Consider the following 72089-nt stretch of genomic DNA (forward strand, 5'->3'; position numbering starts at 1 on the left):
CTAATAGAATTTTATGTCCCTTTTCTGATAAGGGTCCGTCAACCAGAAAACATATTTGCCCTAAAAGTGTTGTTCTTACTAAAGTCTGATACTACTCTCAGAAAGCACTAATTAAGGTTACATTCTTACATAGCAAGGATACAGCAATTTATAACAAGGAAAGAGGAGTACAGTGGTTTATAACAAAGAGAAAATTCATTAACTCAAAAGTCTAGTATTGCTAACAACTACTATATTCATTTTTCTATATCCCGATTACATTGATTACTATCCTTCAGGTGCCTAAAAGATAAAGGATATGGAGGCCTGGGGGCAATCATTAACTCAACAATGAAACCCTTCACCAATATAATTGTTAGTTCTTTAAAACAGGCTATATATCTTTAAGATGTTTTCAGCTTCATGCCTCTCGCTGTTGGAGGGCTGTAAACAATCACATTCCTAGTTGTAAAAGTCCGAGTAAACCTGCCAGGTAAGTTAGAGAGCCATCAGAGGGGTTTGAGCTGAGACACTCCTTTTATATGCAGGAGACTGTTAACTGGAGCTCTAAGTTAACTTTTTCCAGAGAAAGGTGATTGGGGATAGCCCCCTGTTAATGTCATAGGAGTTGGTGAAAGTCATAAAATAATAATGGAGACAGATTCTGGTTTTGGGGTAGATGCTCGAGAAGTTCCAGGGGGCCCCACAAGGCCTGATCCTGCCTTTGCATGTCAGGCCGCTTCCTCGTGACCTTTGCCATGGGCGGGATTCCCCATGCTGCCACCTGGCAAAGCAGCAAGGAGAAGACAGAGTCAAACACCACAATTTAAGGTGATTTTATTAAAAGATTATTTCTAGATATTGACAGTGTGGGGAGAGTACAATTAATATGAAATGCCCTGGAGCTAGTAAGAGTTAAATACATTAGAGTACAGTGAGCATCTAGAGTGGAAATGAGAAGTTTAAAAAGGAAAAATATATTGTAAAATAAACAAAACCTTAGAAGGACCCATCATGACCCATGAAAATAGCTTGATAAGAAATAGGAACTAAGGACTACAGTTTACTTCACCTGGTCCCTTAATTTCTACTGACAACCTGCTTGGCAAAGGGATTAAAAGGGACTAAGGAAAGCAAAAAACAAACAAACAAACAAACAAAAAACTAAAATAATAATAATCTAATACTAGATGACATCTGTTGACACAAATTGCTGTTCATGGCTTTTAAATTTCAAGTGGGAGTAAATAAACATTGAGAAACAATTTCAAAATTTTGATAGTAATGTTAAGTATACATGTTCTGATTATCTCAACATATTTACACAATTAAATAGTAAATATTTCAAATATATTAAATGTGTAGTATATATACCTTGGTAAACATCAGCAAATTCAGTTTTTGAGGAAATTATTTTAGGAGAAGTGAGAGATAGAAAAATAAATATTGATAATATTTCATTAGTTTCTATAACATTATAAAGTTATTGAATCATTCCTATGATAACCCTCAAGAGATTAAGTTAAAGAAAGAAGCCTCAAACCCATCTTATATACTCCATTAATATTAGTAGCTTTATTCTTATAATTATAACGTTATACACACTGGCTGCTGTAAAATACCTGTGGGATTCCGCCCCCCGCCCCCCCCCCCGCCACTTTCCTTTGGTGTGCTTTCAATTCAAGTTATAGACAGCAATGCTTTCCTCAAAGTCTTTTGGATGGACAGTTCGTGAGAAGGTCAGATGTATTCTCTATCTATTTGCTGTTTCAAAGCCCAGTCTCAGAGAAATAAAAAGAAACAGTCTGAAGCACCACCTGAAATTTCAAAGGAATGCAAAGTTTTTCAGAAATCGGTGTTATGATTAGTTGCACAGATGCACATTAAATTTCTATAAAATAATTGAGATTTAGAAAAAAATTATGTAATTTTTGATTATAGTAATTGAAATTGTATATGCCTTAGTAGGTGTTGGTAAAGGTGAAATGGTCAGTAAATGATTTTTTTTTTTAGTTCTGTGCCCAGATCATTTAATTAGTTAGTAGATAGTGTCTCAACATTTGGGCTTCCCTGGAAGCTAAGATGGTAAAGAATTTGCCTGCAATACAGGAGACCTCGCTTTGATCCCTGAATTGGGAAGATCTTCTGGAGAAGGGCATGGCAACATACTCCAATATTCTTTCTTGGAGAATTCCATGGACAGAGACTGGAGGGCTAGAGCTCATGGGCTCTCAAAGAGTCAGATACGACTGACTGAGAAAACTACACTTGCACTTTCTGTTTTCATCTCAACACTTACTCTAAATGTAGAAAATAATGAAAACCATACATGTTAATTTCATGATTCTTTTATTTATTATTAATATGATAAACACTTAAAATGCTGATAATAATGTTATCAAATTGCCCTTGATGGGTTTTTACACTGTCCATGTACAATCATGAAGTTAATTATAAATCCCCTTTCTTAATATGCTTATGTAAGTGCTTTTTGCTCTTTCAAACTGTAGTTTGATATATCTTTTGAAACTATTCCTCACTAATTTTTTTTTAAGAATTTAAAGTTAGAAGGAGGGATTTTTGGAAGAAACACCTTAACTGAAAGGTATGTGGAAAGTTGGACTCAATATTCTTCCTTCACTCCCAAAACCCTTGATACCTAAATATGTATTTGGGTAATGGTGGTATGTGTGCGGGCTGGATGCAGGGAGAGAGAGAGTGAGAGAGAACAAGGAGGGACAAAGAAAGGGACAAGGCAGTCTTTTTTTTCCCCTAGTTTAAAGGAAAACCAGAAGAAGAATAAAGCCTGCACTGAAGGATCTTTTTCCCTGAGTCTGTATTTTCCAAAGTTCTGCTCAACCACTGTAAGTAGTACAGCACTGATTCAAATATTAAGGGATGCTGAGGCTTGTATTGCTGTTTTAAAAAGATGCTAAACTAAGAGCTTCATTTTCTACACTTTTGGTTCTCTAGTTTTTCTATAATTTCTATTATATTTTTAATAAAAAAGCCTTTAAATTTGTTTATATCATGTGTTCAATCTTCCACATAATTATAGATAAGGTATGAATTTTACTTTCTGTTTTTGCTGTAAGGAAAATAGATCCAGCAGTATCAATTTCACTTCTCTAAGAAGGCTTAGAGAGGGTGAACTGTTTAGTGCTCAACAAAAATCAAACAGGACTTGTGAGACTGTATCATTAGATGATGGGTCTAACATGCCACATTGTTCCTCAATGATGCCATTAAACAACAATTCATTACAATTAACAGTATTTGATGCAAACGATGATTTTACTGTGGAGAACATTTGGTTTGGATAAAAGTTGATTTTTTTTCAACATATTCACTCTGTCCTCCTTGGTTTACAACATCCAAAATGTGGCACCTAGTGTTTAACTAAATAGGTCATTCTTTGTGTTGAGTTCACCCAATGTCAAAAAAAAAAAAAAAAAAAAGCTCTAAGGAGTATCAACAGAAACCTCTGAAACATATATTTATTGAAATTAAAGTTAAAGTGGATTTTTACATAACAATAACATTTCTTCCTATATTCAGATGGTTCACATTGTGGTTAAATTCTCTGTTTCCAGTCTCTCCATGTTTTGGATCTTGATCACACATGACTACAAGGAGAGTCACTGAAAATATTTTCAACTAATACAGGTATGCTCTGCTATGAAGAAAAGCATTTTTCAAAATTTTCAAAAATAATATTTAGTTCCATTGAATGTATAGAATGTTCATCTGAAATTGGGACTTTGTACGTGATTTACATGCACATGGAGAAGTGGAGAGATTTTCTTAAATATGTAAATAGCTATTACATAGATGACTAAGATCTGGGATGAAGAATGACTTTATTTTTTTTACACAGATGGACAAAAGCTGGAATTTCCGTGATCAGTGAATGTTGTTGCATTGTTCCCACGATCATGAACTCTGGTATCAGAGTCAGGTCCATCTTAGTTTGATTGCAACTTAATCTCTTACTGATTTGGTGCAAATTACTGAAAGCTCTTGCTTTTATTTTACAAGTGTAAAATGAGTATCAGAATACCACCTCTTGGTTGGGTTGTTATGTTCCAGACATAATTATGATTTTATTAAATATTGTTTGATATATGTTGCTCTTAATATCAAATGATAGATTGCTTATAGTAAATTTTCTGTGCCCTACATCTTTGCTGTATAATATGCAAATATATAATAATCCAAAACTTTAAATATGCAATTAAAGATGTATTATGTTCTGTATTGTTTCAGATGAACTGAATTTCTGTTGTGTCTTCCAAACTCTACACAACCTCATGGAAACCCAAAACAATGTCACAGAATTTGTTTTAATAGGGTTGTGGGGAAATAAGAAAATAGATTTACTGTTCTTCTTCTTGTTCCTGTTCTGTTATCTGGCTGTCTTAATGGGGAATTTCATCATCTTGCTTACCATCACCTGCAGCCATCTAATGCAACAACCAATGTACTACTTCCTTTGTCACCTCTCCCTCATGGATGTCAGCTACACCTCCACGGTGGTCCCCAGGCTAATCAGGGACTTAGCTGCAGCACGAAGAAACATTTCCTATAACAACTGTATGGCCCAGCTTTTCGCTGCCCACTTGCTGGCAGGTGTGGAAATATTCATCTTGATGTTCATGGCTTTTGATCGCTATATAGCCATCGTCAAGCCCCTGCACTACATGGTCATCATGAACAGACAGAGGTGTGACATGTTGATGGTCCTGGCCTGGGCATTAGGTTTTTGGCATTCTATTGCTTTACTTCTCATGGTACTCAAATTACCTTTCTGTGGTCCTAATCAGATAGATCACTACCTATGTGATGTGAAGCCTCTTCTGAAACTGGTGTGCAAAGATATTCATGTTGTGAGTATCTTAGTGATTGCAAATTCAGGAATGGTTGTGGTTGTCATATTTCTAGTTCTAGTAGCTTCTTACATAGTCATACTATATAACCTTAGAACACATTCTTCTGCAGGGCGAAAGAAAGCTCTCTCAACGTGTAGTTCTCACATAACAATTGTAGTTTTATTTTTTGTGCCCTGTATCTATACTTACGTTCTACCTGCAGGGAGCAAGAACAAGGACAAGGACATCTCTGTGTTTTACACTGTGATTGCCCCCATGCTGAACCCTCTCATCTACACCCTGAGAAACACGGAGATGAAAATCACCATAAGGAAGGTATGGACTAAAGTGGCACATTCAGGTTTAAAGTAAATAGAGTGATACTTATTATGATTTAGAATTCATGTCTCATCTCTAGGACCTGTATCCTTTGAGGTATTAGAAGAAAACATATACCCTTCATTTGAGAAATTGAAATAAATGTCTTCTGGCATTCAGTTCAGTCACCCAGTCATGTCCAACTCTTTGCGACCCCATGGACTGCAGCACACCAGGCTTCCCTGTCGATTGCCAACTCCTGGAGTTTACTCAAACTCATGTTCATTGAATCGATGATGCATCTAACCATCAAATCCTCTGTCGTCCACTTCTCCTCCTGCCTTCGATCTTTCCCAGCATCAGGGTCTTTTCTAATGAGTCAGTTCTTCACAACAGGTGGCCAAAATTTTGGAGTTTCAGCTTCATCATCAATCCTTCCAATGAATATTCAGGACTTGCTTTCTTTAGGATGGAGTGGTTGGATCTCCTTGAGGTCCAAGAGACTCTCAAGAGTCTTCTCCAACACCACAGTTCAAAAGCATCAATTTTTGGCACTTAGCTTTCTTTATAGTCCACCTCTCATGCCTGTCATTAGGTTAGCCAATGAATCATGCTACTGTGATTCAGACTACAATATGCACTTTAAAAGACCCAACTAGTTTTGTGTGTGAGCACTTGGAGGAATGCAAGAATTGTCCTTCTAAAGCTCATCACTTATTGTATGACTGACCTGCCCAATAATTGCGGAAGAACCTATTTTCCTTGGAAAAAAATCCAACCTTCTCACTTGTGCATTAGAAAATTAGGTATAACTGTCTAATTTCATAAGTCATCACTTTGAAAGCAATTACGGGGTTACAAAGAGACTGGGTGGCCAAGGAAACCTGGGTGACTCCTCAATTTGTTTGGTTTTACGCATTTGTCTTGGAAATTTGTTATAATTATATTGTTTTTGAAAATGAATGTCTATGAAATGCGATAATATTATGCTTCATAAAATGAAATATTAATTGCACTACCATCTGTTAAATTTTGCTTGGGGTATGGCTACAAGAGACTCATACTAGGTGTTTTGTGCTGCATTTGGCAATAATAAACTCATAATAGGTTCTTTCTTGTTTCCTCATCATTTACCACTCAATTCCCTCTCATTAGATGCTTTCATCCAGCTACATTGGGCCCCTCTACATTCTCTAAACTGACCCTAAAATCTGGCCAACTATGACTTTTTTTCTTCTATTTTCTCTGACTAGGAACCCTCCACTCTTATGTTTTAGCGTCCATGTCATAAATATTATTCACATTTCAGATATTTTCTTATTCAGGAATATTTTACAGATTCATAAATAGACAAATAACAGAAATGGTAGGAACCTAACAGAAACAGAATATATTAAGAACAGGTGGCAAGAATACACAGAAGAATTGTACAAAAGAGATCTTCACGACCCAGATAATCACATGATCACTCACCTAGAGCCAGACATCCTGGAATGTGAAGTCAAGTGGGCCTTAGGAAATATCACTATGAACAAAGCTAGTGGAGATGACAGAATTCCATTGAGCTATTTCAAATCCTGAAAGATGATGCTGTGAAAGTCCTGAACTCAATATGCCAGAAAATTTGGAAACCTCAGCAGTGGCCACAGGACTGGAAAAGGTCAGTTTTCATTCCAGTCCCAAAGAAAGGCAATGCCAAAGAATGCTCAAACTACTACATAATTGCACTCATCTCACATGCTAGTAAAGTAATGCTCAAAATTTTCCAAGCCAGGCTTCAGCAATATGTGAACCGTGAACTTCCAAATGTTCAAGCTGGTTTTAGAAAAGGCAGAGGAACCAGAGATCAAATTGCCAACTTCTGTTGGATTAACAAAAAAGCAAGAGAGTTCCAGAAAAACATCTATTTCTGCTCTATTGACTATACCAAAGACTTTGACTGTGTGGATCACAATAAACTGTTGAAAATTCTGGGGGAGATAAGAATACCAGACCACCTAACCTGCCTCTTGAGAAACCTGTATGCAAGTAAGGAAGCAACAGTTAGAACTGGACTTGGAACAACAAACTAGTTCCAAATTGGAAAAGGAGTATGTCAAGGCTGTATATTGTCACCCTGCTTATTTAACTTATATGCAGAGTACATCATGAGAAATCCTGGGCTAGAGAAAGCAGAACCTGGAATCAGGATTGCTGGGAGAAATTTCAATAACCTCAGATATGAAGAAGAACTAATGAGCCTCTTGATGAAAGTGAAAGAGGAGAGGAGAGTGAAAAATTTGGCTTAAAGCTCAACATTCAGAAAACTAAGATCATGGCATCTAGTCCCATCACTTCATGGGAAATAGATGGGGAAACAGCGGGTGACTTTATTTTTCTGGGCTCCAAAATCACTGTAGATCGTGATTACAGCCATGAAATTAAAAGATGCTTACACCTAGGTTGGTTATGACCAACCTAGACAGTATATTTAAAAGCAGAGACATCACTTTGTCAACAAAGGCCCATCTAGCCAAGACTAGGTTTTTCCAGTGGTCATGTATGGATGTTAGAGTTGGACTGTGAAGAATGCTGAGCACCAAAGAATTGATGCTTTTGAGCTGTGGTGTTGGAGAAGACTCTTGAGAGTTCCTTGGACTGCAGGGAGATCCAACCAGTCCATCCTAAAGGACATCAGTCCTGGGTGTTCATTGGAAGGACTGATGTTGAAGCTGAAACTCTAATACTTTGGCCACCTGATGTGAAGAACTGATTCATTGGAAAAGATCGGGATACTGGGAAAGATTGAGGGCAGGAGAAGCGGATGACAGAGGATGAGATGGCTGGAAGGCATCACCAACTCAATGGACATGGTTTTGGGTGGTTTCTGGGAGTAGGTGATGGACAGGGAGGCCTGGTGTGCGGCAGTCCATGGGTTCACAAAGAGTCGGACATGACTGAGCGACTGAATTGAATTGAAATAGACCAGAAGTATTTCCCTTTTGTTTTTTTTTTCTTTTTATTGGATTTTAGCTGTACTTTTACTGAATACGAAATAATCCAAACCCCATATTACTTTGTATGTGTGTGTGTGTGTGAATTGCATTTTCCCTGTTTGACTGAGGCAAAAATTATAGATCTTTCTATTTCTTTGTACCCCTGAAGTTTCTCATAATAAATCCGAGACAAATTAAGCTGTAATTAAACATTTATGAAATTAAATTCAAAGACTCTGTATTTTCCTTTTAATATGAATGTATATACTGTTCTCTTGTATATAAAATTTCCCTTATTTATTAATAATATGTCAGAAAGACTAAACATTAGCATAAATCCCATGATATAGCAGATAGGGAATGCTGAAAAAACTATATTTTTTTCCCATTATTTGTTTTTGGCATTTATGTGGAAGATAATTACCCATAGGTGTCCATAGTTTCATTTCTGTTCTGTCTGTTATGTTTCATTGACCATATGTCTGTTTTTGTATCAATACCATGCATTTCGTGTACTGTTGCTTTGAATATTGTATGAAGAGTGGAACTGTGATACCTTCAGGGTTTTTTTGTTTTTTTTTTTTCCTTTTGTTTGTTTTTTTTATTTTTTATTTTTTAAATTTTAAAATCTTTAATTCTTACATGCATTCCCAAACATGAACCCCCCTCCCTCCTCCCTCCCCATAACATCTTTCTGGGTCATCCCCATGCACCAGCCCCAAGCATGCTGCATCCTGTGTCAGACATAGACTGGCGATTCAATTCACATGATAGTACACATGTTAGAATGTCATTCTCCCAAATCATCCCACCCTCTCCCTCTCCCTCTCCCTCTGAGTCCAAAAGTCCATTATACACATCTGTGTCTCTTTCCCTGTCTTGCATACAGGGTCGTCATTGCCATCTTCCTAAATTCCATATATATGTGTTAGTATACTGTATTGGTGTTTTTCTTTCTGGCTTACTTCACTCTGTATAATCGGCTCCAGTTTCATCCATCTCATCAGAACTGATTCAAGTGAATTCTTTTTAACTGCTGAGTAATACTCCATTGTGTATATGTACCACAGCTTTCTTATCCATTCATCTGCTGATGGACATCTAGGTTGTTTCCATGTCCTGGCTATTATAAACAGTGCTGCGATGAACATTGGGGTACATGTGTCTCTTTCAATTCTGGTTTCCTCGGTGTGTATGCCCAGCAGTGGGATTGCTGGGTCATAAGGTAGTTCTATTTGCAATTTTTTAAGGAATCTCCACACTGTTCTCCATCTTTGACAAAGGAGGCAAGAATATACAATGGAGTAAAGACAACCTCTTTAACAAGTGGTGCTGGGAAAACTGGTCAACCACTTGTAAAAGAATGAAACTAGATCACTTTCTAACACCGTACACAAAAATAAACTCAAAATGGATTAAAGATCTAAATGTAAGATCAGAAACTATAAAACTCCTAGAGGAGAACATAGGCAAAACACTCTCAGACATAAATCACAGCAGGATCCTCTATGATCCACCTCCCAGAATTCTGGAAATTTCCTTTTGTTTTTGTTCAAGTTTGCTTTGTAAATTTGGGGTTTTTTGGTTTCATACTATTTTTAAAATTATTTGTTCTAGTTCTGTAAAAATTTCATGGGTATTTTGATAGGAATTGCATTATATTTCTAGATTGTATTGAATAGTATAGACATTTTAACAATATTAATTATTCTAATCCAAGAGCCTGAGATGTGTTTTCATTTATGTGCATTTTCTATAATTTCATCCATAATTGTCTCTTTCTTTTCTTTTTCAGAGTTAGGTTTTTTACTTTCTTCATTAAGTTTATTACTAGATAGTTTATTCTTTTTGATGTGATTTTTAACCAGGAATTTAAAAATATAGTCCTTGTTTGTTAGTTTATTATTAGTGTATAGAAAAGCAAAAAGTATATACTAATCTTAAATCTGGGAACTTTTGCTAAGTTACCATTATTCATTTTTCTAATATTTTAAAGGTAAAGACTTTAGAGTTTTCTATATAAAGTTATGTCATCTGCAAATATGTGGATAGCTTTTATTTCTTCTTCTTGTCTGATTGCTTTGTGGGACTTCAAATACTGTGTTAAATAGAAGTGGTGAGAGTGGGCAGGCTTATTTCATTTCTGATTTAGCAAAAAGACTTTCTGCTTTCACCATTGAGTATGATGTTTCCTATGGGTTTGTCATAAATGATTTCATTATGTAATGAGATATAATGGATCAGTGAATTATAAGCAGGTATATTTAATTAAAATTTTATTAAAAACATTGCACTTAGGGGTCAAATCACGTACTGATGTAGATTCTGTGGTACTGGAAAAGTTGCAGTCTAAAATTAAAGTAACATTTACAATTTCTGATAGAACTTTCGTATATACATTCCCTAGAGTTATCGAGAAATGAATTGTGCAGCAACAACAGCAACAAAAATGCCAGTATGTAGATTATGTTGTAAAGTAGTTTCTGGGTCAACTGTCCTGACTTCCCTTTGGGGGAAAATAATAATAGTAATTAGTGTAGACATAGGAAGAAGCAAAAATTCAGACTAACATTTATTATACCTACTGACCAGATTTTAAAAAAAAATCATCCCCCATAAAACTTAAGGAACTAAATTAAAATGTGTAAATATTCACCCACTCCTACTTATCTAAAACTGATAAGTAAATGGAAGTCAAAACCAAAGACCTTATCTTATACACTTAGGAAAAAAGTAACTAAAATCAGCAAAAGACAAATGTGATCTAGAAAAGAACAAACAAACTGACTGCAAAACACATTTTGTGGCACATGGATGCTTATCCCAACTTCATTTATAACTGCCAAACCTCGAAGCATCTAAGATGCCCTTCAGTAAATCAAGTGAAAGAGTTATGTCCAATTCTTTGCAATCCCATGGACTGTAGCCTGCCAGGCTCCTCTATCCATGGGATTTTCCAGGAAAGACTACCAGAGTGGATTGCCATTCCCTTCTCCAGGAAATCTTCTGAACCCAGGTCTCCCAAATTACAGACAGATTCTTTATTGGCAGAGGCACCAGGGAAGCCCAAAACCGTTGCACATTTATACAATGTAATACACCTCAGTATTAAAAAGAAATGAGCTCCCAAGCCATGACCAGATATGGCAGACACATAAATGAATATCATTAGGTAAAGGATTAAAAAGTGAGTCTCTAGAAGTTAAGTGACTAGTTCAAACTGCTAGTAAATAGGAGAAAAATAGTTGAGTGCTTTCTGAGAATGAATAAAACAGATTCTGATCAGTTTGGTGATTACTTTATCTTATTCTTAACACAATAGAGGTAATGCCATTTATGTCATTATTGTGAGATGGAATTATAAATTTGAAGTATGAAATAATCTCTCAGTAACTGTTATTACTTTTTACTGCTTATGATATTATAAAAATTGATTTTCTGAAGTCTTACATACTTGAAAGAAACCATTAACACATGGATTTCAGCATGAAGTAAGGAATTAAATACCTGAACTTTAGGGTGTACTTTTGGGGCTGAGTGTGTATCATCTGTGGAAATGAAGTGGCATAAGAGAAAAACAAAATGGTCAGCAGAATAGAAGCTCTGCTGAGATAGGCAATGTCCACAGCTCCAGGGACATGACCTTGGACAGCAAGGTGGGAGGTTTTTGTGAAGCTCTGTTTAGAAATGCCTCTGGGAACATCATTTCTTAGAATATTCAGAAGCTAATTAATTCTTCCATTGTCATATAAGTCACATTCTGTTCTTCTCAGCCAAATTTCCTTTAGGGGTAGGCATAAAATAAATGACTCTATGACTCTCATGATTGAAAATGTTTGTTTCCTTGTGTGAGAATTGCAGAATACTTGTTTTATTTATTTATTTTAATCTGAAGATCCATTGGTTCCATCACTGACTCACTGACTCACTTTCTACTCCCTGGGCAAATATATACAATTTTCTAAGACTCTGCAAAGTGAGTGTTTCAGGAAGAAGCTATTCCTGATTCAACCTAAAAATTCATTGTACAGCCACTTAGATATGATGTTCAGTAAATTAGTGAAATAACCATTTTAAAAAAAGAATATTTGAACAAGTGTGCATTATACATCATTTAAATTTATTCTCTTTAGTTTAAATTTTGACTACCATAAAATTATTTGGCTAACTTTATTGTTAGTAGCATGTTATTCATAAGTAGAATTCCAGGTGAGTTAGAGTTATAAAATATTCTATCCATAGTGAATTGCATTGAGTCCTATTTTGGTTCTTTTATATTTTCCTCTTTCCTCCGTATTCTTATCAAAGAATAGCCCAGTTTATGCTTGTATATCTCCACTGACTAACAATTTCCTAGCTTCAAATTCCTTGCCATCCTGAGATGGAGTAGAGTCACTCTATTCAATTAAGGTAATTTTATAGAAAATCATATTCTGATACAACTAGGAGAAAATTTCCAGAAAAATAAACGACCCAATCAAAAAATGGGCCAAAGAACTAAATAGACATTTCTCCAAAGAAGACATACGGATGGCTAACAAACACATGAAAAGATGCTCAACATCACTCATTATTAGAGAAATGCAAATCAAAACCACAATGAGGTACCACTTCACACCAGTCAGAATGGCTGTGATCCAAAAATCTGCAAGCAATAAATGCTGGAGAGGGTGTGGAGAAAAGGGAACCCTCCTACACTGTTGGTGGGAATGCAAACTAGTACAGCCACTGTGGAGAACGGTGTGGAGATTCCTTAAAAAATTGCAAATAGAGCTACCTTATGACCCAGCAATCCCACTTCTGGGCATACACACCGAGGAAACCAGAATTGACAGAGACACATGTACCCCAATGTTCATCGCAGCACTGTTTATAATAGCCAGGACATGGAAACAACCTAGATGTCCATCAGCAGATGAATGGATAAGGAAGCTGTGGTACATATACACAATGGAGTATTACTCAGCCATTAAAAATAATTCATTTGAATCAGTTTTGATGAGATGGATGAAACTGGAGCCAATTATACAGAGTGAAGTAAGCCAGAAAGAAAAACACCAATACAGTATACTAACACATATATATGGAATTTAGAAAGATGGCAATGACGACCCTGTATGCAAGACAGGAAAAAAGACACAGATGTGTATAACGGACTTTTGGACTCAGAGGGAGAGGGAGAGGGTGGGATGATTTGGGAGAATGGGAATTCTAACATGTATACTATCATGTAAGAATTGAATCGCCAGTCTATGTCTGACGCAGGGTGCAGCATGCTTGGGGCTGGTGCATGGGGATGACCCAGAGAGATGCTGTGGGAAGGGAGGTGGGAGGGGGGTTCATGTTTGGGAATGCATGTAAGAGTTAAATATTTTAAAATTAAAAAAATACAAAACTAAAAAAAATGTGTATTTGGCAACTTCAGAAACTGCTCACTCAAAAAATACAGTAAGGAAAAGTAAACTAGCATGTCATGTATGATGCTGGAGTATTTCAAATTTTTTCTTACCTTATTCATTGTATTCTGAATTTTTGTAGTAGTATATTAAATCTATACATATAGACAATGTGTTTTTAAGAGGTGAGTAATGTTCACAAGTCATAGGGAAGTGGAGAAAATTAATTCTATTTACTGAGCTCCATATTTAAAATATTTGCTATATAGGGAAAATATTTAATAAAATTAATGAGAAAAAAATGTTTGGATAGATTTACAGTGATTGCAGAAGCTGGTTACAGAATCTTCAGCATTTTCTCAGATCTCACTTGCTTGGGAAATTTGATTTTTTCATGTTTATTTTCCCCCTTTTCTCTTCTTATACCTGTCTCAAGAATTCCTTAATTTGACATTGTATTTCGACTGTGTGTGTATATATATATATATATATATATATATATATATATATATATATATATAATTTCTTTCTTTTGAAATGCTTAAGCTTATAGGAAATGGTAGGTGGTGGGTAGTGGGAAGTGGATGTTAACTAGATTTGAGTAAAATGATTTTGTCAATTCTTAAAATGAAAGTGAAAGTGTTAGTCATTCAGTTGTGTCTGACTCTTTGCAACCCCATAGACTGTAGCCCACCATCCTCCTCTGCCAATGGAATTCTCCAAACCAGAATACTGGAGTGGGTAGCCATTCCCTTCTCCAGGGGGTCTTCTTGACCCAGGGATCAAAACTAGGTCTCCAGTATTCCAGGCAGATTCTTTACCATCTGAGCTACCAGGGAAGCTCTCTTAAAATATCAGACCAATATTAAATAAACATCCATAATTACTGAAACCTAAATTCTCTAGTATCTTATAGCTAATTTTCTAGTTCTCTCTTTTGGACTTCCAATCTTATTCTAGTGTGCTCTTAATGAAATAAACTAACAGGAAGTCATCTGCTAAAGGAAAAACACTGGGAAATTTAACTGCCAGCATCTCAGAGGAGAACACTTAAAGGTCGATTATTGAGCTGAGGCTAATAAGTACATGAGTGCAACATTTAACTCCTTTTGCTACTGTTTAGAAACACTCCTCTACATTAAATTTGGACCTCCTTACAAAAACCAATAGTATCTCTATGCTTTTACCAAACAAGATGCTTCTACAAAGACAGTCTCCCTCTTTTTCTCCCAAAAAGGAAATGCAAATCCTGAAATTTCTGTACAATGCTAGTTTCTCTTCTAGTTCAGGTTGCAGTCTTTTTTTTTTTTTTTTTGCAGTCTTTCTTGAATAATCTGTAACACTAAGAATAAATTGTAAAATTAATACTCCAAACTTAAGAAAGGAAGTAAAAGTATGTAATTAAATGTATGAAAATTATGCAATACTGAATTAGCCCTTGTTTTTGTGATTGGAATCAGGAATTTAGACATAATGAAGAAGGCTTATCTTTGCCCTGTGGTGTCTGAGGTTGCAGCTTAGAAAATTCAAAAGTTCATCAACTGGCAGCTGAAATTGTTTCAGTTCACTTCAGTTCAGTTCAGTTGCTCAGTCTTGTCAGACTCTTTGCTACCCCATGATTTGCAGCACCCCAGGCCTCCCTGTTCATTACCAACTCCCGGAGTTCACTCAGACCTGGAAGCAATTTAAGTTTCATCAACAGATGAATGGAGAAACAAGATACAGTACACACACACACACACACACACACACACACACACACACACGCACACACACACACAATGGAATATTCAGTTCAGTTCAGTCGCTCAGTTGTGTCCGACTCTTTGCAACCCCATGAATCGCAACACGCCAGGCTTCTCTGTCCATCACCATCTCCCAGAGTTTACCCAAACTTATATCCATCGAGTCAGTGATGCCATCCAGCCATCTCATCCTCTGTCGTTTCCTTTTCCTCCCTCCCCTAATCCTTCCAGGCATCAGAGTCTTTTCCAATGAGTCAACTCTTCGCATGAGGTGGCCAAAGTACTGGACTTTCAGCTTCAGCATCATTCCTTCCAAAGAACACCCAGGGCTGATCTCCTTCAGAATGGACTGGTTGGATCTCCTTGCAGTCCAAGGGACTCTCAAGAGTCTTCTCCAACACCACAGTTCAAAAGCATCAAGTCTTCGGCCCTCAGCTTTTTTCACAGTCCAACTCTTGCATCCATACATGACCACTGGAAAAACCATAGCCTTGACTAGACGGACCTTTGTTGGCAAAGTAATGTTTCTGCTTTTCAATATGCTCTCTAGGTTGGTCATAACTTTTCTGAAATTATTTAGCACCTTAAATTATATGCCTGAAAGTTGATGGTGGCTGTGGACTAGGACCTCAGCTGAGATGTTGGCCATAAAACTCTGTATCTGTCTTGTATGTGTGGGTTTTCAATGGACTAGTTTGGTTTCTGTACAGTATAGAACCCCCCTATATATATATATATATATATATATATATATATATATATATATATATATATATATATATATATATATATATATATATTTCATGCCTTCTATTCTATGCTTTCTGAGAACCAAATGTCATGAACTGGAATAGACCTACACATCTTGTGGTCTATACAAACTAGACAATCAAATGCATTGGATGAGGTTTTCCTTTTGGAAACATTCATGTATGAGGCTGTAATGCTATAACAGTCCATGTTCAGTCAGTGCCAAATTTTCTTGTAGAACTAAATGCAAACAGATGCAATCATGTTTCCTCCTCTGCCAACTCCCCATAAGATCACAGTTGTTGACTGAGGGAAAATAAACAATTTGGCAAGAGTTTCATGCACATTTCTTTTATTTTAGTAGGAACTGTGGAGATAAACATAGTGTGAGTCCTTTTTCCCATGGAGACCAATATAAGATCACCTGAGACCTCCTTATCTCTAACAGTGAGGTGCTTTCATTTGAGGTCAACCAGGTCAGAATTCCAAGATTTTTATTGAATTAAAGAAGTCTATATTTTGGAACTTGCTGATCTATCATAAATGACTGTTCACAGTAATTGAATCCCACTTTACTATATTCTATAAACTTCTTGTTACAATATCTGCTGCTACCACCACAAAGACCTAAACCAGGGACATCATCACTGAAGGTTATGCCCTTTAAACTTTATGGACTATGACAGAAACAGAAAAAAATATTTTTTTAAATAATAAGTAGGATTCATATGTGGCAAATTTCTGTAGCAGTGGCAGAAATGAAATTTCCAAAATTTCAGGAGGGTGAAACAAACAAACAAAAACCTTCTTAAAAGGCAAGAAAAGAAGACAGATTCAAAATAAAAACGTATTAAAAATAGGAAACAGATATAGAACTGTAGAAATGAATCTGTGAAAATATGTCAGATGGCTTGATTTAAAACACTGAGCTAAAATATAATAAGTATCAGATGACTCTTATTTTTTATTTTTTAATATAAATTTATTTATTTATATTTTGTTTAATATAAATTTATTTGCATTTTATTTTTAATATAAATTTATTTATATTTTATTTTTATATAAATTTATTTATATTAATTGGAGGCTAATTACTTTACAATATTGTATTGGTTTGCCCATACACTGACATGAATCCGCCACGGGTACACATGTGTTCCCCATCCTGAAACCCCCTCCCATCTCCCCGTATACCATCCCTCTGGGTTATCCCAGTCCACCAGCCCCGAGCACCCTGTATCATGCATTGGACCTGGACTGGCAATTCTTTTCACATATGATATTATACATGTTACAGTGCTATTCTCTCAAGTCATCCCACCCTCGCCCTCTCCCACAGAGTTCAAAACACTGTTCTATACATCTGTGTCTCTTTTGCTCTCTTGCATACAGGGTTATCATTACCATCTTTCTAAATTTCATATATATGCGTTAATATACTGTATTAGTGTTTTTCTTTCTGGCTTACTTCACTCTGTATAATAGGCTCCAGTTTCATCCAACTCATTAGAACTGATTCAAATGTATTCTTTTTGATGGCTGAGTAACATTCCATTGTGTATATGTACCACAGCTTTCTTATCCATTCGTCTGCTGATAGACATCTAGGTTGGTTCCATGTCCTGGCTATTATAAACAGTGCTGCGATGAACATTGGGGTACATGTGTTTCTCTCAGTTCTGGTTTCCTCTGTGTGTATGCCCAGCAGTGGGATTCTTGGGTCATATGGCAGTTCTATTTTCAGTTTTTTAAGGAATCTCCACACTGTTCTCCATAGTGACTGTACTAGTTTGCATTCCCACCAACAGTGTAAGAGTGTTCCCTTTTCTCCATACCCTCTCCAGCATTTATTGCTTGTAGACTTTTGGATAGCAGCCATTCTGACTGGTGTGAAATGGTACCTAACTGCGGTTTTGATTTGCCTTTCTCTGATATTGAGTGATGTTGAGCACCTTTTCCTGTGTTTGTTAGCCATCTGTGTGTCTTCCTTGGATAAATTTCCGTTTAGTTCTTTGGCCCATTTTTTGATTGGGTTGTTTATTTTTTTCTGGAATTGAGCTGCAGGAGTTGCTTGTATAGTTTTGAGATTAGCTGTTTGTCAGTTGGTTCATTTGCTATTATTTTCTCCCATTCTGAAGGCTGTCTTTTCACCTTGCTTATACTTTTCTTAGTTGTGCAGAAGCTTTTAATTTTAATTGGTCCCATTTGTTTATTTTTTGCTTTTATTTCCAATATTCTGGGAGGTGGGCCGTAGAGGATCCTGCAGTGATTTATGTCAGAGAGTGTTTTGCCTATGTTCTCTTCTAGGAGTTTTATAGTTTCTAGTCTTACGTTTAGATCTTTAAAAAAGTTTGAGTTCATTTTTGTGTATGGTGTTAGAAAGTGTTCTAGTTTCATTTTTACACGTGGTTGACAAGTTTTCCCAGCACTACTTGTTGAAGAGATTGTCTTTTCTCTATTGTATATTCTTGCCTCCTTTGTCAAAGATAAGTTGTCCATAGGTGCGTGGATTTATCTCTGGGCTTTCTAGTTTGTTACACTGATCTATATTTCTGTTTTTGTGCCAGTACCATACTGCTCTGATGACTGTGGCTTAATAGTAGAGCCTGAAGTCAAGCAGGTTGATTCCTCCAGTTTCATTCTTCTTTCTCAAGATTTCTTTGGCTATTCGAGGTTTTCTGTATTTCCATAAAAATTGTGAAATTATTTGTCCTAGTTCTCTGAAAAATATAATTGGTAGCTTGATAGGCATTGCATTTAATCTATAGATTGCTTTTGGAAGTATCCTCATTTTCACTATATTGATGCTTCCAATCCATGAACATGGTGTATTTTTTCATTTATCTGTGTCCTCTTTGATTTCTTTCAGCAGTGTTTTATAGTTTTCTATATATAGGTCTTTAGTTTCTTTAGGTAGATATATTCCTAAGTATTTGATTCTTTTCGTTGCAATGGTGAATGGAATTGTTTCCTTAATTTCTCTGTTTTCTCATTCTTAGTGTATAGGAATGCAAGGGATTTCTGTCTGTCTATTTTATATCCTGCAACTTTACTATATACATTGATTAGCTCTTGTAATTTTATGATCGAGTGTTTAGGGTTTTCTATGTAGAGGATCATGTCATCTGAAAACAGTGAGAGTTTTACTTCTTCTTTTCCAATCTGGATTCTTTTATTTCTTTTTCTGCTCTGATTACTGTGGCCCAAATTTCCAAAACTATGTTGAATAGTAGTGGTGAAAGTGGGCAGCCTTGTCTTGGTCCTGGCTTTAGGGGAAATGCTTTCAATTTTTCACCATTAAGGATAATGTTTGCTGTGGGTTTGTCATATATAGCTTGTATTATGTTGAGGTATGTTCCTTCTATTCCTGCTTTCCAGAGAGTTTTTGTCATAAATGAATGCTGAATTTTGTCAAAGGCTTTCTCTGCATCTATTGGGATAACCATATGATTTTTATTTTTCAATTTGTTAATGTGTTGTATTACGTTCATTGATTTGTAGATATTGAAGAATCCTTGCATCCCTGGGATAAAGCCCACTTGGTCATGGTGTATGATCTTCTTAATGTGTTGTTGGATTCCGTTTGCTAGGATTTTGTTAAGGACTTTTGCATCTATGTTCATCAATGATATTGGCCTGTATTTGTGTGTGTGTGTGTGTGTGTGTGGCATCTTTGTCAAGTTTTGTTATCAGGGTGATGGTGGACTCATAGAATGAGTTTGAAAGTTTACTTTCCTCTGCAATTTTCTGGAAGAGTTTGAGTAGGATAGGTGTTAGCTCTTCTCTAAATGTTTGATAGAATTCAGCTGTGAAGCCATCTGGGCCTGGGCTTTTCTTTACTGGAAGATTTGTGGTAATAGTTTTAATTTCCGTGCTTGTGATGGGTCTGTTAAGGTTTTCTATTTCTTCCTGGTTCAGTTTTGGAGAGTGGTACTTTTCTAAGAATTTGACAATTTCTTCCAAGGTGTCCATTTTATTGGCATATAACTGCTGATAGTACTATTTTATGATCCTTTGTATTTCTGTGTTGTCTATTGTGAACTCTCCATTTTCATTTCTAAGTTTGTTGATGTGATTTTTTTTCCCTTGTTTCTTGATGAGTCTGTGTAATGGTTTGTTAATTTTATTTAACCTTTCAAAGAACAAGCTTTTGGCTTTATGGATTTTTGCAATTGTCTCTTTTGTTTCTTTTGCATTTATTTCTGCCCTAATTTTTAAGATTTCTTTCCTTCTACTAACCCTGGACTTCTTCATGTCTTCCTTTTCCAGTTGCTTTCAGTTCAGTTCATTTCAGTCGCTCAGTCATGTCCAACTCCTTGCGACACCATGAGTTGCAGCATGCCAGGCCTCCCTGTCATGCACCAACTCCCAGAGTTCACTCAGACTCACGTCCATCGAGTCAGTGATGCCATCCGACCATCTCATCCTCTGCCGTCCCCTTCTTCTCCTGCCTCCATTCCCTCCAGCATCAGAATATTTTCCAATGAGTCAACTCTTCCCATGAGGTGGCCAAAGTACTGGACTTTCAGTTTTAGCATCATTCCTTCCAAAGAAACCCCAGGGCTGATCTCCTTCGGAATGGACTGGTTGGATCTCCTTGCAGTCTAAGGGACTCTCAAGAGTATTCTCCAACACCACAGTTCAAAAGCATCAATTATTCAGCGCTCAGCCTTCTTCACAGTCCAACTATCACATCCACACATGATTACTGGAAAAACCATAGCCTTAACTAAATGGACCTTAGTAGGCCAAGTAATGTCTCTGCTTTTCAATATGCTATCTAGGTTGGTCATAACTTTTCTTCCAAGGAGTAAGCGTCTTTTAATTTCATGGCTGCAGTCACCATCTGCAGTGATTTTGGAGCTCAAAAAAAGATCTGACACTGTTTCCACTGTTTCCCTATCTGTTTGCGACGAAGTGATGGGACTGGACGCCATGATCTTTGTTTTCTGAATGTTGAGCTTTAAGCCAACTTTTTCATGCTCCTCTTTCACTTTCATCAAGAGGCTTTTTAGTTCCTCTTCATTTCCTTCCATCCTTGACATACTCCTTTTCTTATTCGGAACCAGTCTGTTATTCCATGCCCAGTTCTCACCATTGTTTCCTGAACCTGCATATAGGTTTCTCAAGAAGCAGGCTAGGTGGTCTGGTATTCCCATCTCTCTAAGAATTTTCCACAGTTTATTGTGATCCACACAGTCAAAGGCTTTGGCATAGTCAATAAAGCACAAATAGATGATTTCTGGAGCTCTCCTCCTTTTTCCATGATCCAGCGGATGTTAGCAATTTGATCTCTGGTTCCTCTGCCTTTTCTAAAACCAGCTTGAACATCAGGGAGTTCACGGTTCACGTAGTGCTGAAGCCTGGCTTGGAGAATTTTGATCATTACTTTACTAGCATATGGATGAGTACAACTGTGCGGTAGTTTGAGCATTCTTTGGCATTGCCTTTCTTTGGGATTGAAATGAAAACTGACCTTTTCCAGTCCTGTGGCCACTGCTGAGTTTTCCAAATTTTCTGGTATATTGAGTGCAGGACTTTCACAGCATCATCTTTCAGGATTTGAAACAGCTCATCTGGAATTCCATCACCTCCACTAGCTTTGTTCGTAGTGATGCTTTCTAAGGCCCACTTGACTTCACATTCCAGGATGTCTGGCTTTAGATGAGTGATCACACCATCGTGATTATGTGGGTTGTGAAGGTCTTTTTTGTACAGTTCTTCTGTGTGTTCTTGCCACATCTGCTTCTGTTATGTCCATACCATTTCTGTCCTTTATCAAGCCATTCTTTGCATGAAATGTTCCCTTGATATCGCTAATTTTCTTGAAGAGATCTCTAGTCTTTTCCATTCTGTTGTTTTCCTCTATTTCTTTGCATTGATTGCTGAGGAAGGCTTTCTTATCTCTTCTTGCTATTCTTTGGAACTCTGCATTCAGATGCTTATATCTTTCTTTTTCTCCTTTGCTTTTCACCTCTCTTCTTCTCACAGCTCTTTGTAAGGCCTCCCCAGAGAGCCATTTTGCTTTTTTGCATTTCTTTTCCATGGGAATGGTCTTGATCCATGTCTCCCATACAATGTCACGAACCTCATTCCATAGTTCATCAGGCACTCTATCTATCAGGTCTAGGCCCTTAAATCTATTCCTCACTTCCACTGTATAATCATAAGAGATTTGATATAGGACATACTTGAATGGTCTAGCGGTTTTCCCTACTTTCTTCAATTTCACTCTGAATTTGGTAATAAGGAGTTCATGATCTGAGCCACAGTCAGCTCCTGGTCTTGTTTTTGTTGACTGTATAGAGCTTCTCCATCTTTTGCTGCAGAGAATATAATCAGTCTGATTTCGGTGTTGACCATCTGGTGATGTCCATGTGTAGAGTCCTCTCTTGTGTTATTGGAAGAGTGTGTTTGCTATGACACCCTCAAATGTTTTCATTTGCTAGTTGCTTTAGGTGTAGAACTATGTTATTTATTTTACTTTTTTCTTATTTCTAGAGGTTTGCCTGTATTGCTATGAACCTTCCCCTTAGCAGTGTTTTACAGTGCCCCTTAGGTTTTGGGTTGTTGTGTTTTCATATTCATTCATTTCTATGCATATGTTTATTTCTTCTGTGATTTGTTCGTTATTCAGCAGCGTGTTCTTCAGCCTCCATATCTTGGAATTTTTAATAGTTTTTCTCCTGTAATTGAAATCTATTCTTACTGCATTGTGGTCAGAAAAGATGCTTGGAAAGATTTCAATTTTTTTGAATTTAGCAAGGTTAGATTTATTGTCCAAGGTGTGATCTATCTTGGAGAAGGTTCCATGTGTGCTTGAGAACAAAGTGAAATTCATTGTTTTGGGGTGAAATGTCCTATAAATCTCAATTAGGTCTAACTGTTCTGTTGTATCACTTAAAGTTTGTGTTTCCTTGTTAGCTTTTTGTTTAGTTGATCTATCCATTGGTGTTAGTGGGGTATTAAAGTCTCCCACTATTATTGTGTTATCATTAATTTCCCCTTTCATACTTGTTAGCATTTTTCTTACATATTGTGGTGCTCCTATGTTGGGTGCATATATATTTATGATTGTTATAACTTCTTCTTGGACTGATCCTTTGATCATTATGTAGTGGCCTTCTTTGTCTCTTTTCACAGCATTTTTTTAAAAGTCTATTTTATCAGATATGAGTATTGCTACTCCTGCTTTCTTTTGGTCTCTATTTGTGTGGAATATATTTTTCCAGCCCTTCACTTTCAGTCTGTATGTGTCCCTTGTTTTGAAGTAGGTCTTTTGTAGATATCATATATATGGGTCTTGTTTTTGTATCCATTAAGCCAGTCTTTGTCTTTTGGTTGGGGCATTCAAACCATTTACATTTAAGGTAAATATTAATAAGTATGGTCCCATTGCCATTTACTATGTTGTTTTGGGTTCAGGTTTATACACCTTGTTTATGTTTCCTGTCTAGAGAATATCCTTTAGCATTTGTTGGAGAGCTGGTTTGGTGGTGCTGAATTCTCTCAGCTTTTGCTTGCCTGTAAAGCTTTTGATTTCTCCTTCATATTTGAATGAGATTCTTGCTGGGTAGAGTAATCTGGGCTATAGGTTATTTTCTTTCATCACTTTAAGTATGTCTTGCCATTCCCTTCTGGCCTGAAGAGTTTCTATTGAAAGATCAGCTGTTATCCTTATGGGAATCCCTTGTGTGTTATTTGTTGTTTTCTCCTTGCTGCTTTTGATATTTGTTCTTTGTGTTTGATCTTTGTTAATTTGATTAATATGTGTCATGGAGTGGTTTACCTTGGGTTTATCCTGTTTGGGACTTTCTGGTTTTCTTGGACTTGGGTGATTATTTCCTTCCCCATTTTGGAGAAATTTCCAACTATTATCTCTTCTGGTATTTTCTCATGGTCTTTCTTTTTGTCTTCTTCTTCTGGGACTCCTGTGATTCAAATGTTGGGACGTTTAATATTGTTCTGGAGGTCTCTGAGGTTGTTCTCATTTCTTTTCATTTTTTTTTTCTTTTCTTCATCTCTGTTTCATTTTTTTCTACCAGTCTATCCTCTACCTCACTTATCCTATCTCCTGCTATGTTATTCTACTATTGACTCCCTCCGAGTGTTTTTTGTCTCATTTATTGCATTATTAATTATATACTGACTCTTTTTTATTTCTTCTCAGTTCAGTTCAGTTCAGTCCAGTCGCTCAGTCATGTCCGATGTTTTCGACCCCATGGATTGCAGCACGCCAGGCCTCCCTGTCCATCACCAACACCCAGAGTTCACTCAAACTCACGTCCATCGAGTCAGTGGTGCCATCCAGCCATCTCATCCTCTGTCGTCCCTTTCTCCTCCTGCCCCCAATCCCTCCCAGCATCAGAGTTTTTTCCAATGAGTCAACTCTTCACATGGGGTGGCCAAAGTACTGAAGCTTTAGCTTTAGCATTATTTCTTCCAAAGAAACCCCAGGGCTGATCTCCTTCAGAATGGACTGGTTGGATCTCCTTGCAGTCCAAGGGACTTGCAAGAGTCTTCTCCAACAGCACAGTTCAAAAACATCAATTCTTCGGCACTCTGCCTTCTTCACAGTGCAACTCTCACATCCACACGTGATTACTGGAAAAACAATAGCCTTGACTAGACGGACCTTAGTCGGCTAAGTAATGTCTCTGCTTTTGAATATGTTATCTAGTTTGATCATAACTGTCCTTCCAAGGAGTAACTATCTTTTAATTTCATGGCTGAAATCACAATCTGCAGTGATTTTGGAGCTCAAAAAAATAAACTCTGACCCTGTTTCCATTTTTTCCCCATCTATTTCCCATGAAGTGATGGGACCGGATGCCATGATCTTTGTTTTCTGAATGTTGAGCTTTAGGACAACTTTTTCACTCTCCACTTTTACTTTCATCAACAGGCTTTTTAGTTCCTCTTCATTTTCTGCCATAAGGGTGGTGTCTTCTGCATATCTGAGGTTATTGATATTTCTCCTGGCAATCTTGATTCCAGCTTGTGTTTCTTCCAGTCCAGAGTTTCTCATGATGTACTCTGCATATAAGTTAAATAAGCAAGGTGACAATATACAGCCTTGAAGTACTCCTTTTCCTATTCAGAACCAGTTCTTTGTTCCATGTCCAGTTATAATTGCTGCTTCCTGACCTGCATGCAGATTTCTCAAGAGGCAAGTCAAGTGGTCTGGTATTCCCATCTCTTTCAGAATTGTCCACAGTTTATTGTGATCCACACAGTCAAAGACTTTGGCATAGTCAATAAAGCAGAAATATATGTTTTTTTCTGGATCTCTCTTGCTTTTTCCATGATCCAGCAGATGTTGGCAATTTGATCTCTGGTTCCTCTGCCTTTTCTGAAACCAGCTTGAACATCAGGAAGTTCACGATTCACGTATTGCTGAAGCCTGGCTTGGAGAACTTCTTGAATCTTCTCGATCCTTGTCTCCAGACTATTTATCCATAACTCCATTTTGTTTTTAAGATTTTAAATGGCTTTTCAGTATCATTATTCGGAATTCTTTATCAGGTAGATTCCGTAAATCTTCCTCTTTTTTTTTTGGTTTGGTGGGCATTTATCCTGTTCCTTTATGTGCTTGTTATTTCTCTGCCTTTTCATCTTGTTTAGATTGCTGTGTTTGGGGTGGCCTTTCTGTATTCTGGCAGTTTGTTTTTCCTCTTTATTCTGGAGGTTCCTCACTGTGGGTGGGGTTGGATGGGTGGCTTGTCAAGGTTCCCTGGCTAAGGAAGCTTGTGTCAGTGTTCTAATGGGTGGAGCTGGATTTCTTCACTCTGGAGTGCAGTGAAGTGTCCAGTAATGAGTTTTGAGATGTCAGTGGGTTTGGTGTGACTTTGGGCAGCCTGTATATTGAATCTCAGTGCTATGTTCCTGTTTTGCTGGAGAATTTGCATGGTATGTCTTTCTCTTGAACTTGTTGGCCCTTGGGTGGTGCTTTGTTTCAGTGTAGGTATGAGCTCCTATCGATTAATGTTCCCTGGAGTCAGGAGTTCTCTGGTTTTCTCAGGATTTGAACTTAAGCCTCCTGCCTCTGGTTTTCAGTCTTATTATTACGGTAGCCTCAAGACTTCTCTATCCGTGTAACAAAAGGTTCCAAAAGCCTCTCTATTGTTAGGGTCGGATTTCCAAACACTAGGGGTCCCATTTTAAAATGATGGGTGAAGTTGCCAAAGTCATTCTCCCTCTCCTTCCCAGCACATCGCCATTCAGGGGGACACACTCTGTGCATTGGAGCGAGTTTCTTACCCTCCTCCTCTCTCTCGTCCATTCTCTGCAGCTCGTGGGATAGCCACTGATGGGACTGGAGAAGCAGCGGTGGGGAAGAGGGCAGCAACTGCAGCAGCAACCTCTGGCCGAGGTGCGGTGCCTCCTGCTTTGCCCGCCAGCCCCCAGAATAGACTTTTAAATATAGCTGAGATTAACCTCAACAATACAGATACCAAGTGGTTAAAAGTAAAGGAAGAATATTGAGTGTGTAAGTATTAATGAAAAGAAAGATAGTATTTGTATTAATATCAGAAGAAAAAATTATGTCAATAGTGTTAATGACATTTCTTTGCACTGTTCCTGCTGCTGCTAAGTTGCTTCCGTCGTGTCCGACTCTGCGACCCCATAGACGGCAGCCCAGAATCCCCCGTCCCTGGGATTCTCCAGGCAAGAACATTGGAGTGGGTTGCCATTTCCTTCTCCAATGCATGAAAGTGAGAAGTGAAAGTGAAGTGGCTCAGTCGTGTCCAACTCTTCACAACCCCATGGACTGCAGCCCACCAGGCTCCTCCATCCATGGCATTTTCCAGGCAAGAGTACTGGAGTGGGGTGCCATTGCCTAAGAAACTATAAAAATTCTATGGAAATAGAAGTTTATATATTCTATGAAAATAGACGTTTATAAATCTAATGAGATCTCATGGACAGCTACAGCTCACTTGAACCAGAGACTCTGGTTCAATTCAATTTAATTTAAGCACACAGTTATTACTTTTTAATATATCATATGTTGTATTACAAATTTTCTTCAAATCCTCATTACTTTGACCACTTTGTGTGGTAACAATTCAGTTAAGTATCTACTGCAATAAGGACATATTTTAAACAAATTGAAATTTAAAATTATACAATAAAGCAACTAGTGACATTGGGTGGGTCCTTTAGATTTGAAGCAACACGCAAGATTTTTCTCCATTCTCTTTCAAACCATTTATTCTATAATAAACCAAACTTCAAAATCTGGTTCTGGAGCTTCCCTGACAGTTCAGTAGACTTTGCCTTCCAGTGCAGAAAGTGTGGGTTCGACCCCTGGATTGGGCAGTTAAGATCCCACATAACCAATAATCAAACATAAAACAGAAGCAATATTGTAACAAATTCAATAAAGACTTTAAAAATGGTCCATATCAATCAATAAATAAAAGCTTATTTCTGATTATCTGGGCCTTTGGCTTCCTCAAATTTTGTTTCAACATAAAGAACATGATTTGCAGTCTCAGTATTGAACAAAAGTGGGCTTTCAGTTAGTACTCAAACTCCTCAGAGTATAAGGAATTATTAGCTGTGACATATTAGCTGGCAAGAGTTGGCCAGATCTTCTTTGGGGAACTGTCTCAATCTTAGAGAAGGTGACAGGGAGGTTGGGGGTTGTAATCTCCCAGTTCAGTTCAATTCAGTCGCTCAGTCGTGTCCGACTCTTTCAACCCCATGAATCGCAGTACACCAGGCCTCCCTGTCCATCACCAACTCCCGGAGTTCACTCAACTCATGTAATCTCCCAGGTCACCTAATTTAACCACATTTGGAAATCAAACTAAAGGCTTATGTGTACATTCCATTCCCAGAACCACAGAGGCGATACAACACTTGTGTAGGAAACAAAAAAAAAATCTATTCAACATAAATGCTAGTGATGATTTCACTTTATTTTAGTTTCAAAAGTCAGAAGGGCATTTCCTATTTATATAAGGAGAGCAGGAAAGTCCTAGAACCAGGATTCATGTGAGCTGATTATATGATAAAATTCATTCATCTTACCAATGCAGTTAAGATTCTGGCTGCATTCAGAACATTGCCACCATTTACTCAGAGATAAATGATTTTATCTAATGAGATAATCATCTGGCAAATTTCTATCAAGCTATAGTAAATGATAATAACTTTCAAATACAAAAAATAGATTTTTCCATATATAATTTAAATTAAGTTTTATCTATAAACATGCTGATTCCATATGTTCATTCCCCTTGTCATATGCCTCAGAAGATGCCAAAGTTAAGCAGACTTTTTTTTTGGTATGAGTTTGAGAAATTCATGAAGCATTTGTGTCACATAGGGACTATATAAGAGAAAAGTTAAAAAAAAAAAGACGTTATGCTTCAGACAGAAGAGAAATATATTAAAGAGGAAAAGGGTTACAGTTAAAATAAGTTAAGGGAATGTACTAGTATAGAGATTCATCATTCTTCTGCCTCCTTTGCTACTCTGCACAATACATATAGACTGACTAATTGAAATATCAGAAGGCTATAGTATAGAACAACTTAATATCAGCAGAGGATCTGAAATGTAAAGGTAGAGCAAATTCAATAAGGAAGAATTAGAACAGGATGAATAGTTACACAGAGAGCAAATAGAATTAGTTTAGCCAAGAATTGATACAGGTGTTAAGAGAAAACTTTGAAGTTGTCGGGAAAAATTCAGCTTATTCATGACTTTTTGTCACGTGAGACAACTTGGTTAGGAAAGAAATAACAACAACAACAGCAAAAATGTCTCTAGAATCAAAATTTTTACCTGATAACCAAATTAGCAACATCAGGATAGTGAAAAAAAAAATTTAAAATGAACCTAAAAACAGTTTCTAATATTTATCAGTATTTATGCAAGTTGTTAACTGTTTGGCTTCTTTTTTTTTTTTTTTGCAAAAGAGAGATAATAAAATGATCATTTATTAGGATTAATGGTTCAATAAATGTGAAATATTTAAACCTGCTTCCAGGAAATATTAAGTATCATTATCATTACTTATATTTTATGTCTGTGAAGGACCTGTAATAACAATCAATTTGATATAAATTGTAATAGCTTCATTTTTAGCTGTTAATCTTTCAGTACACTTTTTAATTTTTTTTGTCATGGTGTATGGGATACTCAATGTATACATAAGTATATGAAGAGAAACAAAGTGAAAGAGAAAATAATCAGTACCCATTTCATAGTATATAACTGCTAATTCTACCTACACTGCCATGAAATATTTATATTTATACTAGAAACACTCATATTAAAAATGAAAAAAAATGTTGTTATATATAATGAATTTGTGTTAGCAGCAATGTTAGTCCTCGTAGTTTATGATAGGAAATATTTGCTTTAAATCGCTTAAATATGAAAATGAAGATCTTGTATATATAAAATCAGTAACTCAAATATTAACAAAGGAAACTGGAAATGACATGGGAATTTTGGAAATGTAAGTTATAATTTAAATAACATGAGTATGAAGTCCTTGATATTAAGTTGGAGGCTATCAAGGAAAAACATTTAAGAGGGGGAAAAAAAAGGGGGAACCAGTTAAGTTTTCTAATTATTTTTCCATTTTGTTAGTATAGCATCTAGTTAACATGAGAGAGACAAACTTTCAACTATCCTGCCTAGGAATCAATGGGATGTTTCTACTTTTTTTTTTTTTCCTGTTAGAATATCCTTTCCCCCAAGAATCTTATAATCAAGTACCAAAATGATGTCAAATTCTTGGACTAAAAATATGCTTATAAACTATAGAAGCATAATGGAAAATTAATTGTAAATGAAAGCATCTACAACCTCAACTAAAGCTATTTAAGGAAGTACTTTTACATATTTTTCTGATTATAGAAATGCTAATGATATATTAGTATGTTCAACTGGCACACATAGCACAGCCGAGAGAAGCTACCCCAAATCTGAAGTCAGGAGCAGAAGCTGGGAGGACCCCATGCCTGAGGGGTGGCAGCCAAGAGGAGTTACCCCATGTCCGAGTTCCAGGGCTGTGGCGGAGTGTAACAGGCTGCAAAGGAACAGGAATGAGTGAGAGGAGCTACCTCACATTCGAGATCAGGTGTGTCAGCTGGGAAGAGCTACGCCACCACCCAAGGCCAGCAGCGGCGGCTGAGAGGAGCTACCCCACGTCTAAAGAGCAGTGCCTGCACAGGCGCAGAAGGGCCTAGAGGAGCTATTCCATGTTCAAGGTCAGGAGGGGCGGTCGTGAGGAGATACCCTCATCCAAGGTGAGGAGTAGCAGCTGCAATTTCCTGGAGAAGCCTTGAAGAGATACCCCATGTTCAAGGTAAGACAAAGTAAGACAGTAGGTGTTGCAAGAGGGCATCAGAAGGCAGACATGCTGAAGCCATAATCACAGAAAACTAGTCAATCTAATCACACTAGGACCACAGCCTTGTACAACTCAATGAAAGTAAACCATGCCCATGGGGCCACCCAAGATGGGTGGGTCATGGTGGAGAGGTCTGACAGAATGTGGTCCACTGGAGAAGGGAATGGCAAACCACTTCAGTATTCTTGCCTTGAGAACCCAATGAACAGTATGAAAAGGCAAAATGATAGGATACTGAAAGAGGAACTCCCCAGATCAGTAGGTGCCCAATATGCTAATGGAGATCAGTGGAGAAATAACTCCAGAAAGAATGAAGGGATGAAGCCAAAGCAAAAACAATACCCAGCTGTGGATGTGACTGGTGATAGAAACAAAGTCTGATGCTGTAAAGAGCAATATTTCATAGGAACCTGGAAGGTCAAGTCTATGAATAAAGGTAAATTGGAAGTGGTCAAACAGGAGATGGCAAGAGTGAACATCAACATTCTAGGAATCAGTGAATTAAAATGGACTGGAATGGGTGAAATTAACTCAGATGACCATTATATCTACTACTGGGGGCAGGAATCCCTTAGAAGAAATGGAGTAACCATCATGGTCAACAAAAGAGTCCAAAATGCAGTTCTTGGATACAATCTCAAAAATGACAGAATGATCTCGGTTAGTTTCCAAGGCAAACAATACAATATCACAGTAATCCAAGTCTATGCTCCAACCAGTAACACTGAAGAAGCTGAAGTTGAACGGTTCTATGAACGCCTACAAGACCTTTTAGAACTAACACCCAAAAAGATGTCGTTTTCTTTATAGGGAAGTGGAATGCAAAAGTAGGAAGTCAAGAAACACCTGGAGTAACAGGCAAATTTGGCCTTGGAATACGGAATGAAGCAAGACAAAGGCTAATAGAGTTTTGCCAGGGGAATGCACTGGTCATAGCAAACACCCTCTTCCAACAACACAAGAGAAGACTCTACACATGGACATCACCATATGGTCAACACCAAAATCAGATTGATTATATTATTTGCAGCCAAAGATGGAGAAGCTCTATACAGTCAACAAAAACAAGACCAGGAGCTGACTGTGGCTCAGATAATGAACTCCTTATTGCCAAATTCAGACTTAAATTGAAGAAAGTAGGGAAAACCACTTGACCATAAAAGTATGACCTAAATCAAATCCCTTGTGATTGATTATACAGTGGGAGTGAGAAATACATTTAAGGGACTAGATCTGATAGATAGCGTGCCTGATGAACTATGGATGGAGGTTCATGACACTGTACAGGAGACAGGGATCAAGACAATCTGCAAGGAAAATAAATGTGAAAGAACAAAATGGCTGTCTGGGGAGGGCTTACAAATAGCTGTGAAAAGAAGAGAAGTGGAAAACAAAGGAGAAAAGGAAGCACCTGAATGCAGAGTTCCAAAGAATAACAGGAAGAGATAAGAAAGCCTTCTTCAGTGATCAATGCAAAGAAATAAGAGGAAAGAAACAGAATGGGAAAGACTAGAGATCTCTTCAAGAAAATTAGAGATACCAAGAGAATATTTCATGCAAAGATGGTCTCAATAAAGGACAGAAATGGTATGGACCTAAAAGAAGCAGAAGATATTAAGAAGAGGTGGTGGAAATACACAGAAGACCTGTACAAAAAAGATATTCATGACCAAGACAATCATGATGGTATGATCACTGACCTAGAGCCAGCCATCATGGAATGTGAAGTCAAGTGGGTCTTAGAAAGCATCACTACGGACTAAGCTAGTGGAGGTGATGGAATTCTAGTGGAGCTATTTCAAATCCTGAAAGATGATGCTGTGAAAGTGCTACACTCAATATACCAGCAAATTTGGAATCCTCAGCAGTGGCTACAGGACTGGAAAATGTCAGTTTTCATTCTAATCGCAAAGAAAGGCAGAATGACATTCTAACATGTATACTATCATGTGAATTGAATCGCCAGTCTATGTCTGACGCAGGATGCAGCATGCTTGGGGCTGGTGCATGGGGATGACCCAGAAAGTTGTTATGGGGAGGGAGGTGGGAGGGGGGTTCATGTTTGGGAATGCATGTAAGAATTAAAGATTTTAAAATTTAAAAAATAAAAAACTAAAATTTAAAAATAAATAAATAAATAAATAAATAAAATAAAATAAAATTGAATAGCTGAAAAAAAAAAAAAAAAAAGAAAGGCAATGCCAAAGAATGCTCAAACTACCAAACAATTGCACTCCTCTCACATGCTAGTAAAGTAATGCTCAAAACTCTTCAAGCCAGGCCTCAGCAATACGTGAACCATGAACCCCTTGATGTTCAAGCTGGTTTTAGAAAAGGCAGAGGAACCAGAGATCAAATTGCCAACATCCGCTGGATCATGGAAAAAGCAAGAACGCTCCAGAGAAACATCTATTTCTGCTTTATTGACTATTCCAAAGCTTTTGCCTGTGTGGATCACAATAAACTGTGGAAATTTCTGAAAGAGATGGGAATACCAGACCACCTGACCTGCCTCTGGAGAACCTATATGCAAGTCAGGAAATGACAGTTAGAACTGGACATGGAACAACAGACTGGTTCCAAACAGGAAAAGGAATCAAGATTGCCACGAGAAATATCAATAACCTCAAATATACAGATGACACCATCCTTATGGCAGAAAGTGAAGAGGAACTAAAAAGCCTCTTGATGAAAGTGAAAGTGCAAATGGAGAGGGAAAATTTTGGTTTAAAGCTCAACATTCAGAAAATGAAGATCATGGCATCTGGTCCCATCACTTCATGGGAAAAAGATGGGGAAACAGTGTCAGACTTTATTTTTGGGGGGCTCCAAAATCACTGCAGATGGTGACTGCAGCCATGAAATTAAAAGACGCTTACTCCTCAGAAGGAAAGTTATGACCAACCTAGATAGCATATTCAAAAGCAGAGACATTAGCTTTGTCGACTAAGATCCGTCTCCTCAAAGCTATGGTTTTTCCAGTAGTCATGTATGGATGTGAGAGTTGGACTGTGAAGAAGGCTGAGCACTGAAGAATTGATGCTTTTGAACTGTGGCGTTGGAGAAGTCTCTTGAGAGTTTCCTGGACTGCAAGGAGATCTAACCAGTCCATTCTGAAGGAGATCAGCCCTGGGATTTCTTTGGAAGGAATGATGCTAAAGCTGAAAGTCCAGTACTTTGGCCACCTCATGCGAAGAGTTGACTCATTGGAAAATACTCTGATGCTGGGAGGGATTGGGGGCAGGCGGAGAAGGGGACGACAGAGGATGAGATGGCTGGATGTCATCACTGTCTCAATGGACGTGAGTCTGAGTGAACTCTGGGAGTTGGTGATGGACAGGGAGGCCTGGTGTGCTGCAGTTCATGGGGTTGCAAAGAGTTGGACATGACTGAGCGACTGAACTGAACTGAAGGGATTTATATTTTCTTTTTTGTAGCAAAATCACTTTTGGTTTTTTTTTTTTTTTATTCTGTGATCATATATACTTAATGTCAAACCCAGTTAAAATAGCAGGAGTTCATACACACACACACACACACACACACACACACACACACACACACACATATTTTCCCCAATACTTACAATGTCACTTCGCAAGCAGATCACACAATGACTTACTTTTCAGAGGGACATGCCATGTAGACTATAAGACTGCACTTTACACTATGTTCTACTTTGATCTAAATATTCTCATCATTTAAGTAAAATAATAGCGGTTTACAAATATGCACCAAAAAAATCTGTAGATACTTGATTTTAAAAATTCTAGAGTTGTAGGGCACAAGGCTAGGTATATAGTTCTGAAAGGAGTTTTCAGTATGTGACTGTTCCTATTTTCCTACAACTGTATTTTTGTTGTTGTTTAGTCACTGAGTCATATCCAGCTGTTTTGCATCCCCATGGGCTGTAGCCTACCAGGTTCCTCTCTCCACGGGATTTCCCAGGCAGAAAACACTGGAGTGGTTAGACATTTCCTTCCCCAGGGGATCTTCCTGGCCCATGGATTGAACCTGTGTCTCATGCATTAGCAGGCGGATTCTTTGACTGTCTTTGACCTTTTAACATATTTTTACCTTTTATACCTTGAGGCCAAGTATTTTGAGGGCTAGGTCTCCCCCAGGTTTAGCCTTTAATAATGGCAGTATCACTCTTTCTCCAGATTTTTCAATGTGTTTTTACTCTGTAAAAAGTTTTCTTTTTTCTTTTTTTTCTTTTAACAGGGGGATTATAAGTGAAATCAAGGAAAACACATTGAGTAAAAAATAAAGAAGGAACACTGAAGGTAAGCTGTTGTTGAAGGCTTGGCTTTTACACATTTTGACTGATTTTCCCATTAACAGGAGAGAATCAGCAACAAAGGGAGTGATGAGAAGACAGTTACTGGCATCAAAAACGAATGACCTTCAAGTCATTAACCTCCCTTCCCAGAATATTTTATTGCACCAAACTCTTCTTATGGAATTTTTCATCTCCCTGTTTTTAAGTGTGTAGATAAGCAGGTTTAACATGTGGACAATAATTGTGTAGAAGAGTGTAAACACCTTATCTTCTAGTAGTGTTGTGACAGGTCTAATGTAAACAAAGATGGAAGGTGGGAAAAGAGTATCATGACTCGGATGTGGGAACTACAGGTGGAAAGTGCTTTATGACAGCTTTCTGCAGAATATGTGTGCATGTTATACAAAATCAAAATGTAGGAGGCCATCAAAACCACAAAGATCACCAGTCTCATCAAGCCAGAATTGGCAATGACAAAAAAGCCAATTTTGTGTGTATCAGTGCAGGCTAGTTTCAACAAAGGATATGCATCACAAAAATAGTGATCTATTTCATTGGGGCCACAGAAAGGTAAAACAATCGCAAGAAGAAAGAGACCAAGAGAATGAAGAAGTCCCCCTGTACATGATGTTATGAGAATTGAGTTATGTTTTTGTCTGTTCATGATGATGGCATAGTGGAGAGGTTTGCAGATGGCCACATAGCGGTCATAGGCCATCGCTGTGAGGATGAAGACCTCAATCCCTGCAAAGAAGTGTGTGTTGAAAAGCTGTGTCATGCAGTTTTTATAAGAAATGAACTTTTTCCCCATCAGTAAGTCAGTCGTGAGTTTGGGTGTCACAGTGGAGGTGTAGAAGAGATCTGAGAGTGCAAGGTAGTTAAGGAAGAAGTACATGGGCTGGGTGATTAGCTGACTGCATGTAATAGAAATCATGATCAAATTCCTCAACCAAATAGCCAGGTAACAGAGTAAGAAATATAAAAGCAGAGGATCTGGACTTTCTTGTCCATAGAAAGTCCCAAGAGAATAAATTCAGTAACATTATTTCTATCTTCCATGATTTGATGATGTTCAAGAAAATTATCTGAAATGACAAAGGTAATGAAATGAATCAATGATGAGAAAATGGAAACCTAATATCTACTTAAAATGGTACCAATGACTTTTAAAGACATGCTATTTTGAGACCCACTCAAATCACTTTCATTTAATAGAACTCTTTTGAATATCTAGTATTAATATTCTTCTAAGAGCTAAGAATACAGTGGCAAATTAGAGAAAGTTCCAGTTTTATATAATTTAAATTATTTTGTGAGGAAACAAGAAATATTTGTCAAGAATGAAAGAAGAGATAATCTTAATAGTGTTAAGTAGGGTGACATATAATATGCCCATGTAGGATGTAAAATAGAAGTAACTACAGAATTTTCTTGATTAAATGGTTTCAAATGAAATCACAAAATTGGTGTAGGATGTATGGGTGGGTTTTACAGTGCTTGGCACATAGTCAATGCTAAATAAATATAAATTAAATTAAAAAAAGCAAAAGTGGAAAGCAAACGATGTGCTATAGTTTTAAAGGAATAATAAAAGAAATAAGGAATCATCCATTAGTCAAGTAATTCATGATAAAACTGAAGAACAAGTCATTTTTATGAGTGGACTCATAATCCGTGTTTTTTTTTAATTTTAATTTTTATTTTATTTTGCTTTACAATACTGTATTGGTTTTGCCATACATTGACATGAATTAGCCACAGGTGTACATGAGTTGATTTATAAAAGGAAATATTTCCATCATGTGAAATACTCCATGAAACTTTTCTATTTCTTAAACTTTATTTGTAACATGTATAGGTTAATGTATCTACAAATCTGCTTTTTCTATTTGCCTACATTTCTCTTGCAAGATTGTTTCCTCTTTCAAGATAAATTTACTTTCAGAAGCTATTTGAGTTACATCTTATAGTTTCATAGGTTGGAAATATAGAAAAAATGGGCTTCTTTAATTCCAAAATAGTTTCTCCCAAACACAATACAGTAAACACAATGTAGCACTTCTTCCCTTAATTTCTTAGAGAATTCACCCACACAATCTGCAAGACTATATAAAAGAATGTTTTGAATTTTCTAAAATAGAAACACTTTTACCTTCATTCAGCTAACCATCTGGTAAATACACTATATGAATAGACAAAATATCTAGTTTTTTCCTCTCATTCTGTTGTTTCCTTCTTCATTCCCTAGGATCCCAGGCTCCCACTCATAAAATAAGAGAAAAGATAGTGTCTGAAGATCTCTCCAGATTCCAATACTGTGTGACTTCTGAGTCTCCATTAATTTGGGGAAGATATCTGTCCACCTCTCTCCTGCCTTCCCTTCTCTGCTTGATATATTGAGACTATTAAAAAAAAATGCAGTATCAGCAAATGGTTATTTCCTTACAGTTCCTGTGCCTGTTTGCTGAAAAACTGAGGTAAATATCTCTTTATATGCTATTTTTAAATTAAAAAATTACTAAATATGAAATTTCTTAAAGCATATCTGGAAAGTACTATACATTGAATAATTGTTGGCCATCCTCTACAATTACTAAGGACTTACCTGGTGGCTCCAATGGTAAAAATCTGCTTGCAATGAAGGAGATCAGGGTTCAGTTCCTGTGTTGGGAAGATCTCCTGGAGAAGGGAATGGCTATACACTTCAGTAAATAAGTTTGCCTAGAGAAGTCCATGGACAGAGCAGCATGGTGGGCTATATATAGTCCATGGAGTCACAAAAAGTCAGACACAACTGAGCTAGTAACACATAATTACTAAATACAAGATCAAGGCCCCAGAGAAAATGTAAGTACACCAGCACAGGCATTGCATATTGTACTATCCTTCCCTGAACAATATAAGAAATATTATTAATATTAATATCAGAAACTTTGGAGGTAGACCTGAGTTCAGCACACAGCTCTGATACTCAAATTCAGGAGTCTTCACCTTCTTTAACACTTTGTCCTTCTTCCTTAAAATAACCATGCATTGCTTAATTTACAGGACTATTGTGGAATGTAAATAAGCTTACATATACAGAACTTGATGCTCAACATGCTAGTTTCACCTCCTTCCTCTTGAAACCCCCATAGTGTTATAAATTTAGGCAGTCCTTTAACTATTCAAATAGTAGTAGATTCTAGCAATTAAGGTTATAAGTTCTGGACCTACATAGACTGAGACACCAGCTCCAAAATTCTCTTGGAGCATAATCATAGACAAAATATGTTACCTCAACTTCTTCATCTATAAAATGAGCAATACTGTAATTAACTCTGAGGTCTTATGTAATAGCTTAGGACGCAAAGAGTTGGACATGACTGAGCGACTTTCACTAGGACTGAAAGTGAAAGTGAAAGTCACTCAGTCATGTCCCACACTACACAGTCCATGGAATTTTCCAGGCCAGAATACTGGAGTGGATAGCTATTCCCTTCTCCAGGGTATTTTCCCAACCCAGGGATTGAACCCAGGTCTCCCGCATTGCTGGTGGATTCTTTACCAGCTGAGCCAGCAGGGAAGCCCTTAGGACAGACACTGGTATATATTAAGAAAAAAAATTTAGTAAACATTCATTGTCGTTGACATTATGTTTGTCATATCAATGGATATATTGTATTATTCTTACTATACATTTGAGCTTATTTAAAATGTGTAATATTGTAACATGGAATAAAGATAGATAGATAAGACATAGCATAGATTCCCTGCCATAAACAATCTGCTATTTCTTACCTGAAGGCTGTAGTTTACAGAGAAACATTCTATCATTAAGCCAAATCTTTCCCTCTGGTCTGGATTGCACTGACTTCCCCACATTTCTAAATGTTCTGCGTATTTCAGTCATTTAATACTTTTGTTTTATTTCTTTGCAAACTAATTAATTCTACCTAAATTAGACAGATGTTTGTATTTCCCTCATGTTTTTCTTCATTTCAAAAATCTCATTATCTTTTTTTTTTTTTTTTTAATTTTAAAATCTTTAATTCTTACATGCGTTCCCAAACATGACCCCCCCTCCCACCTCCCTCCCCACAACATCTCTCTGGGTCATCCCCATGTATCAGCCCCAAGCATGCTGCACCCTACGTCAGACATGGACTGGCGATTCACTTCTTACATGATAGTATACATGTTAGAATTCCCATTCCCCTAAAGACTCCACCAGAAAATTACTAGAGATCATCAATGAATATAGTAAAGTTGCAGGATATAAAATCAACACACAGAAATCCCTTGCATTCCTATACACGAATAATGAGAAAGTAGAAAAAGAAATTAAGAAAACAATTCCATTTACCATTGCAACGAAAAGAATAAAATACTTAGGAATATATCTACCTAAAGAAACTAAAGACCTATATATAGAAAACTATAAAACACTGATGAAAGAAATCAAAGAGGACACTAATAGATGGAGAAATATACCATGTTCATGGATCGGAAGAATCAATATAGTGAAAATGAGTATACTACCCAAAGCAATTTACAAATTCAATGCAATCCCTGTCAAGCTACCAGCCACATTTTTCACAGAACTAGAACAAATAATTTCAAGATTTGTATGGAAATACAAAAAGCCTCGAATAGCCAAAGCAATCTTGAGAAAGAAGAATGGAACGGGAGGAATCAACTTGCCTGACTTCAGGCTCTACTACAAAGCCACAGTCATCAAGACAGTATGGTACTGGCACAAAGACAGACATATAGATCAATGGAACAAAATAGAAAGCCCAGAGATAAATCCACACACATATGGACACCTTATCTTTGACAAAGGAGGCAAGAATATACAATGGAGTAAAGACAATCTCTTTAACAAGTGGTGCTGGGAAAACTGGTCAACCACTTGTAAAAGAATGAAACTAGATCACTTTCTAACACCGTACACAAAAATAAACTCAAAATGGATTAAAGATCTAAATGTAAGATCAGAAACTATAAAACTCCTAGAGGAGAATATAGGCAAAACACTCTCAGAAATAAATCACAGCAGGATCCTCTATGATCCACCTCCCAGAATTCTGGAAATAAAAGCAAAAATAAACAAATGGGATCTAATTAAAATTAAAAGCTTCTGCACAACAAAGGAAAATATAAGCAAGGTGAAAAGACAGCCTTCGGAATGGGAGAAAATAATAGCAAATGAAGCAACTGACAAACAACTAATCTCAAAAATATACAAGCAACTTATGCAGCTCAACTCCAGAAAAATAAACGACCCAATCAAAAAATGGGCCAAAGAACTAAATAGACATTTCTCCAAAGAAGACATACGGATGGCTAACAAACACATGAAAAGATGCTCAACATCACTCATTATTAGAGAAATGCAAATCAAAACCACAATGAGGTACCACTTCACACAAGTCAGAATGGCTGCGATCCAAAAATCTGCAAGCAATAAATGCTGGAGAGGGTGTGGAGAAAAGGGAACCCTCCTACACTGTTGGTGGGAATGCAAACTAGTACAGCCACTATGGAGAACAGTGTGGAGATTCCTTAAAAAATTGCAAATAGAACTCCCTTATGACCCAGCAATCCCACTTCTGGGCATACACACCGAGGAAACCAGAATTGAAAGAGACACATGTACCCCAATGTTCATCGCAGCACTGTTTATAATAGCCAGGACATGGAAACAACCTAGATGTCCATCAGCAGATGAATGGATAAGGAAGCTGTGGTACATATACACAATGGAGTATTACTCAGCCGTCAAAAATCTCATTATCTAAACATAGGAAAAAGAAGTCTACCACTTAAATACTATCCATTCAAGTAGGCTGTTAGAAAAATTCATCATTCATTTTTGCTTCTGCATAATTTTAGAAGCATACTGGTGTTTTGATTTGGTTTGTTTTTTTTTAATGCTTTTATTTCTTAAAATTTTTATTTTTACTTTATTTTACTTTACAATACTGTATTGTTTTTTTTATTTCTTAGTATTTTATTTTTTATAAAAACTCATTTTTTTATTTTTTATTTTTATTTTTTTTAATTTTAAAATCTTTAATTCTTACATGCGTTCCCAAACATAAAACCCCCTCCCTCCTCCCTCCCCACAACATCCCTCTGGGTCATCCCCGTGCACCAGCCCCAAGCATGCTGTATCCTGCATTGGACATAGACTGGTGATTCGATTCTTACATGATAGTATACATGTCTCAATGCCATTAATATCCGGTTTCTTCATGGCAATACTGTCCACTTATCTTCTGGGCCACTCCATTCTTTTTCATATTCAACTTTTTTCCATCATGGAATCCAAATGGATAACTGTTAATCAAATTTATGAAATATTAAAAAGATAAATAAATCTAGTAATATTTTGATAGTTTCTGAGAGATATAGCACTGACAACTTTAAGAGCTCACGTGCAAATCACAATTCATGATAATTGAAGACAGAATGTTTCTGCAAATAGTGAAAGTAGCATTTTAAAGATTCTGGAATTTTTCAAAGTTTTGTTAGAATGCTTAGATCATAGATAAAATCAGAATGATTCAAATATTCATTTTAAGGAAAGTCACCAGTATAATTAGGAACTGGATTTAACTTACCAGCTGCTTAACTCATCAGACAGATTTCTTATGAGGCCTCACACCTAAAATGAAGTCAGAATTTTAAAAATTACCATTTCCATGCAGCATTCCATTTCTAATTGCATAACATGTTATAAGAGAACTCATGAGTTCCACTGATAGGGATGTATTTGGCAAATTGAACTAACTTTGAGATACTTTTAGCACAAAATTTTTCCATTTCTAAAAAATAAATGTGTCTCTGATATTCTGCCTTTGCCTCTATAGAAAATTTGAATATATAAGTATTTATATATGTATGTACATATATATTATATATTCTTTTTGATGTTGAATTAGCATTTAAGGAGAATTCTGAAAAATGTTTAATATAGAATAGGTCTCAATATCTCTGAAGATTTAAAAATTTCCCATCAGTATACTTTGCCAAAGATGTAAACCCATAGCTTCAGTTTCTCAATTTCTACCTAATAAATAAATATGCCAAAGTCCTTAATTACATTTCCCTATTGCATCAACATCCAAGACACTACAATTAGGCATGGGACGTGGAGAATGTAAGGAATGTTGTATATAATGCCCATTTGTCAGGACAGGGCAGAGTCAGCTAGCTGAGGGAAGCTGAAGTGAGCTGCCATGGGAAATACTGAGAACCCTACGGCCAGAATTAAAGGTTCAGAGAGTAGACCTAGGACTTAAGATTGAATTTTCCCTAGGGGGGAATAATTTTTTTCTTAGGGCATTACAGTTTCTAGGTGATGCCCAGAAAATTCTCCTATGCTTTAGAGTGGTTTTTGTTTGTTTGTTTGTTTGTTTTTGTGGGGTGGAAGCTCACATGCCCCCATGGGTTCTCTTGTCAGATGCACAGATAATTTCCCAATTTATCTTTGCATGGCTAACTCATTACTAAAACGATGTGCTTTTTCTGATTGAATTTTCCATATGTATTTGTATAAAATTTATTTTTAAAAGAACTATAACAGAAACATACAATGGTTTCATAAATTCATTCATATAATATATTTACTATTTCCTACTTCTAAAAGGTCTGATTGGATAAACCTTACTATGGAGAATGCATTTGCTGTTGTTTAGCTGCTAAGTCGTGTCCAAATCTTTTGCAATCCCATGGAATGTAGCCCACCAGACTCCTCTGTCCATGCAATTTTGCAGGCAAGAATACTGGAGTGGGTTGCATTTCCTTCTCCAAGGGAATTTATTGAGCCAGGGATCAAACTCACATCTCCTGCATTGGCAGGTGGGTTCTTTACAACAAAGCCACCAGGGAAGCCCTAGAAAATGCTCTGTGGTGAACAAAACCCTCAGTGAGGATGGAGACTGAAGAAGGAGACTGAAAAGGAAACAAACAAACAAATGTATAATTACAAATAGTATATTTAAAATAAATGAATGGGAAGCTGTGGGTCTTTTCATTTTAATTTATATAAGTTTTACTCAGTTGTAAATCTTTGACTTTTTAATGTTATAACGATATTTATTATTTAGTTGTTTCTTGAACTTTACTTTATGTAATTCCATAAGACAATCATATTTTCTCATCCGTTTTGTTCCTGAAAATGTAGTATTTACATATGTTCAAAAGCTGAAATCATACAACTGAATTCATCTTCTAAAAAAATTTACTTTGTCTTTATTGTCTGTCTGAAAGTTTCTAAGATCTTTTCATGTATCACTAAATTTTTTTAAACAGTCAGTGGGTATCTATGAATGGATATATTTCTATAGTTTCTTTAAAGCTTATCATTTGTCAAATGATGCATTTTAAGAGAGAACATATTTGTGTTTTTATACAAATGTTGAATGAACATGTCAAAGATTCTACTGAACTTATAATTAATATTTAATTTAGAAACCACTAAGATGTTACCATTGGTTCAGACAAGAGTTCCCCACATATTTATAGTTATTAAGGGGTGCTAAAATGAATTTATAAGTTTATGCAAAACTAGTCAAATATACAAAGGGCTATCATTAATTGCGTTTTTCCTGACACAATTTGAATTTCTATGGCCAGATATTGTTAGCATTGGTATTATTTTGTGTGAATCAACTTCTCTATTTTGGCTTGCAAAATATTTTAGCCAAAGTTAATGAAAGGTGGATAATAACCTGAATGCAAGAACTGGTAAAATCATTCACTAAATTACAAAGAATCTCATCATCATTTCTTGATATTTTACATGCTATTAATGATCCAGCTGGAGAGAGAAATATGGCTATGTTCTTGAGAAGCTGAAAAGAGAGATCAAAATGCAAAAGTGAAGGAATTCCCTAGTTAATGATTGATATTGAAAATGACATGTTTGTTTATTTTATTAAACTGCAGTCTATTTAATATATTGTGCTGGTTTCATGTATATAGCCATGTGATTCAACTCATATATATGTGTGTTTATATGCATGTATATTTTCCATCTCATTACTTTTCATTATAGGTTATTACAAGATATTGAGTATAGTTCCCTGTGCTAAACAATATATCATTGTTTTTTATCTATTTTATAGGTGGTAGTCTGATTCTGTTAATCCCAAACTCCTAATTAATCCCTCCTCTCCCCTTTTCCTTTTGATAACCATAAGTTTGTTTTCTGCTTCTGCAAGTCTGTTACTGTTTTGTAAAAAGTCCATCTGTGTAATTTTTTTTTCTTAGATTCCACATACAAGTGATTGCATATATTTGGTTTTCTCTGCCTTACTTTACTTAGTAAGATAATTTCTGGGTCCATCTGTGTTGCTGCAGTCTCCAATTATTTTAGTAATTCATATTCACAACTTTTATTCCAAGAGTAGAAATAAAACAGAAAAAAATTTGTGTTAATTTTTGAAGTTTTATTTTTCAATAACAAAAGTGTGGTTGGATGGAAGATAGGGCTTCTGAAGCAGAGGGAAACTTTGAGGGTTGGCTGGCTTTCTTATTAAAACCCCTCCTTATTTCACACCAGAAGGTGATCTTTCACTTTCCTGCTCTGTTATGTTCTCTGATGTATATACTGTGTATGCCCTATCCAGGAGCTTTAGGATAGCTGTCAAGAGCTAGGTTTAAAACAACAAGCAAATATGTTAAGATGTTTTTGCAAGAATTTCTAGCACTTATTTTAGGCTGTTTGCTAGGCATTTAAAACAGTCATAGAACTATGCTATTTTTATTTTTGAATCGCGCACCCATTTTGAGAATTCTCAACACTGACAACTCATTTTGTAGCTAGCATGGCTCTCTCTACAACTTGAAAACAAATTCTCATTCAAGCAAATCAAACCCAGGTCTCCCACATTGCAAGTGTATTCTTTATTGTCTGAGCCACCAGGGAAACCTAGTAGGAAAATGACATTAATATAAGTCCCATTCTCACACCCTCACCACTCCAAAGGAAAGTTATTATCAGAATGGTTACATTTCTGATGCATAACAGGAGACTGGACAATAAAATAGCTCATACTAACTGAGCACATACTGCATAGCCAAGCAGTATTTTCAGTCCTGCATATATCTTCACAAGACTGCGTGCTGGGCTATTATCACTTGATGGATGGTTTGTTGAGCATATGTCCTAGTCCTTATAGTTAGTAAGCAATTCTGGGTCCAGAAGAGATACCCATAACAAATATACACTATCAGGTGCTGGCCTTAGCCAGAGTTGCAGTTCATGTTTACACGGACAGAGTTGGGAGAGACAGTTCCTTCAGTTCAGTTCAGTTCAGTTCAGTTCAGTTGCTCAGTCGTGTCCAACTCTTTGTGATCTCATGAACCACAGCATGCCAGGACTCCCTGTCCATTACCAATTCCCAGAACCCATCCAAACCCATGTCAATCGAGTCAGTTATGCCATCCAACTATCTCATCCTCTGTAGCCCCCTTCTCCTCCTGCCCTCAATCCCTCCCAGCATCAGAGTCTTTTCCAATGAGTCAACACTTCGCATGAGGTGGCCGAAGTACTTGAATTTCAAAAGAAAAGAGTACCAGTGTTGGACACATAAGAAGCTCCAGATGCCACTGGCTACAAAATTATGAGAGTAGAAATCTATATTTTTAAGAAATAGGGTTGTAGGTCCAAAATTTGGCCATTTAGAATATTCTTTAAACGATGCAAGTAAATGTTGGAATTATCTTCTAAATCATTGCTACCTGGAATTGGCTTTATTGATTAAAGTCACATATAAAATGGGGAACATGTGTTCTCAGTGTTGATTTGTATTACATGATACCTTTGATAGTCTATTGCTAAATATCTAAACTGATTACAGAACCAAAAGATCAGAGGGGAAGAGGAGCTATAAATAAGAAGACAAGAAAACTAGAAAAGAGTACGGCAGAGAGTCTGGATAAATCCAGGGAGTTGTAAGCTCTTGTTCATATTTGAATCTATATGTTGCTAAAACAAAACAAAAAACATATACATTTTAAAGTTTTCAGTATATAAAATTCATATATTCAACAAGTTCAGTGGTGAAAATCAGAGGTATGTTTTAGTTCATTTCATTTCTTACTGTGATATGGCACCAGAGTTTCTTTATGGCATTTTTCATTTCTGTTTCTCAGTGTGTAGATTAGATGGTTGAACACAGGAGCAATGATAGGATAAAAAAGAGGGAACACTTTGTCTTCTGGTAAAGTAGTTGCTGGCCTGGCATGCTGCAATTCATGAGGTCCCAAAGAGTCAGACACGACTGAGCTACTGAACTGAACTGAACTGAACTGAACTGAAAGTAGTTCCTGGTCCAACGTAAATGAAGAATAAAGGAGCAAAAAAGAGGACCACCACAGTGATGTGGGAACTGCAGGTGGAGAGAGCTTTGTGGCAATTCTCTGCAGAGTAGGACCTGACAGTGTATAACATCACACCATAGGATAGCAACAAGACCACAAAAATCACCAGGCCAATGAGGCCCGAATTGGCGATGACAAGGAGACCGATTGTGGTGGTGTCAGTGCAGGCCAGTTTCAGCAAAGGTTACACATCACAGAAGTAATGATCTGTTTTGTTGGGGCTGCAGTAGGGTAAAAAGATGGCCAGGAGAAACTGACTGAAGGAATGCAGGAAGCCCCTAGGGCAGGAAGCACTGATCATTGCAATACATTTCTATCTGGTCAGGATCAGAGTGCAGCACAGAGGCTTGCAGGTGTCCACATAGTGATCATAGGCCATCCCCGTGAGGATGAAGACCTCGACTTCCCCAAAGAAGTGCATGGTTAAGAGCTGTGTCATGCAGCCATGGCAGGAAATGGTCTTCTTTGCTGCCAGCAAGTCAGCAATTAACTTGGGGGTCACAATGGAGGTGTAACAAAGGTCTGTGAGGGAGAAGTGACTCAGGAAGAAATACATGGGCTGCTTCCTAAGTTGACTGGAGGGGATAGAAATCATGAAAAGTAGGTTTCTGATCAGAACTGCAATGTAACAAAGTAAGAACAGTAAAACAAAACAAAACAAAACAAACAAACAAACAAAAAAAAAAAACAACCCACACAGTGAATTTCAATTTCCTTTTTCTGAGAAAGTCCTAAGAGAATAAATTCTGTGATGTTATTCCTATTTTCCATGACTCAGAGCGGTTTGTAGCCACCTGCAATTAGTTTTCAGTCTTTATAAATATGTAAATATAATGATGCATAGTATTCCTTGTCATCAGTTCAGTTCAGTCACTCAGTCTGTGTCTGATCCAACTCTTTGTGACCCCATGGACTGCAGCATGGGGCACTTTATAACAGAAAGTGTTCAAAACTTGAAGAAAAAAAATTACTTTTATTTTAAAAAGCTTTCCTTACGTTCTTTTTGTTTATGAGGAAAATATTAATTCCTCATAAACAACTTTGATACTTGATTTGAAAACTAACACTGTGGAATGCAGTATATTTACATAATAATTCTATTAGCATGTATTATCAACCATAACTGGATATTATGCCCTGGTAGAATTTAAGAAATGGTACTTTGGAAAAAAAAATATCAGTCATCTCTTTCCTGGCCTCACTATTATTTATTGAGAAAATAGAAACAGAAATGAAACCCTGAGAGAAAATAAAAAGGCACAAATATATGAGATATAATATGTGGGTAATGTTATATGTGAAAAATTTCCTTGCATCCATGCTAGCTGGAAATGTGATAAATAGAAAAAAAATATAAACAAATTTGGAATCATGAGGTATATATACATGGCCAAAATCAGCTATATTTATTTTGTGCCTAATTTACAAATGTGCTTAATTTATAGATAAAATATTATATTTTATAGTCACACAAAGGGATAGCAAGCAAAGTATAATTACCTCAATTTTTTCAAAAGGTATCATCTCAAACTTTAAAAATACGTGTTTTAGATATTCAGTAAGGCATTGGAGGATACTAAGTTTCACTTGAATTTTAGGCACTTAAATTTTTAGTGTCTTATTCACTTGCACAAATTGGTTTCTTTCTAACTGATGTACTGTTCAACTCTTTCTAATAATCAGTCATCCTGTAAATGTTTAATTCTTTCTGTTCCTATATCACATGTCTTAGTATCTCAGGCTGGCTTTTCTCTCTTTCATTTCTGTTATTTTTACCTCCTTCACCTTCTAGTCACTACTATAAAGTAATGTAAGGCCAGCTATAATAATGTATTTATAACTATTAAATCTTTAACTAAACCAATACCTTCCTACTGGTAGAAGTTCAAGAAAGATAGACCAGGGAAAACTACAGAGAACTAATCATTCCACTAAATCACACTAAAATTTACTTCAGCTATATAAAACGCAGGACTTTGGTATTTAAAATATTGTATTTAATTTACTCCAAACTTCAGAACCAATATATTCACAATTTATTTTCAAATCTGTAATGTTCCTTTCCTTCTTTTTCATTTACAGAGAAATTACCGTTCAAACCCGTGTACAAAAAAAATGGGGTTTGGAAGAGTTAAACTGCAAATCTATATAGTGTATGAGAGTTATCATCAATGGCCACAAAATGACATTTAAATATGTATCGTACTGAATAGAGAAGAGGGGATATTTGTAGTTATCAAATAAACCATCTCATTCAACTCTCAATTACATTTTAGGCTTTTAAAAATATTCTCAATAATTTAAGCACAGGCTGGAATCAAGAATACCGGGAGAAATATCAATAACCTCAGATACGCAGATAACACCACCCTTATGGCAGAAAGTGAAGAGGAACTAAAAAGCTTCTTTTTTTTTTAATTTTAGTTTTTTATTTTTTAAATTTTAAAATCTTTAATTCTTACATGCATTCCCAAACATGAACCCCCCTCCCACCTCCCTCCCCATAACAACTTTCTGGGTCATCCCCATGCACCAGCCCCAAGCATGCTGCATCCTGCGTCAGACATAGACTGGCGATTCAATTCACATGATAGTATACATGTTAGAATGTCATTCTCCCAAATCATCCCACCCTCTCCCTCTCCCTCTGAGTCCAAAAGTCCGTTATACACATCTGTGTCTCTTTCCCTGTCTTGCATACAGGGTCGTCATTGCCATCTTCCTAAATTCCATATATATGTGTTAGTATACTGTATTGGTGTTTTTCTTTCTGGCTTACTTCACTCTGTATAATCGGCTCCAGTTTCATCCATCTCATCAGAACTTATTCAAATGAATTCTTTTTAACGGCTGAGTAATACTCCATTGTGTATATGTACCACAGCTTTCTTATCCATTCATCTGCTGATGGACATCTAGGTTGTTTCCATGTCCTGGCTATTATAAACAGTGCTGCGATGAACATTGGGGTACATGTGTCTCTTTCAATTCTGGTTTCCTCGGTGTGTATGCCCAGCAGTGGGATTGCTGGGTCATAAGGTAGTTCTATTTGCAATTTTTTAAGGAATCTCCACACCGTTCTCCATAGTGGCTGTACTAGTTTGTATTCCCACCAACAGTGTAGGAGGGTTCCCTTTTCTCCACACCCTCTCCAGCATTTATTGCTTGCAGATTTTTGGATCGCAGCCATTCTGACTGGTGTGAAGTGGTACCTCAAGCTTCTTGATGAAAGTGAAGGAGGAGCATGAAAAAGTTGGCTTAAAGCTCAACATTTGGAAAACTAAGATCATGGCATCTGGTCCCATCACTTCATAGCAAATAGATGGGGAAACAGTGGAAACAGTGTCAGACTCTTTTTTTGAGCTCCAAAATCACTGCAGATGGTGACTTCAGCCATGAAATTAAAAGATGCTTACTTCTTGAAAGAAAAGTTATGACCAACCTAGATAGCATATTCAAAAGCAGAAACATTACTTTGCCAACAAAGGCCCGTCTAGTCAAGGCTATGGTTTTTCCAGGAATCATGTATGGATGTGAGAGTTGGACTGTGAAGAAAGCTGAGTGACGAAGAATTGATGCTTTTTAACTGTGGTATTGGAGAAGACTCTTGAGAGTCCCTTGGACTGCAAGGAGATCCAACCAGTCCATTCTAGAGGAGATCAGTCTTGGATGTTCTTTGGAAGGACTGATGCCAAAGCTGAAACTCCAATACTTTGGCCATCTCCTGCAAAGAGTTGACTCATTGCAAAAGACTCTGATGCTGGGAGGGATTGAGGGCAGGAGGAGAAGGAGACGACAGAGGATGAGATGTCTGGATGGCATCACTGATTCAATGGAAATGGGTTTGGGTGAACTCCGGGAGTTGGGAAGCCTGGCGTGCTGCAATTTATGGGGTTGCAAAGTCGGACACAACTGAGCGACTGGACAGAACTGAACTGAATGCTCTATTTTAACTTCTCCCCTAAATTATATTCTTCTGATTTGGTGGGAAACAATGTAAATTAAATATTGAATCAAAAATTATTCTTTATATAATACTTGACTTGCTGCATGAACTAATCAGTTTACTTACATTTTCTCAACCTTTTTTCCCCTTTACAGTATATCTAAAATCCTGCCTATGTGAGATTCTTTATCAGATAACAGGCCAAATTATATTTGAAAAAGACAATGTAAATGCCATTTTGGTAAATGTGCTCGCAGAGTAAACTGGAAAATCAATGAAATGATTATGAATTGTCGAGAAAGTAAACAGAAGCTTTTAAAAAACAGATTATTTTGTCTTACCAATACTTGAATATTTCAGGCAAAATTGATAATTATTTTTTAAACTGTTATAATGTATATGCACTCAACCTAGTCAATTAGAAAGAGATGTGAAAATGTGAAAGAGATGTGAAAAATATGTGAAAATACCTATAAAAATTTACTTTTTAAAATATAAAAATTGTATAATGCCTGACTCAAAAACTATAACCTATATTCCTAAACAATTTGAAAGCATTTTCCCTATTTACAATTATTTCTATGAAAATAAAAAATATGATTCATATGTCTACAAACATCATTTTCCATTTTCATATTTTAAAACATAAATATTATATCATATTAACAGAAGATATTATTTAAAATACTGGACTATTTGGAAAACTAAACAAAATGTTGTCTCCTTCATCTCATTGCACTATTTTCTAACTTGTTACCATGAGTATGCCACATCCCTATTTTGTATTTCAGTTTAGACATCAATAAGCAATGGGAGTTAATCCAAATCTTTAAAGGTCTCTGCTGGACCCGAAATTTTTGTCCATGATTCTGACACAAATTTTGAGGAGTTAGCAGCTGGTTGTTGATGACTATTATTTTCCAAACATATCAGAATAAATTTAAAACTCCTCTCCAGGCTATTCTCTCTCTTATCTCTTATAAGATTAACTGACCCAGTCTCAAAAGGAAGCACAACTCCTCGAGCTCTCCTTTACTTTCGATCCTTTGAAGTGAAGTCGCTCAGTCGTGCCCGACTCTTTGCGACCCCATGAACTACATGTAGCCTATCAGGCTCCTCTGTCCATGGGATTTTCCACTGAACCCAGGTCTCCCGCATTGTAGACAGACGCTTAACCGTCTGAGCCATTAAGTTCCCTTTATCCAATCCAGGTATATGGAAATCTATCATTTCTAGTTCAAACTTAAGTATTCTTCTCTGAAATTCCTAATGATTCCATGAAGCAGTGAGGCTGGACCAGCAGTTCCAAGTCAATCTTTGTTCAGTTTTATCACAATGTATTAAACTCCTGCTACTCCCAGGCAGAGCTCACTAACTACAGCCCACGATGCCATGGTTACTCAAATATTCTGTTTCATGGTTCTTAGAACTACCTACCTTGCTTCATATTTTTATCTAATTATTGTCAGATACTGTTAAATGCTTTAGCTTATCTCTCTTAAAAAATCTTATCTTGGTGAGAGTTAGGGCCAGTGCCTCATTTTCTCCCTGACCTGGACATAATGAAAAACAAAACCAAACAAAATGTATGCCATTCAGATCTATGTTGAATAGTGAATGCTTGAATTTGGAACAGATTATGTAAACTTTCTGAGCCACCTTACTTGTTTAATCTCTGAATAAAGGAAAATAAAACAAATTATTAATTAGTTATCAATTACAATGTGCCAGGAGTTGTACTAGGTGGAAAAAAGACTAAAATCACCTAGGAGACTTTACTGAAATTATCATTTAGTAAGTTAGTTACCTAGATCTTCCATAATAAGATTGTGACTGGATAATGAAAGGATGAATTATGAAGAATTTGATGTATTTGATTATACAATGCATTCCTCATTTAATCAATTATAGGGCACTTTGTCTCATCATGAATTAAATTATTAATTATGCTAGTTTCTCATTATATCCTCACTCTATACTTTGATTATCTTAAGTGTTCAGTATGTATTTGTCAAATAAATAATTTTTATTTCAATATTTGATAAAATGAAATGAAAATTCATTTTAATTATGTCATTGTCAATATAATTGTTTTGTCATGTATTTAAGAGACATAGAAACACAGACTCTTATAATCATATTTACTTCAGAATGATAGAGACTCGGAAAGATCAACTTAGAATTGCTCCTCTAATGTTCACTAGTTTTCTGTCTACTAGCAAAAATCCTTTGAAGGTCACATAAACCCATCCCTGTAACCTTACCCCATTTCTCACTCATTTGGCTTGCTGTGGAGACTAGACCCTTAAGAGTAGTCTTATACATTAAAACTCAGTCATTTGCCCTAACACCCTGGTTGTCTCCAGCCTGGGTGATCTCCAAAATGCACAGAACTAAATCTGACCATGCTCTATTCATCACTCTTTCATTTATTCTGAATAATTATTCAGATCAAGTTTATTAACTTTCTATTTTAATAAAAGCTCTATCTTGGCTGAAATGTAATAGAATAAGTGGTGTTAATACAGGAATGAGAAACTCAAGCTACAAATATGGTACATTCAGGCAATTGATAGAAAATAAGAGCAGAGTGATTTAACATACTCTGTACTTCTTGAGGTTTTCTTTAATAGATTTTCTGTATCTTTAACTGAAATATAAGTCACTGACTTTCTGCCTTATTTGGTTCCCTTAAATATTCCCCAAGTTATGAAAAAATGTTTATCACTGTCATTGTTTATTACCTTATGCAATTGACATAGGAAGGGTAAGTTATCACACATGAATTGTATAAAAAAAAATGTAACCATGAAAGAGATGTTCCATGTTACCAGGTAGATAGAGCAATAATTTCAAATATTGACTGTATGTAAACGTGGCTAAAATTTTCTAACAAACATTAGCCAGAGGGCAAATGATCATTAAATTATATTTAAATAATAAATTCTAAAATCATATTGATCTAGCAACAGTGATTAATTGTGAGTTGATTAAAGAAAAGTTAACTCATGTGCAACTCACCAGATATTTGGCTTAAATCTAAGGTACATGTAATATTTCACAGTACCATATCTTAAGTTAACCAGTATATTCTATGACTATGTAGTAATATGTCTCATTATACAAATAATTTTGAAGAAATCTGAAAATAGAACTTACCTGCTCTTTAAGGTAAGGTGTCCAGCTTTTTTCTTAACCAAATTCAAAAGGCTTTTCCAAGTTTTATTTTAATATTTCAGAGAATAAAATGATGCCATCAGCATATATTTTGGCAACTATTCCTTATTTCTCTTTAAATAACACTTATATTCTATGCTGAACATAAAAACAAAGACAAAACATGGTTCCTAACTGATTTCTATACAAATTTACCAGGGAGATATTTAACTTGCAGACATTTATTTCAGTATCTCGGTGAGTTTGGAAATTCCCTTTGGAATAACTTGACCAAAGTGAAGCTGATTTTTTTAAACATTATTCAAAGACCTAACAATAGTTATATCGATCAAGTCATATTTCCCTATGCACATATGGAAACGAAGTACAAATCATCTTTTATTTTAATCCAGGGACAATTGTGAGAAAACTCTAATGACCTGGAAAGAAAGCTCATAATACCCACAGCTCAGAAAGAAGAAGTGAAGAAAGAGAATAAAACTCTGAGTTGCAGGTAAAAGGAAAATATTGATGCTGCCTCAATTCAGTTTGTGGAGGGTGCTGGCTGTTCCAGCATGCACCACCTATAGTCTATTAATAATAAAACCACTTTGAAAAGTTAGCATGATCTGTTGTCCTTTCTTCCTCAATTTCCTTTACTGTTGATTTTTCTGTCAACAATTCACACAAACAGCTCCTTTATTTACCTCATACCTGTAGTGGAACACAATACCAAGTCTTTTTGTGATTATTTATGTTTTTCTTATTTCTCAGTAACATTTTGAGACAGTATTTTCACTTACTTGACAGCATTTTATTCAAGCTCCAGAGACCATATTCCTGAAATGTGTTTACATTTAACAAAAAAGGCGCTTTAACTATTTTAAGTACACAACTCCGTGGCATTGATTATATTTAAAATATTGTGCAACTGCTGTATATTTTCAAAACATTTTCATCACTCCAAACGGAAACTTTGAACCCATTAAGAAGTAATAACTCCTCAGCTTCCTTTTGCTCTGCCGCTGATATCCTGTAATATACTCTGCCTCTGTAAATCTGCTTCTTACATTTTACATAAGTGGAATCACACAATGTTTATTTCTCCAATCCCTTTTTTCAAAATTAATTAGTTAATTTGGCTGTATCAAGTCTTAGCTGTGGCACAGAGATCTCTCATTGCACTGCTTCGGCTCTTCATTGCAGTATGGAGCCTCAGTTGCTCCTCTGTATGTGGGATGTTAGTCCCCAACCAGGGATTGAACCCACATCCCCTGCATTGCAAGGTGCATTCTTAACCACAAGACCACCAAGGAAGTCCCCTGTTTTCTACCTAGTAATTTAATCTTCAGTTCAACTCAGTTCAGGCACTCAGTAATGCCAAACTCTTTCCGACCTCGTGGACAGCAGCACACCACGGACCATCAACCCCCGGACCTTGCTCAAATTCATGTCCTTTGAGTTGGTGATGTCGTCCCCTTCTCCTCCTGCCCTCAATCTTTCCCAGCATCAAGGTGCATTCAATAAGTCAGTTCTTCATATCAGGTGACAAAAGTATTGGAGTTTCAGTTTCAATTTCAGCCTCAGCCTTTCCAATGAATATACAAGACTGATTTCCTTTAGGATTGACTGGTTGGATCTCCTTGCAGTTTAAGGGACTCTCAAGAGTCTTCTCCAACACCACAGTATAAAAGCATCAGTTCTTTGGTGCTCAGTTTTCTTTATAGTCCAACTCTCACATCCCTACATGACCACTGGAAAAACTATAGATTTGATTAGATGGACAATTGTCAGTAATGTAATGTCTCTTATTTTTAATATGCTGTCAAGTTTGGTCATAGCTTTTCTTCCAAGGAGCAGGCATCTTTTAATTTCAGGACTGCAGTCTTCATCTGCAGAGATTTGGGAGCCCCCTCAAAAAAAAAAAAAAAGTGTTTCACCTTTCCATTGTTTCTCCATCTATTTGCCATGAAATGACGGGACAGGATGCCATGATCTTACTCTTTTTAATTTTGAATCTTAAGCCAGCTTTTTAACTCTCCTCTTTCACTTTAATTAAATGGCTCTTTAGCTCCTTTTCACTTTCTGCCATAAGGGTGGTGTCATCTGAATACCTGAGGTTATTGATATTTCTCCTGGCAATCTTGATTCCAGCTTGTGTTTCTTCCAGTCCAGCTTTTCTCATGATGTACTCTGCATATAAATTAAATAAGCAGGGTGACAATATACAGTCTTGACGTACTCCTTTTCCTATTTGGAATCAGTCTGTTGTTCCATGTGAAGTTCTAACAGTTTTTCAAATAGGAAAATAAGTACGTCAAGGCTGTATATTGTCCCCCTGCTTATTTAACTTATATGCAGAGTACATCATGAGAAACAATTGACTAGAAGAAACACACGCTGGAATCAAGATGCCGGGAGAAATATCAATAACCTCAGATAGCAGATGACACCACCCTTATGGCAGAAAGTGAAGAGGAACTAAAAAGCTTCTTGATGAAAGTGAAAGTGGAGAGTGAAAAAGTTGGCTTAAAGTTCAACATTCAGAAAACGAAGATTATAGCATCGGTCCCATCACTTCATGGGAAATAGATGGGGAAACAGTGGAAAAAGTGTCATACTTTACTTGGGGGGGGGGGCTCCAAAATCACTGCAGATGGTGACTGCAGCCATGAAATTAAAAAACGCTTATTCCTTGGAAGAAAAGTTATGACCAACCTAGATAGCATATTCAAAAGCAGAGACATTACTTTGCCGACTAAGGTCCATCTAGTCAAGGCTATGGTTTTTCCTGTGGTTGCGTATGGATGTTAGAGTTGGATTGTGAAGAATGCTGAGTGCTGAAGAATTGATGCTTTTGAAAACTGTGGTGTTGGAGAAGACTCTTGTGAGTCCCTTGGACTGCAAGGAGTTCCAACCAGTCCATTCTGAAGATCAGCCCTGGGATTACTTTGGAAGGAATGATGCTAAAGCTGAAACTCCAGTACTTTGGCCAACTCATGCGAAGAGTTGACTCATTGGAAAAGACTGTGATGCTGGGAGGGATTGGGGGCAGAAGGAGAAGGGGACGACAGAAGATGAGATGGCTGAATGGCATCATTGACTCAACGTACATGCGTTTGGGTGAACTCTGGGGGTTGGTGATGGACAGGGAGGCCTGGCGTGCTGCAATTCATGATGTTACAAAGAATCAGACACGACTGAGTGACTGAACTGAACTGAACTAATAGCAGAAACCAACACAGCATGCAAAAATTAAAAAAAAAAGAAACAATGATAGTGTCCTCTGTGTCTCTGTGTTGTTTAATAAAGATCTGTTACTAACCCAAAAACTATTTAGAAAATTTGAGAATGCATCATGTAATTTCTGACATATTCAGTAATGTTTCAAGATAATTAAAATATACTCTTTCAAATATCAAATTTGAAGTTATGTAACATAATTTGGTTCTCATTAGATTTTTTTTTTTTAGATTTTATTTTATTTTATTTTATTTTTTTTAATTTTTAGTTTTTTATTTTTTAAATTTTAAAATCTTTAATTCTTACATGCATTCCCAAACATGAACCCCCCTCCCACCTCCCTCCCCAGAACATCTTTCTGGGTCATCCCCATGCACCAGCCCCAAGCATGCTGCATCCTGCGTCAGACATAGACTGGCGATTCAATTCACATGATAGTATACATGTTAGAATGTCATTCTCCCAAATCATCCCACCCTCTCCCTCTCCCTCTGAGTCCAAAAGTCCGTTATACACATCTGTGTCTCTTTCCCTGTCTTGCATACAGGGTCGTCATTGCCATCTTCCTAAATTCCATATATATGTGTTAGTATACTGTATTGGTGTTTTTCTTTCTGGCTTACTTCACTCTGTATAATCGGCTCCAGTTTCATCCATCTCATCAGAACTGATTCAAATGAATTCTTTTTAACGGCTGAGTAATACTCCATTGTGTATATGTACCACAGCTTTCTTATCCATTCATCTGCTGATGGACATCTAGGTTGTTTCCATGTCCTGGCTATTATAAACAGTGCTGCAATGAACATTGGGGTACATGTGTCTCTTTCAATTCTGGTTTCCTCGGTGTGTATGCCCAGAAGTGGGATTGCTGGGTCATAAGGTAGTTCTATTTGCAATTTTTTAAGGAATCTCCACACTGTTCTCCATAGTGGCTGTACTAGTTTGCATTCCCACCAACAGTGTAGGAGGGTTCCCTTTTCTCCACACCCTCTCCAGCATTTATTGCTTGCAGATTTTTGGATCGCAGCCATTCTGACTGGTGTGAAGTGGTACCTCATTGTGGTTTTGATTTGCATTTCTCTAATAATGAGTGATGTTGAGCATCTTTTCATGTGTTTGTTAGCCATCCGTATGTCTTCTTTGGAGAAATGTCTATTTAGTTCTTTGGCCCATTTTTTGATTGGGTCGTTTATTTTTCTGGAGTTGAGCTGCATAAGATGCTTGTATATTTTTGAGATTAGTTGTTTGTCAGTTGCTTCATTTGCTATTATTTTCTCCCATTCAGATGGCTGTCTTTTCACCTTGCTTATATTTTCCTTTGTTGTGCAGAAGCTTTTAATTTTAATTAGATCCCATTTGTTTATTTTTGCTTTTATTTCCAGCATTCTGGGAGGTGGATCATAGAGGATCCTGCTGTGATTTATGTCTGAGAGTGTTTTGCCTATGTTCTCCTCTAGGAGTTTTATAGTTTCTGATCTTACATTTAGATCTTTAATCCATTTTGAGTTTATTTTTGTGTGCGGTGTTAGAAAGTGATCTAGTTTCATTCTTTTACAAGTGGTTGACCAGTTTTCCCAGCACCACTTGTTAAAGAGATTGTCTTTACTCCATTGTATATTCTTGCCTCCTTTGTCAAAGATAAGGTGTCCATATGTGTGTGGATTTATCTCTGGGCTTTCTATTTTGTTCCATTGATCTATATGTCTGTCTTTGTGCCAGTACCATACTGTCTTGATGACTGTGGCTTTGTAGTAGAGCCTGAAGTAGAGCTAATCAATGAATATAGTAAAGTTGCAGGATATAAAATCAACACACAGAAATCCCTTGCATTCCTATACACGAATAATGAGAAAGTAGAAAAAGAAATTAAGGAAACAATTCCATTCACCATTGCAACGAAAAGAATAAAATACTTAGGAATATATCTACCTAAAGAAACTAAAGACCTATATATAGAAAACTATAAAACACTGATGAAAGAAATCAAAGAGGACACTAATAGATGGAGAAATATACCATGTTCATGGATTGGAAGAATCAATATAGTGAAAATGAGTATACTACCCAAAGCAATTTACAAATTCAATGCAATCCCTATCAAGCTACCAGCCACATTTTTCACAGAACTAGAACAAATAATTTCAAGCTTTGTATGGAAATACAAAAAACCTCGAATAGCCAAAGCAATCTTGAGAAAGAAGAATGGAACTGGAGGAATCAACTTGCCTGACTTCAGGCTCTACTACAAAGCCACAGTCATCAAGACAGTATGGTACTGGCACAAAGACAGACATATAGATTTTTATATTAAGTAGAAAAGAAAACAATACAGAAAAGGATTGAATAGTTGCAGAATCTTTTTAGCACAGATTATTTTTTGCTTGGTAAATGCTCTTGAATAGGCAGTTTATTTATACAATTGCAATGAAAACTCTTTTCCAAAAATTCTCAGATTGCACTTTCAATCTAAGAGTAAACATGTGAACTACAAAACTAAATGCATTGATATGTTAGATAACATAGGTTAGTTCACTAATGATTATATTAAGTAACATTTAAGAACTACTGTTTCTTCAGATGGTTTTACGTGCTGCTGACTCACTTCAGTCGTGTCCGACTCTGTGCGACCCCAAAGACAGCAGCCCACCAGGCTCCCACATCCTTGGGATTCTCCAGGCAAGAACACTGGAGTGGGCTGCCATTTCCTTCTCCAATGCATGAAAATGAAAAGTGAAAGTGAAGTCGCTCAGTCATGTCTGACCCTCAGCAACCCCACGGACTGCAGCCTACCAGGCTCCTCTGTCCATGGGATTTTCCAGGCAGGAGTACTGGAGTGGGGTGCCATCGGCTTCTCTAGATTTGCATGCTACTTATCTGTAAAACTTTTGGATGTAACAAGTATAAACATAACTTTTCTTTCTTGAAAGACTATGACTAAATGGTTGCTGAAGATATATACAGTACTGCTGAGAACTGTACAGTTCATTTCAATGGCTGAGTAATAATTCATTGTGTATGTGTACCACAGTTTCCTTATCCATTCATCTACTGATGGACATCTAGGTTGCTTCCATGTCCTGGCTATTATAAACAATGCTGTGATGAACATTGGCGTACACATGTCTCTCAATTTTGTTTTCCTCGGTGTATATGCCTAGCAGTGGGATTGCTGGGTCATAAGGCAGTTATATTTCAAGTTTTTTAAGGAATCTCCACACTGTTCTCCATAGTGACTGTACTAGTTTGCATTCCCACCAACAGTGTAAAAAAGAATACATTTGAATCAGTTCTAATGAGGTAGATGAAACTGGAGCTGATTATAGAGTGAAGCAAGCCAGAAAGAAAAACACTGATACAGCATATTAACACGTATATATGGAATTTAGAAAGATGGTAACGACAACCCTGTATGTGAGACAGCAATAGAGACACAGATGTATATAACAGACATTTGGACTCTGTGGGAGAGGGAGAGGGTGGGATGATTTGGGAGAATGGCACTGAAACATGTATAATATCATGTAAGAAACAAATGGCCAGTCTAGGTTCAATGCAGGATACAGGATGCTTGGGGCTGGTGCACTGGGATGACTCAGAGAGATGGTATGGGGACGGAGGTGGGAGGGGGGTTCAGGATTGGGAACTCATGTACACCCATGGCGGATTCATGTCAATGTATGGCAAAACCAATACAGTATTGTAAAGCAAAATAAAGTAAAAGGAAAAACAAAACAAAACAATACAGTATCGCAAAGTAAAATAAATTAAATTTAAAAAAAAAGGAATTGTACAATTCCATGTTAACTTCTTTGTGGAGCAATAATTACAAAACCTGAATCTGGTCCATGATGTATACATGTCAATATTAATATACTGACTAAGTAAAGAAGGCATCAGCCAATGTACTGACTGATGTTGGGCACATATCTTACTATATTATTATGTTACAAGACATTTTCCTTACATAACTAAAGTCAAAGTGTGGTGGCTCAGTCATGTCCAACTGTTTGTGAGTCTATAGACTCTAGCCCATGTTTCCCCTGGTGGCCTAGTGGTAAAGAATCTGCCTGCTATGCAGAGGACACAGGAGATCTGGGTTCAATCCCTGGGTGGGGAATATCCCCTGGAGGAGGTCATGGTAACCCACTCCAGTATTCTTGCCTGGAGAATCCTATGGGCAAAGGAACCTGGCGGACTACAGTCCACATGTATACAGAGTTAGATATGACTGAAGTGACTAAGCACGCACGCATGGACTGTAGTCCATGGGCTTCCTCTGTCCATGGGATTCTCCAGGCAAGTACACTGGAATGGGTAGCCATTCTCTTCTCCAGATGATCTTGCCCCATCCAGGGATCACATCCATGTCTCCTGCATTGTAGGTAGATTCTTTAACCATCTGAGCCACCAGGGAAGCCCTTACATAAGGGAAATTCAGAATCAAAAAATGTAAAAAGTTTAAAATATAAAATGATTCATTTATTAAAAATAGTTTCTTGATGTGATACCTGTCTCCATTCTTCCATGTTCTACTAACATGGCATCCTCCTGTCTTAAAGATGGTACTCTTCCAGTGTGATCATTACTGTACAATATCTTCTTTTTTATTTCTAATCAAATCTTAAATATTAAAAAAAATAATTTCCTATTATAACCCTCTAGTGAGGTTTATGTTTTCCCAAAGAAATTCAAGTTAGTAATGGTAATTTTGGGGAAGACTTCAAATATGGTATTTGGACAATATCTAACCTTAAACACAGGCCAAGCATCATATGAATAAAAATTTGGATTCCAATAATCAATGATCTGTAGTAATATTATGGTTTATGAATTATTCTTTATGGATGACTGTAATATATATATATAGTGTTCACAGAACCGAATATCTTGAAAATTGGCTGTCTGTCATGAAAGTTGTTCTGACCACAGAAAATGGGAGAAAATGAGCTATGGGTTCTTTTGATTGTCCTGGGGAACTTTCAAATTTTGTAGGAAATTTTGGCAAAATTACTTTGAAAGAAGTTGAAATATCTTATGGTAGCCGTAAAAGCCTCTTATTTTTTATTAAGCCACTAGGAAAGTTCCCTAAATTTCTCAGTGGGAAAACTGTGTGTCAGAGACTATGTAGTCCTCAACATTATAAAATAATTTTATCACATGATCTGTGACATTCTACAATATTGTTGGCATTCCAGTCTATTTTGATATTTCCCCCCAGTTTCCTGTTGATGTCTGTTAGGATACAGTCCGATTTTGTATCAGACAAATGAAATAGTTCTTCCTTTCAAAAACATTTTTCAACAATCTGTCTGGGTCCACTAACAATTTGTTTAAATTTCTCTGTAGCCTAGACTCTTGAACCTCAACATATCTCCTGATGAATATTTTCCTTAATTTAACTTGTCTTTCTTCTAATTTTTCTTTTTTCTTTCTCACTGTACTTGTTTTTGTTATTTAAAACAATAAAAAATTCTGAAAATAAAACCATTTATTTGACACTTACCCCGTTCACAAATCTTTAAATCTGAATTTGAAATCTCTGTTTTTAAACAAAACAGATGCCGCATCACAAATAATTAAGACATCCATTTTTTTAAATGTGTTTACATAATGCAATCCCAACCTCTCTGTGAAAGCATGAACAATCTGGGCTTCTCTATCTAGAAGAATTTTCAAAGCTTATAAAATTAAGGTCTTCAAGTTTTAACCAAACTACATATTGGAGGGTAAAAACACTGTTTCCATCCTCATCTGGGAAGATCCCACATGTCACACGGCAACTAAGCCTTTACACCATGACTACTGAGCTTGTGTCCTGGAGCCATGAGCCAAAAATAAATAAATAAATATTTTTAAAAAGAAACAAATTAGCATCATATACACAGTGCTTGCTTTAAGTAAAACTAGCATGCAATTCTGAACACAATTTGGAAGAAAGGAATTTAAAAGTACAGAGTAATACTTTATAGAATTAATAAACTTGTTGCACTAATTATCTTTGCTCTACATGGACTTCAGCTATCTTTACATTTATATTTGAATTATTAATAAAAAGCATACTAATAAATCTGTAAAATAACAAAGAATTTTAAAAAAACCCTATTTCAAGGGATTCTTTTTTTTCTTTTTTTGTAAATTAATTTATTTATTTTAACTGGAGGCTAATTACTTTACAATGTTGTAGTGTGTTTTTTTGCCATACATTTACATGTATCAGCCATGGGTGTACAAGTGATTCTCTTTTAAAATGCTCCTTTGGTTGGATTTACCAGCATATTTGGTGATTCAATCCCTGACAAACCTTCAGTTGAAATATCAGGCCAGCTGTACTGATGTGGTTGACAATAGATTCTCAAACGAGTAAGCAGATATTTTCTTTATTTCTTAGCCCTCACATATTAAAAACAGCTTACACTTGTAAATGGGAACTTAATTAGCTGCTGAGTTGTAGGTTACCCATTTGGCTAAATCTTCCAAAATTAGATGCACCAGAATTGTCAGTCACTGAATAATTTGTGTAATCTTTGTTTTCCAATGCCCCTACATATGTGTATATCAAGATTTCCTACACAGGAAACTATGTGTGTGTGTGTGTGTGTGTGTGTGTGTGTGTGTGTATGCATGTTCAGTTGTGTCTGACTTTTTGAGATCACCTAGACTGTAGGTCACCAGGCTCCTCTGTTCATGGAATTTTCCAGGGAAGAATACTGGAGTTGTTGCAATTTCCTCCTCCAAAGAAACTATGTAGTATCATTTTATTGGGTCTTTCCTGATATGTGACATAAAGGAATTGGTGCAGGGATCACATGAATGCATTAAAAATATTAGTGCTATGACCTCTGTGACTATAGTACAGAAATATAGCTGGATCTATCATCAGTCAGTCAGTTCAGTTGCTCAGTCGTTTTTGCCTTTTGTGACCCCATGGACTGCAGAACGCCAGGCTTCCCTGTCCATCACCAACTCCCAGAGCCTACTCAAACTCATGCCTATTGAGTCGGTGATGCCATCCAACTAACTCATCCTCTGTCATCACCTTCTCCTCGTGCCTTCAATCTTTCCCAACATCAGGGCTTTTCCAATGTGTCAGCTCTTTGCATCAGGTGGCCAAAGTATTGGAGTTTCAGCTTCAGCATCAGTCCTTACAATGAATATTCAGGACTGATTTCCTTTAGGATGGACTTGTTGGATCTCCTTGCTGTCCGTGACAGGATCATAACACCTAATCAATCTCCCCTCTACCAACCCATAGCTGATGACACTCATATTCAAGGCATGACAAATAATAAGCCTAACTGGCTAAATGCTAAAATATGTATAGTATAATATTGTGTATTTTGTATACTGTAATGTTAACTGTGTTTCCATATCAATATATGTTCAGTTCAGTCGCTCAGAAGTGTCTGACTCTTTGCGACTCCATGAATCGCAGCACCCCAGGCCTCCCTGTCCATCACCAAATTCCGGAGTTCACTCAGACTCAAGTCCATCGAGTCAGTGATGCCATCCAGCCATCTCATCCTCTGTCGTCCCCTTCTCCTCCTGCCCCCAACCCCTCCCAGGATATGAGTCTTTTCCAATGAGTCAACTCTTCACATGAGGTGGCCAAAGTACTGGAGTTTCAGCTTTAGCATCACTCCTTCCAAAGAAATCCCAGGGCTGATCTCCTTCAGAATGGACTAGTTGGATCTCCTTGCAGTCCAAGGGACTCTCAAGAGTCTTCTCCAACACCACAGTTCAAAAGCATCAATTATTCGGCACTCAGCCATCTTCACAGTCCAACTCTCACATCCATTTATGACCACTGGAAAAACCATAGCCTTGACTAGATGGACCTTAGTCGGCAAAGTAATGTCTCTGCTTTTGGATAGACTGTCTAGGTTGGTCATAACTTTTCTTCCAAGGAGTAAGCGTCTTTTAATTTCATGGCTGCAGTCACCATCTGCAGTGATTTTGGAGCCCCCCAAAATAATGTCTGACACTATTTCCACTGTTTCCCCATCTATTTCCCATGAAGTGATGGGACCAGATGCCATGATCTTCATTTTCTGAATGTTGAGCTTTAAGCCAACTTTTTCACTCTCCACTTTCACTTTCATCAAGAGGCTTTTTAGTTCCTCTTCACTCTCTGCCATAAGGGTGATGTCATCTGCATATCTGAGGTTATTGATATTTCTCCTGGCAATCTTGATTCCAGCTTGTGATGTAGAGATATGTAAAACTAAAAAGCACATTGTGTCAGCCATAATTTGGGTTAGGTTCATTGGAAAATATACTAATGTAATTTTTCATAATTTTAAGAAGTATAGCCTCTATATGGTCTTCCCAGGTGGCACTAGTGCTAAAGAACTCTTCTGCCAGTGCAAGAAACATGAAGAGACAAGGGTTCAGTTCCGGGGTCAGGAAGATCCCCTGGATGAGGGCAAAACAACCTGCTCCAGTATTCTTGCCTGGAGAATTCCATGGACAGAAGAGCCTGATGGGCTATAGTCCATGGGGTCGCAAAGAGCCCAACATGGCTGAAGCGAACGAACACAGCATGAACACAGCCTCTGTATGGAGGTGAATTATTTTTAAAAACATCAGTAATAGGTCAATGACAAAGAAATCATATTGTAAATGACAGAAGAGGAATTTCCCTTTAGTTATTCTATATGTGTGTATGTTGGTAGCTCAGTTGTGTCTGACTCTCTGCGACCCCATGGATTGTAGCCTGCCAGGCTCCTCTGTCCATGGGATTCTCCAGGTAAGAGTACTGGAGTGGGTTGCCATTTCCTTCTCCATTATTCTGTATATAGCTCATGACAATAAACTCTGTAAGAATTCTTCAGGGTTTGAGTCCCTAAGGTTAGGTGATTAGACATAAAACAAATTAAAACACCATCCTGTAGTATAATTTCTAGGTCTACTTATTATTCAAGGACGTGTTCATTCTCATGCTGCAATTTCTTGACTGTTGCAAAAATAACATGATATCTCTTGCTATCTTTATTATCTATATTTTGCAGGGATCATCAACTTTCTGAATAAAGGACTGGAAATATTTAAAGAAAAAAATTCAATTTTGATACAAAGTGTGTATGCAGCATATTAATATTAGCAAGGAATCTGTCATAAAAATACACCAAGGATATCTGGCATTTGATGAGTTGATTAACCTAGGATCAACCTTACTCTGATCTGAGGGATATGGGATCCAGAAGATTTTTGGCAGAGGAAACCTATATGAACTGAAAATAGCAATATACAGGCTAAATTCTACTTTTATTAATCCCAGAACCATCGTGCATGTGCAGTTATATGTTTAACCTCAGAGTAATTTACTATTAAATTTTCTTTATGTATTAAAATTGTTTAATCTTACCCAGAGCAGTTGTACTGTTATCATATGACTGCCGTAATTCAATCGATTATTTGTTTAGTTATTTTTTTTTCTGATTTTCTTCTATGTAGCCTGTGTTCTCATATAATTATATTTTATCTTGAGGATATTTAATGCATCATATTTATTTAGGAATCATTTATATAAAACACTGCTACTGATAAATACTATTCTCTCTTGTTTTCCAGGTAAGGAAACTAAAGTTCTTAAGGATAAAGCTAATTTCCCACAATGGAATTCATTTAAATTGTCAAGTAAAGACCAATCTGACACTTCAGAACATTCCTGGGTTATACACTGATCACACTGCCTTCACTAGCTTAGTTTGGGCTATCTTCAGTTTCTTTCACTCCACCTTCCCATGTTCCACTGCTCCATTTTAATTCTTGTTATTTTTATCTTTTAAATCAAGATCCATTGTACTGGATGAAGGAAATCAGAGCCCTGTGACCATGTGCATCCTCTTGGGCTTTTCAAAACACCCATGCCTCCAAGCACCCCTTTTCCTGATGTTCTTGACCATTTAAACAGTCACTCTGGTGGGAAACCTTGGCATAACTGTAGTCATAAGGATCAATCTCAAACACCACACACCAGTGTACTTTTTCCTCAGCCATCTATCCTCTTGGGATATTTGTTCTTCCAGTGTATTTACACCCAAAATCCTAGATACCTTGGTTGTGGAAGACAGAGATAACTCTTTCAAAGGATGCATAGCACGGTTTTCTTTGGCTGTGCATTTGTGATTCCAGAAATGTCCATGCTAGCAGTCATGGCCTATGGCCAGTTTGTGGCTGTTTGTAACCCCCTGCTCTACACAGTTGCTGTGTCTCCTAAGCTCTGCAGCCTCAAGGTCGCTGGAACATACACGTGGGGTGGAATGTGTTCCTTGACAATCACATGCTCTCTTTTGGCGCTGTCCTTCTGCAGTTCTAATGTCATACATCACTTTGGCTGTGAGTATTCTGCATCATCTCTGCTTCCTGTTCTGATACCTATTTCAGTCAACTGACATGTTTCATCATTTCTACATCCAATGAGGTGTCAGTAGCCTCCTGATTATCCTCACCTCCTATGTTTCCATAGTTGTCACAGTCATCAAGATGCCTTCAGCTGGTGGACTCAAAAAGCCTTCTCCACCTGTGCCTCCCACCTGAGCACCATCAACATTTTCCACAGGACTGTCCTGTTCCTTTATTGTGTACCCAACTCCAGAAGCTCATGGCTTCTGGTCAAAGTAACCACTGTGTGTTTTACTGTCATGATTCCTATGCTGAATCCCCTTATCAATAGTCTTAGGAATAAAGATGTGAAAGAGACTGTCAGGAGTTTGATAACTATGAAGCTGCTTTCTCCCTCAATATAATTCAGAAGCCCAATGGGACTGTAAAACCATTTGAAGTAAAGTCAACCTGTATATAAGCCAAATAAATATGCTTGTGTTCATATTACACCTAATAATTTTCACATACATTTCGGATACTAGTTTAACCTTTATTTTAAGTAAATATATGATTCTAGAAATCAGCAAACTAAAATGGACTGGAATGGGTGAATTTAACTCAGATGACCATTATATTTACTACTGTGGGCAGGAATCCCTTAGAAGAAATGAAGTAGCCATCATGGTCAACAAAAGAGCCCAAAATGCAGTACTTGGATGGAATCTCAAAAATAACAGAATGATCACTGTTCATTTCCAAGGCAAACCATTCAATATCACACTAATTCAAGTCTATGCCCCAACCAGTAATGCTGAAGAAGCTGAAGTTGAATGGTTTATGAAGACCTACAAGAACTTTTAGAACTAACACCCAAAAAAGATGTATTTTTCATCATAGGGGAATAGAACGCAAAAGTAAGAAGTCAAGAAACACCTGGCATAACAGGCAAATTTGGCCTTGGAATATGGAATGAAGCAGGGCAAAGGATAATAGAGTGCTACCAAGAGAACACACTGGTCATAGCAAATACCCTCTTTCAACAACACAAGAGAAGACTCTACACATGGACATCACCAGATGGTCAACACCAAAATAAGATTGATTATATTTTTTGCAGCCAAAGATGTACAAGTTCTATACAATCAGCAAAAACAAGACTGAGAGCTGACTGTGGCCCAGATGATGAGGTCCTTATTGCAAAATTCATACTTAAATTGAAGAAAGTAGGGAAAACCGCTAGACCATTCAGGTATGACCTAAATCAAATCCCTTATGATTATACAGTGGAAGTGAGAAATAGATTTAAGAGACTAGATCTGATAGATAGAGTGGCTGATGAACTATGGAGGGAGGTTCATGACATTGTACAGGAGACAGGGATCAAGATCATCCCCATGGAAAAGAAATACAAAAAAGCAAAATGGCTGTCTGGGGAGGCCTTACAAATAGCTATGAAAAGAAGAGAAATAGCCTTTTATTGTGGCATCTTTGTCAGGTTTTGGTATTAGGGTGATGGTGGCCTCATAGAATGAGTTTGGAAGTTTACCTTCCTCTGCAATTTTCTGGAAGAGTTTGAGTAGGATGGGTGTTAGCTCTTCTCTAAATTTTTGGTAGAATTCAGCTGTGAAGCCGTCTGGACCTGGGCTTTTGTTTGCTGGAAGATTTCTGATTATAATTTCAATTTCCGTGCTTATGATGGGTCTGTTAAGATTTTCTATTTCTTCCTGGTTCAGTTTGGAAAGTTGTACTTTTCTAAGAATTTGTTCATTTCTTCCATGTTGTCCATTTTATTGGCATATAATTGCTGATAGTAATCTCTTATGATCCTTTGTATTTCTGTGTTGTCTGTTGTGATCTCTCCATTTTCATTTCTAATTTTATTGATTTGATTTTCTCCCTTTGTTTCTTGATGAGTTTGGCTAATGGTTTGTCAATTTTATTTATCCTTTCAAAGAAACAGCTTTTGAGATTCCTTTAAAAATTGCAAATAGAACTGCCTTATGACCCAGCAATCCCACTGCTGGGCATACACACCAAGGAAAACAGAATTGAAAGAGACACATGTACCCCAATGTTCATCGCAGCACTGTTTGTAATAGCCAGGACATGGAAACAACCTAGTTGTCCATCAGCAGATGAATGGATAAGAAAGCTGTGGTACATACACACAATGGAGTATTACTCAGCCATTAAAAAGAATACATTTAAATCAGTTCTAATGAGGTGGATGAAACTGGAGCCTATTATACAGAGTGAGGTAAGCCAGACAGAAAAACACCAATACAGAATACTAACACATATATATGGAGTTTAGAAAGATTGTACTGATAACCCTGTATGAGAGACAGCAAAAGAGACACAAATGTTTAGAACAGACTTTTGGACTCTGTGGGAGAGGGAAAGGGTGGGATGATTTGGGAGAATTGCATTGAAACATGTATACTATCATGTAAGAAACGAATCACCAGTCTATGTTCGATACAGGATACAGGATGCTTGGGGCCGGTGCATGGGGATGACCCAGAAAGATGATGTGGGGTGGGAGGTGAGAGCGGGGGTTCTGGATTGGGAACTCATGTACACCCGTGGCTAATCATTTCAATGTATGGCAAAACCAAAATAGTATTGTAAAGCAAAATAAAGTAACAACGAAAATTAAAAAAATAATAATAAAAAATAAAAGCCTGGGTAACCAGAAAAAAAAAAAAGAAAAAAAAAGAAAGAAAGAAAAGAATTCATTTGAATCAGTTCTGATGAGATGGATGAAACTGGAGCCGATTATACAGAGTGAAGTAAGCCAGAAAGAAAAACACCAATACAGTATACTAACACATATATATGGAATTTAGGAAGATGGCAATGACGACCCTGTATGCAAGACAGGGAAAGAGACACAGATGTGTATAATGGACTTTTGGACTCAGAGGGAGAGGGAGAGGGTGGGATGATTTGGGAGAATGGTATTCTAACATGTATACAATCATGTGAATTGAATCGCCAGTCTATGTCTGACACAGGATGCAGCATGCTTGGGGCTGGTGCATGGGGATGACCCAGAAAGATGTTATGGGGAGGGAGGTGGGAGGGGGGTTCATGTTTGGGAATGCATGTAAGAATTAAAGATTTTAAAATTAAAAAAATAAAAAAATAAAAAAAAAAAAAATAAAATAAAATAAATGATCAGTCAAAAAAAAAAAAAGAAAGAAAGAAAAGAAGAGAAGTGAAAAGCAAAGGAGAAAAGGAAAGATATGAGCATCTGAATGCAGATTTCCAAATAACAAGAAGAGATTAGAAAGCCTTCCTCAGTGATCAATGCAAAGAAAGAGAGGAAAACAACAGAATGGGAAAGACTAGAGATCTCTTCAAGAAAATTAGACATACCAAGGGAATACTTCATGCAACACCTGTGGTGGATACATGTTGATGTATGGCAAAACCAATACAATATTGTAAAGTAATTAGCCTCCAATTAAAATTTAAAAATTTAAATAAAAAAAGAAATAGTATTGACTTAACAGAAGCAGAAGATATTAAGAGGAGGTGGCAAGAATACACAGAAGAACTTTACGAAAAAGATCTTCACTACACAGTTAATCACGATGGTGTGATCACTCACCTAGAGCCAGACATTCTCGAATGTGAAGTCAAGTGGGCCTTAGGAAATATCACTATGAACAAAACTAGTGGAGGTGATGAAATTCCAGTTGAGCTATTTCAAATCTTGAAAAAATGATGCTGTGAAAGTGCTCTGTTCGTTTCAATATGCCAGCAAATTTGGAAAACTCAGCAGTGGCCACAGGACTGGAAAAGGTCAGTTTTCATTCCAATCCCAAAGAAAGGCAATGCCAAAGAATGCTTTAACTACTGCACAATTGCACTCATCTCACATGCTAGTAAAGTAATGCTCAAAATTCTCCAAGCCAGGCTTCAGCAATACATGAACCATGAACTTCCAGATGTTCAAGATGGTTTTAGAAAAGGCGGAAGAACCAGAGATCAAATTTCCAACATGCACTGGATCCTCGAAAAAGCAAGAGAGTTCCAGAAAAACATCTATTTCTGCTTTATTGACTATGCCAAAGCCTTTGACTGTGTAGATCACAATAAACTGTGGAACATTCTGAAAGAGATGGGAATACCAGACCACCTAACCTGCCTCTTGAGAAATCTGTATGCAGGTCAGGAAGCAACAGTTAGACCTGGATATGGAACAACAGACTGGTTCCAAATAGGAAAAGGAGTACGTCAAGGCTGTATATTTTCACCCTGCTTATTTAACTTCTATGCAGAGTACATCATGAGAAACGCTGGGCTGGAAGAAACACAAGCTGGAATCAAGATTGCCAGGAGAAATATCAATAACCTCAGATATGCAGATGACACCAGCCTTATGGCAGAAAGTGAAGAGGAACTAAAAAGCCTCTTGATGAAAGTGAAAGAGGAGAACAAAAAAGTTGCCTTAAAGCTCAAATTCAGAAAACGAAGATCATGGCATCTGGTCCCATCACTTCATGGGAAATAGATGGGGAAACAGTGGAAACAGTGTCAGAATTTATTTTTGAGGGGCTCAAAAATCACTGCAGATGGTGACTGCAGCCATGAAATTAAAAGATGCTTCCTCCTTGGAAGAAAAGTTATGACCAATCTAGATAGTATATTCAAAAGCAGAGACATTTCTTTGCCGACTAAGGTCCGTCTAGTCAAGGCTATGGTTTTGCCTGTGGTCATGTATGGTTGTGAGTTAGACTGTGAAGAAAGCTGAGCACCGAAGGATTGATGCTTCTGAACTGTGGTGTTGGAGAAGACTCTTGAGGGTCCCTTGGACTGCAAGGAGATCCAACCAGTCCATTCTGAAGGAGATCAACCCTGGGATTTCTATGGAAGGAATGATACTAAAGCTGAAGCTCCAGTACTCTGGCCACCTGATGTGAAGAGTTGACTCATTGGAAAAGATTCTGATGCTGGGAGCAATTGGGGGCAGGAGGAGCAGGGTACGACCAAGGATGAGTGGCTGGATGGCATCACTGACTCGATGGACATGAGTCCGAGTGAACTCCGGGAGATGGTGATGGACGGGGAGACCTGGCGTGCTGCGATTCATGGGGTCACAAAGAGTCAAAAACGATTGAGCGACTGAACTGAACTGAACTGCTAATATTTTATTATGAAATATGTATTTCATTATGCATTCTAAATAAAAGTCCTTTGATGTGTGCATCATGAATATTTTCTCCTAGATTTTGGCTGATCTGGTGATGTATTTAGGTGAACACATTTCCTTATGTTTAATGAATCAATGTTTATCAAACTGTTTCTTTACACAGTGAAGTGCTTCTAATGTCTTATTTA

The 72089-nt window shown here is 37.0% G+C and overlaps 1 protein-coding gene and 3 pseudogenes across 1 annotated transcript; 2 read left to right on the forward strand and 2 right to left on the reverse strand.

Moving 5' to 3' along the window:
• Nucleotides 1-4289: 4289 nt before the first annotated feature.
• LOC138429775 (olfactory receptor 4P4-like) lies at nt 4290-34679 on the forward strand. The gene is made up of 3 exons (XM_069571502.1): nt 4290-5183; nt 26323-26520; nt 34633-34679. The coding sequence occupies exons 1-2, from the start codon at nt 4290-4292 to the stop codon at nt 26332-26334; spliced, it is 906 nt and encodes a 301-aa protein (XP_069427603.1). The 3' UTR covers nt 26335-26520; nt 34633-34679.
• Nucleotides 34680-34815: 136 nt separating this feature from the next.
• Nucleotides 34816-35749, reverse strand: LOC138429688 (olfactory receptor 4P4-like; annotated as a pseudogene).
• A 10016-nt stretch (nt 35750-45765) lies between these two features.
• On the reverse strand, nt 45766-46837 carry LOC138429335 (olfactory receptor 4P4-like; annotated as a pseudogene).
• An 18092-nt stretch (nt 46838-64929) lies between these two features.
• On the forward strand, nt 64930-67162 carry LOC138429689 (olfactory receptor 1165-like; annotated as a pseudogene).
• Nucleotides 67163-72089: the final 4927 nt, after the last annotated feature.

This window comes from Ovis canadensis, chromosome 24 (assembly GCF_042477335.2).
Source record: "Ovis canadensis isolate MfBH-ARS-UI-01 breed Bighorn chromosome 24, ARS-UI_OviCan_v2, whole genome shotgun sequence".
NCBI classification, from domain to species: Eukaryota; Metazoa; Chordata; class Mammalia; order Artiodactyla; family Bovidae; genus Ovis; species Ovis canadensis.

Bases quoted from the DNA above. Each gene is read 5' to 3' on its own strand.
- LOC138429775 (XM_069571502.1), top strand. From the start codon at position 4,290: ATGGAAACCCAAAACAATGTCACAGAATTTGTTTTAATAGGGTTGTGG.